General features: G+C 45.9%; 1 protein-coding gene across 1 annotated transcript; it reads left to right on the top strand.

The window, feature by feature from the left end:
• Nucleotides 1-42,620: 42,620 nt before the first annotated feature.
• LOC118089518 (opsin-5-like) lies at nucleotides 42,621-66,960 on the top strand. Its single transcript, XM_035124286.2, has 5 exons — nucleotides 42,621-42,708; nucleotides 49,951-50,113; nucleotides 51,853-51,980; nucleotides 61,806-62,134; nucleotides 66,182-66,960. Exons 1-5 carry the CDS (start codon nucleotides 42,621-42,623, stop codon nucleotides 66,767-66,769), a joined length of 1,296 nt encoding a protein of 431 aa, XP_034980177.1. The 3' UTR covers nucleotides 66,770-66,960.
• The last annotated feature ends 5,129 nt before the right edge of the window (nucleotides 66,961-72,089 follow it).

Here is a 72,089-nt window from a genome sequence, read left to right as displayed (position 1 = left end):
GTGGGAGCTCATAGCTGTGGTTATTCATTGGTAAGGAAATGGTACTCTGTGTATGCTTCATGGCAGAAGGTAGATACATCTCGGGGGGGGGGGGTCGGTCTGCAACAGATCTCAGTAGTAAAATTGAAAAATAATAATAATTGATTGCTTATATTGTAGCCTCAATGTTCCTTATAACTGGTTGCCTCTGACCAATAAACACACTGTTAATATGTTGCCTGACTTATTCAACTGTATTGGCCACCTAATTAATTTTCTGTTAGCATCCCTGATGTTTAGTAATTCAGAGGTAGGCTTGTACAGTTGAGGCAGGTTCCCACCAACCTCAGCCTGCTCTTAGCCTTCCCCCCCCCTGCCTGCCACTTACTTAATACTTCTTAGTTTCTGTGTCACCCCTTTTAGAACTTAGCAGGGAAGTGAAGGGGGAACCCCAGTTAGATGGCTGTGCCTGTCACCCACTGTGAGTCTCCCTGCCTTCCACTCTTCATGTCCCAAAGGACACCAGCCATCACTGGATGGATTTAAAAGGTGCCCCTTTTCAGGGTGTCCAAAATCCAGCATGCTGCAAATGTTGATGGACTCTCAAGTCTCTTCACATGCAGTCAGCATCACCAATGATCAGGGATGATGGGAGCTGTCATCTAGGAATATCTGGAGGACCATTGGCTCTGCTATCCTTACCCAAAAATCATTTTTAATACAAGTACTCGCAAAAAAGTGCTTCCAATATTGCCAGGGGAGATTGAGAATGCCTCACATCTAAAAAATAAATAATGAAATTGTCTCCTTTCTCCATAACTATGAGTTGCTTGCATTACAATGGATAAAGAGTCAGTTGATTAGTTAATTGATCAAAAGCTTGTTCTGCTTCTGTGTGGGATCCTGATAGCACCACTCTATGTGCCTTCAATGTTCATCTCGGTGGTTTAAAAGATATTTGCTTTTAACCCTTCTCCTCCTCAAAATCTGCACCACGGGGAATTGGCCAGCCTTGCAAAGCTGCTGCAAAAACCCCCCTACATAATTTGTGTGAAGTATTTCCTGCTTCTAGGAGAATCACTGCACCCACTAAACACTGCCTGCCTATGCCCCATCGTGATCTTGTCAATCCGGTTGCATGCCAGCTGCCCATATGCTCACAGACTCCTTTCAAACAGGAGATTTGAAGGGAAATAGATCTTTGCTAAACTGTTGCTCTGGGTTAAATTTAATTTGTTGATTACATAGTCATCCCACCCTGTCCTTCTAGGAACTCAGAAGTGTGTGTTGCCTTCTCCCTCCCCATTTTATCCTCACAACAACCCTGTGGGGTAGGTTAAGCTTAAAGATAGTGACTGGCCTACGATCACCCAGTGACTGAGTGGGGATTTGAACCCTGGTCTCCACAGCCTCAGTTTGACACTTTAACCACTATGCCATCTGGGCTTAAAAGGTAAAGGTAAAGGGGCCCCTGACCATCAGGTCCAGTCGTGTCCGACTCTGGGGTTGCGGTGCTCATCTCGCTCTATAGGCCGAGGGAGCCGGTGTTTGTCCGCAGACAGCTTCCAGGTCATGTGGCCAGCATGACAAAGCTGCTTCTGGCGAACCAGAGCAGCACACGGAAACGCCGTTTACCTTCCCGCCGGAGCGGTCCCTATTTATCTACTTGCACTTTGATGTGCTTTCGAACTGCTAGGTGGGCAGGAGCTGGGACCGAGCAACAGGAGCTCACCCCGTTGCAGGGATTCAAACCGCCGACCTTCTGATCAGCAAGCTCTAGACTCTGTGGTTTAACCCACAGAGCCACCTGGGTCCCTATCTAGGCTTAGAAGACCATTTTGACTATTGTACCTTCACTTGTAGGCGTCTGGGACCCATCAAAAACCTTCTCTGAAGCTCTGCGCTTGGTACACAGTCGATGCTGCATCATAGACTGTAGCCAGCCGCACAAGTACAGTGCAGGTTAATTTATGGGGGAAAACAAACCTCTGCTAAAAAGTCACACAATTATGATGGATTAATTGTGCGACTCTTTAGCCAATTAATGGTTCAATCCGCATCCATCTTCATTCGAGTAACTCAAAGTTCTGACAGCCACAGAGTTTTGGCCTCTTGCAGCAAAGAGAAGGACAGAGTGCCTTGGCACCTTTTAAGACCAACCCATTTATTGTGGCATAAGCTCTCATGGACTCAAATCCACTTCTTCAGTTACATAAAGGAGACAATCGTAAGGTGGGGGCAAATGGCAAGGAGCTGCAAAAATGACAGCCAGCAATCTTAGGTGTACATACGTTGGATTGGCACAGCTTTATAAGCTTTCGCAGATTGGTGGTATTTGTTGAGATGATTGTATGAACGCACGGTAGCCGGGCAGGGAACTACTGACTGAGCAAGAAACTGTCGATAGCCCAGACCTCCTGGCATTAGGAAGCCAATTAACACATGAGGAGTGTAATTTTTCAAAAAGAATCCTTTCTCTCATTAAACCCACAAGTGATGGCATTGAAGTTCTCGGTGCCTTGTAATGGAGCTGTTTCCCAAGCGCTGCACGTCCCAGCTGTCCCCCTCTCTTCTCCCCATCCCATCCCACCCCGCCTGCCCCCACCCCCGTGACGGGCCGGCCCTCCTTCCCCCCTCTCTCCCCCACCCTCTGCGCCTCATCCCTCCCCCTCGTGGTCCCGGCACTCACCCGCGGCTCTCCGTGGGTGGCAAGCAGAGGAAGGGCTGCGTGCGACTCCGCTCCTACATCAGACACACAGTCCGGCGCCGCAGTGGTGGCGGCAGCAGCAGCCAGCCAGCCAGCCAGCTAACCTTGCCCTGCTAGCCAGCGAGGTGCGAGCGCGCTGTCGAGGAGCGCTGTCCGCCCCCTGTTGGTGCTGAACAGCCCCTGAGCGCGCCTCTCCGCGCTCTCCTTGCCCAGCCGCGGGGTAAGGGAGGGCGGCGGCAGGAGGGCGCTGCCATGGGCGCCGCGGCAGCTCTCCAAACTTTGCCGGTGCACAGGACGGAGCCCAGCTGAAGGAGGAAGAGCCCGGGAGCCCCCCTGCTCACACGCTGCACGCCTCTCCGCGCGGAGAAGGTAAGGGGAAACGGGGCTCGCCCGGTCCTGCCTGAGCTTGAGAGGGTGGGGAAAGGGAAGTCGAGGCAAAGTCGTGCGGACGCCCACGGGCTCCTGTACACGCGCGGATAGAGGGGTGCCTTGACCTCCAGACCACACGAAAGCGCCAGGGGGCGGCGGGGAGAGAGACTCCACAGCGCTGTCATACAGTATTGCAAATCACTTGCCCCGAGTTACTTCCTGGGTTCTTCTCTCTGATGGAGTCATTGGGGGGGGGGGGTCGTCCTCTTTGCAACCCGTTTCAATGCATGCTGAGGGTGGAAAAGAGTGATTTCCGATCCGTAGGGGTGGCCCGCCATACAGAAGCAGGATGAGTAGTAGCTTCTCATCCGGATTAAGAAATGCTGGGTATGAAGGGGCAAGGTTCTGTGTGCTATTACCTCGGGTAATGCTCCACCGTCCCGTTTGGATATTACATGCCAGAGAGAGAGAGAGAGAGAGAGAGAGAGAGAGAGAGAGAGAGAGAGAGAGAGAGAGAGAGAGAGAGAGACTATGTACTGGGACAGGGGGCAAATGGGATAGAAACACCCTGGCAGAGCAGAGATTGTGTGTTTGTAACTACCCCCAATACTTTTTTAAAAAAAATTAAATCCACCATTACCTCCAGAGTAGGTATGATAACTTGTCCTCAAGACTAAGGGCTACCTGTGTATCCACAGCTATGGAAGAGCCATAGCTCAGTGGCAGAGCACCTGCCATGCATGCAGAAGGTTCCAGGTTCTGTCCCTGGCATCTCTAGGTAGGGCTGTGAATGTCCCCTGCCTGAAACTCTGGAGAGCAACTGCCAGTCAGAGTAGGCAATACTGAGCTAGAAGAATGAATGACTCAGTTTAATCAGGGATTGTGTGTTTGTGTGCATGACAACTTCACAACAACAACAACAACAGAGGATGGCTCAGTTGGTAAAGCATGAGACTCATAATCTCAGGGTTGCGGGTTTGAGCCCCACATTGGGAAAAATATTCCTACATTGCAGTGGGCTGGACTCAGTGACCCTTCTGGTCTCTTCCAACTCTGCCATTCTATGATTCTGTGAAGATCATTACATTACAATTGTGTGTGTGTGTGTGTGTGTGTGTGAGAGAGAGAGAGAGAGAGAGAGAGAGAAGAAATAGGGAGACAATTTGCAGAGCAGGTGCTGTGCTAGAGATTCCTTTGCCCCCCCCCCCATTTAGAAGATTTATCTGAGTTGGGGCTCTTTCCAGACACATCACAGAATCAGGTAGCACAATACTCTGGACGGTAGTGGCTGTGTGCAATGCAGCATCACCAGCCAAGGGATATGATATTGAAAGCCAATGTGGTGTCATGGTTAGAGTGTTGGGACTATTGCTCAGGAACCCCAGCTTCAAGTCCCTGCATAGCCATGAATGGACCTCACTGGGTGACTTTGGGCCAATCAGTAACTCTCAGGCTAACCCACCTCACAAGGGGTAGAGGGAAAAGCCATGTGTGCTTCCTTGAGCTCTTTGGAGAAAGCACAGGCTGTAAATGTAATACAATAAATAGATACATAAAAATAAGTACTACCCTCCATCCAAGGACTATGTATTTCACCTCACTATTTTAAAAGCAGAAGCTGAAAGCTAAACGGTGCTGGAGGAGTATGCATATAAGTTTTCTGTCCTGTGAAGAAACATGTCTCGGACTGTAGACATGTTCACATGTTGCATTGAACACAGGTACAAGCTGCCTCTCTACACATGTACATGGGTTTGTTTGAAAGTGCACACTTGTTGATTTGTACAGCTCAGGTGCAGATAGGAACAAAGGAAGCAGTCAGCTTCTGTGCCTGATGTTGGTCTTTCAAGCTCAGGGTTGTCTGCAACACTGGCAGCAGCTCCCCAGGATCTCAGTCTCTCCCAGCCCTGCCTGGAAATGCCCCGGGGATTTACCAGGAACCTTCTGCATGCAAAGCAGAAGCTCCCTGGCTCTGAGCTATGGCCCTCCTCTCCCCCTCCCCCCAAACACGCAGATTGCTCATTCATTGAATGTTATAGGTGAATAACTCTACAAGTGTGCAGCTAAACTCTTTGTGTGTACAGGTTTGTACACTCCTGTAATGTGCAAACACTCAATCTGAAATTCTCGTATGCAGTTGCGAGCTGTGTGGTTCCTGCTCAGAGATCATGGCTGTGTGTACAGGGTTTCTTCCAAAGCCTGTGAGAGATTTCTTTAGAAAAGGTACATGATACAGTATTCCTTCCAAAATAAGCAGGCAAGGAGGAGAAGGGGTGTGTGTGTGTGTGTGTGTGTAAGATCTCTCCCCCTCTCAAATATATGCCCATACACAAACACACCAGAGCAAATAATGTTGTCCTTAGTGCCAAGTGTAAAGGTTAGATTTTATCCAACAGGAGGTGTGTATACATTTCTTTGTACCATCTCAGCTCCCCAGATCAGAAGCTATGCACCAACATGAGCTGTATGTGTGTGAGACCTACCTAGCCAGAACTGGGAATTCAGCATAACCCTCAGTCCAACAGCAGAGTATGTTCTAACAGCCTTTTACAAAGGTGGAAATACATCTCTAAGGCCAGAGTGTGTGGCGAGAGAGATCTTTTCTCTTTGGAAGCATTTATATAGCATTCATCCCAATCTTTCCTTTAAGAAGTTCAAGGTGGCGCACATGATTCTCTCACCTCTGTTTTATCCCCACAACAACCTTGTGAGGTAGGTTAAGCTGAGAAATTCTGACTGGCCCAGGAACACCCAATGAGCTTCATGGCTGAGTGGGGATTTGAACCTGAGTCTCTGTTGTCCTAGTCCAGGCATCCCCAAACTGCGCCCCTCCAGATGTTTTGGCCTACAACTCCCATGATCCCTAGCTAACAGGACTAGTGGTCAGGGATGATGGGAATTGTAGTCCAAAACATCTGGAGGGCCGAAGTTTGGGGATGCCTGTCCTAGTCCAATACTCTAACCCAGGAGTAGCTAACCTCTGGTCCTCCAGATGTTGTTATCAACCCCAGCCAGGGATAATCAGGGGTGCTGAGAGTTGCAGAACAGCAACATCTGGGTGGCCACAGGTTACACCCCTGCTCTCTCCATTGCACCAAACTGGACCTCAGGAATACACTTCCTGTGTATGCATGAGAGAGACAGAAAACAGCTCTTGTGACTGGTCACAGCCACTCCATACATTCAAAGCACATCTCTCCCCACTCCAAGCATCCTGGGAACTGTTGTTTGCCAGGAGTGCTGGAGATGCTAGCTTAATAACTACATTTCCCAGGATTCTTTGGTAGGGGGTGAACTTTAACTGTACATTTTGGCTGTGAGCGGTATGTCTCTGAAACGCATATAAGAGTCTGTGACCCACAAGTCTTCTCCTAAACCCTTCTGCCTAGGAATAGAGAAGGAAACACATTGAGAGGGTTGTGTTTCTGCATGAAAACAACCTCCCCCCCCCCCTGCCACTGGAGCTGTGTGGGAGAAGGGGGGGGTGCATAAAACTAGGAAATCTTAGCCCAAAGGCAAGAAATGGAGATGGAAAAAGGGTCTCCCCTGGGAAGGTACATAGGAAGCCGTCTGGTATACTAAGCCAGGCTGTTAGTCCATCAAGCGCAATATTGTCTACAGTGACAGACAGGGAGCCTCCAGAGTTTCCCAGGCTTACCTGGCGATGCTGAGGACTGACCTTCTGCATGCAAAGGATGTTCTCCACTTTTGAGTTGCAAATCCTCCCTGCTGTGACTGTGTATCAGAAAGACCCTTCATAACATTGCTATTATGTTTGATACACCCCCTCAGAGAAGGAGCTATAAGTGGGAGAAATCTCAGAGCAAAGACTGAGTGGGTGGCATGTGTGTGCGATTTCGGGGTACGCAGATATGCCTTTGTGTGCACACGTACGTTCCTCAGACAGACGCTTCCCTTTTTCCTTTTTTTGCAAGAGCAAAGGCTGCGTGTCAGAGAAACTCTTGCCCTCCACCCTGCTCTGTTCTTTATTTCCTCATGCGACAGAGACACAGAAGCGGCATACTCAGTGCCAATTCTGACGCAATGATTTGTAGGGATATATATTGAAAACGTCATGGCAGGATGGAAAATCTACATATGGTTCTGCAGGGATATGCCGGTCATTTCCCTTTCCAGCAAAATCTTCAGGTTTTGCACTGTGGACATAAGAGTTTGCCACTATACCCCAAAACATCATCAGTGTTCAAAGGGGAAATATGTTGTATTCTGAGAGAGAGAATGAGAATGAGTTACTCCAGTGGGAGTTACAGCAGGAATAGTGATCGTGGAATCATAGAACTGGAAAAGATCCTCGAGATCATTCAGTCCACACCCTTGTCCAATGCAGGTCTTACTCTAAGACATATGACTGCATTGGGGGGGGGAGAGGTCATGATCAGTGCTAAGTTTTGAGGGAGGCATAAATCAAGTGTTTCTTTCAAAACAGGCCCATTCCTTGTTCATTATCTGCTACATCCAAGTCAGAGCTTGATCCAAAGTTCAGAATCATTGGACCTTTCTGTCAGTTTGTTTGTGCTGGTGTTATGACCCCCTCAGATTTGGGCTGTGTCTATGTTTTCTAGGGATAGAAACTGATAAAAGGATTGCTTATTCTTCTGTCTTTCAAATGATCAATCAATTCATGAATTGCTTTACATTTCATTCAGTTTGCATATCCTTAAATCAGGGCTAGTGGCCCTGTTGTTGGACCCCCAGTTCCCATCAGCCTCAGCCAGCATGCCTAATGGTCAGTGATGATGGGAAGTGAAATTCCCCATCCCTGCCCTAAACCTTCAGTATAGCTCAATATAGTTCAAATTGTCTGATATACCTGCAATTTTAATGAGAAGAAGTTACCACTCTTTGCTAGAGGGGAAACTATCTTAAATATTACCTTTTTCATTCCCTTGTCATTTTGCCACCACCAATAGTTGTTGTTCCCCACCCCACCCCCAGAACTTCTGAATCTTTAATCCGACTAGCATTTTGCCTCACTGAATGAAATTTGTTCACCCCAATTAATCTGGTGAATGTAGTATAGGGCAGTGGTTATAGTGTGCTGGGTTCAAATTCTTGGTCAGCTATGAAGCTCACTGTGTGACCTTGGACTGCTCAGATAGCCAGATTGCTTCACCACATTGCTGTGAGAGTAAAATGTAAGCCTCCCTGAGCTGTTTGGAGGAGGAAAAATATATTAAAAATGTGATGCTGATTGGAATCAGCTGACGACAGCTTCCAGACCTAGCATTTTCTTCCCACACTATTATTCCTTCCTAGAACTCGGGTGACCTCCTTACAGCAAGACCTACCATACAGCTTATATTTTTGTGAGCGAAGCATTCTTCTTTTGTGGGTGGAATATGCACGCATAGCCATTACGTTTGTGTTCAGGTTGTTTAGTGCTGTGGGTCTATTGTAGATGGACTTTATTGATGGGAGAAAGCACTCTAGAGAATAGCTGTCATTAGCTGAGCAGGTGGATTCACTTGAGAAGAGACAAGGTGCCCATGATTGCCATAGAAATTGCTTGTCGTTATGTCGACACATAGCGCAGATTCCCTCTTCTTATGAGCATATGAACATGCCTCTTACTGAATCAGACCTCTGGTCCATTTGGGCTGGCAGTGACTTTCTATACAGGTCTTTCCTAGCCTTGCTAAAGATGCTGGGAATTGGATATAGGGTCTTTTACATGCGAGAGCCGTGCTCTCCCACTGAACTATGGCCTCTTTCCCCTGCCTAAGGGCATTCCATCACTCTCCATTAAATATAGAACTTCATATTTATCAGTGACACCATTCCCCCCCCCTTCAGAAATATAAGGCATTCAAAGCAGCAGAAGCTAAGATGAAAATCTGCCATGTTTCAAAGCTGACCGGTGTTCTTCAGATCTCACATCTTGCTGGTTAAAATCCAAACTCGGGGTACAAAATTGTGCAAATTTAAGTTGAGAGGCAGCTTGGCTGAAAAGGCAGAATCCAGCAATTTCACAGAATGGTATCAAAGTTCATGGTGCCTTGTCTGTGTTGAATCCCAAGATGCAGATTTACAGAGTCAAATAGAAACCCAGAAGACGTAGCCTCTCCAGCATAGCAGCTGCAGTTACAGCTTCTTGAAAAACTTCAAGGTTTTTTTTTAATAAAAAAGACGCATTTAAACTTTTTTTTAAAAAAAAGTGGGTAAGATGTGTATCTGTATCTTTTCCTGCAACCGGCGTGAGCAACGGAGCTTAAATCAAATCCAGCAGCAGATTTGTACAACTACAGAGTCCATGGATAAGCAGTTTTATTTTTTGCTTAAAATGGGAACAGTTTCACGCTAGGGAAGAAAGGTCAAAATGAGCTGACCCTTAGAGTCTTAGGGCATTAAAGGTGTGTGTGTGTGTACTTGCAAGCTTCCAAATGTACAGTATGCATTTTATATTTGCAAAAGGCACCCCTGATACTGAAGCATTGGCATGAGGAGCAGTACTGCATACTCTCTCTGTAATGAGCTGGCACACTGCACAGAAGGTCTTATTGCAGTGGTGGGCAAGAAAATGCCATTAAAAGCTTAGAACTGATGAGGGCAGTAGGAAGAAAAGCCCAGAGACTGATTCCCTCCTCAATTTGGTGAGCAGTCCCCATGATGTAGCAGCTACCAGAGCATGGAGAGCATAGCTTGTACATGGCATTTGTATCCCACCTTTCATCCAAGGAGCCCAAGCCAGCACCTCTAATTCACACATCCCCCATACACACACAACCACCATTTTGTCCTCACAACAAAATGAGTCTGAGCAACCGTGTTAATCCTCCCAAGTCCGTGACCGGAGATTCGAATGCGAGTCCAGTTCAATCTGCTCTAACACCCTGGCTATCTTTTGAAGTGAAGAGGTCCGGAGACGAATGAGAAAGGAACCCAGGGAAGCAAACACTTCTGTGATAAAGCAAACACACACACTCCAAATTAAAAATGCAAACAAAACAACAACAAAACTGCTTAAAGCATTCTTTAAAAGACAAGAAAGCATCTAGAACGAACTCATGGCCAAATCATGGGCTTCCTCCAAATGCTCAGAGCAGAACTGTTGAAACAAAAGGACCTAAGTGAGTCATGTCCATTAACTTCAGTGGGTCTACTCTGAGTAGGGCAAGCATTGGATACAGCCCTCTGTGTCTGGGCAGGCCTACCAAACAAGAAAAGTATGTCTTTAAAAAAAGCAATGTATTGCTCAATTCATTTCAAAATGGAGGGCCGTGGTTATGCCAAGTTTGCCCCCCCCCAATTCTCCCCTTGCTCTGAGTGGCAAGTCATGCCCTTGTATGTGCATTGTATGTTTATTTCAAAAGGTGGCTTGAGAAAAACTGTTATTTTTTAACTCTTCCCCTCCCCCAAATTGCCATAAGGGGACTTGGCCAGCCTCACAAAGCTATTGCAAAAAAAATTCCAACATAGAATTTGGAAGGGACCCTGAGGAATGACCTAGCACCCCCCTCCCCCTGCAATGCAGGAATCTCAACACACAGCCTCCCATCTAATTTTAAACCGTACTAAGTCCTGCTTAACTTTGCAAATGTGCTAGTAATTTTATTGCTACACCACTAGGGGGGACATAATTTGCATGAAGTATTTAGGAAAATAATTGTGCTTATATTAAGTGTTGCCTGCCTATGGTCTCAGTGTGATCTTGTCAATCCAGTTGGTTCTATGTGCAACTACAGGCATAGGCAAACTTGGCCCTCCAGATGTTTTGGGACTACAACTCCCAACATTCCCTAGCTAACAGGACCAGTAATCAGGGATGATGGGAGTTGTAGTCCCAACACATCTGGATGGCCGAGTTTGCCTATGCCTGTAGTTGCACATATTATCACAGACTCCTTTCAAAGAGGAGACTGAAGGGAAATGCCACCATAGCTCTGGGATGAATTTTATTTATGTCATACCTTTTCACCCCACCTTTTCCTCCAAGGAGCTCAGGGCAGTGTGCATTGTCTTTTTTCATTCCCATAATATCCTCATTACAACCCTGTAAGGTAGGTTAAGCTTACAGATAATGTCTGGCCTAAGAGCTTCATGACCGAGTGGGCATTTGAACCCTGGTTTCCACAGCCCCCCGTCTGACGCTCCAGACACCCTGGCTCAGAAGACAATTGTGACTATTGTGCAAGACTCTGGGATCCACCAAGAACCTCCCTCGGAAGCTCTGCGCTTGGTACACAGGCGATGCTGTATCACAGACCGCGGCTTGCAGCAGCAGAACCGTGCCGTGCTATTTATGGAAGTAAATAAACCCATGACATTTGGATCTTTCTCCTTCAATGAAGCAATGGTGGCATCAGGTGGCACATTGACCTAAGACCTCATGACCATATCCTCTGCTCCCATTACTTCGTGCTAACATCAAGGTCAGGTTTCTCCAAAAGGCTGTGCCCCATTTTATTTCTCAGGGCAGATTTCCACAGGAGTTGAATCTGAAGGGGGGGGGTGAGTTCTTTAAAACAACAACAACAACCCCCTCCCCACCCTCAAAAGCAAAACCCTGTGGCACCTGCTATATTAAAATATTTTTTTAAAACCACCACAAAGCACACAGCAGAATTGGCACATTAAATACACGAATGCTTTTTTTATTTTATTTTAACCGTTTCTCCAGCAATATGACTGCAACTTCCTTAGATGTGCCTGTGTCCGGTGCAAGGTGAATTTAAAGGACCTAGTTTATGGTCTCCCTTCAATGGCAAAAATTGACAAATCTCCTTGTTTCTGCACAACCACTTGCAGTAAGCGTACCTTACTGTTAATGATAGCAGCACATCTATCACTCTGATCCAGACATGCCTTTCATTATAATAGCCAAAGTGATAGATGAACGCCTTACAAATGGCTTCGGCATAACCATAAAAACGGACACATCTGACGTAATCTATCAGAAATAAAACTTCATCTCCTGGATTTCTTTTTTGGCCTGCCTGGTTTTACAGCTATACTACTCGCTCCCCGCAGCAACCCTTTCAACACTTGTTGCTTTGAATCAAAGGTTTAAATGGCAACTTGGACCGGGGAGGGGGGGGGAGAGGGGTGAGGGAGGGAGAGGGAGAGAGATATTTACCTAGAAGAAAATCCCAAGGTTTCACAATAATTTATGTGGATTTAAGAAACATCTCTTCATTCACTAAGTGAATGGGTAGGCAGAGAGGTGGTCCAGCAGCAGATTTTGAAAGACAGACTTCAGGGCAGCATAATACTTGAGAACAGATGGATCTGACCCTTGGGGCACAAGGCTGTAAGATGTTGTCTTCCGTAAGCCCTGCTGAAATGACTGGGAGCTGAGCAAGAGTGAGACCACAGCGCCAGGAAGGCAACTTTTTAAATGGGCTGTTGTGCTCTTCCTTTAAGCCCCCGCTTGTTCTGCAGACATTAGAAGGTGACATTTTTTTCTCAGCACAGAGCAGTTTATCGCCGCAGATCAAATGCCTTCTAACACTCGGTGCAAGGGACTGTTTTAAAAGCTCTTGCAGTTTGCCTTCTCCTCAATGTGTCTTTGCCCAGGAATAATTGCCCCTCAGCGTGTGTGCGTCATATGAATGAATGAATGAATGAATGAATGAGTGGTAAGGTGCCGTTCTGGATTTTTCTGCCTCGGGAGTTCCCTGCTTTCCCCCTTTGTTCAATAGAAAATGTTTTCTGAATTAGTGCACAGACATACAACTTGCCTCCTGTTCTGTGCCGTGGTTTCAAGGAAGAATAAAACACAGCTCCCAATAACCGGAGAACTTGGAAATTACCAGAGTAGAACTAAATAAAGGTTAGGTCCAATTAGGGTAATGAGGCTGCAGGTTTTGTTTATTTATTGCACCGGGGTCTGCAGCAAATATGGCCAAGTCCTTAGAACACCTTTCCATTGTGAGCCTGCGGCACGGCATGGGCTAAAGGCATATGATGTTGTAACCTGATGAAGCTAAGCAGATTGCTGTCTGGTCAATGCCTCCATGGAGGGCTGCCTGGAAACCTGAGTCAAGCTGCCTGGAGGAGAAGCGGGAAACAAACATAACGGAGCAATGAGCAATGTCTTGTCTTTTGTTGCTGAGAGGCATAAAACACACCTCTCCACATTTGTTGCACCTGAGGTCCTTCTCCTAAAGAGGGTTGATCCTAGTGAAAGCAAAAGAAAAATGCAGCCCATAGAACTGAGCTGGGAAGAAGGCAAATCAGAATCTATTCATCTCTGGGTGATCTGAAGTTGGTCATCAAAGATTCCTAAAATAAAAATAAAAATCATTTTAATTGATTTTCCAATAAATACAGCCAATTAACATATTCATCAAATCATAATCATAATCCAATTAAAAACAATAAACTAAAATAAAAAACAACCAAATTACAATCCAAATTATGAATTATTAATTTTTTTGGGCTTCCCATAGTGTGGACGTCTGAAGTATCTCTCCAATATCTTCATTCCTGCCTTCTTCTTCTTGTTCTCCTATTTTCCACATTCCGATCTTAACACTTTAAAGTTCTCCATCTCTGGCTATGCGATTCTCAATCATGTCAGAAATCATATATCCTTTCCTCCATTGAGTACAGCTTTATTTGTGTATATATATATATTCAACTGTCTATTTGCCAGTGCAGCTTTTCCTGACTTCATTCCAATCTTCCAATCCGGGCTGTTGTCCAAGCCTATCGTTTGAAATATAATGGCACAGTAACTTCCACATTGATGGGGTCACGAAGAGTCGGACACGACTAAACGACTAAACAACAACAAAAAATTTCCCGTCGTTAAATTATTGAGAGTACTGTTTGCAATACAGTCATACCTCGGTTTAAGTATGCTTCTGTTTTAATACTTTCAGTTTAAGTACTCCGCAGACCCAACTGGAATGGATTAATCCACTTTCCATTACTTTCAATGGGAAAGTTCACTTCAGGTTAAGTACGCTTCAGGTTAAGTACAGACTTCCAGAACAAATTACACTCATACTTCGGGTTAAGTATGCTTCAGGTTGAGTACTCCGCGGACCAGTCTGGAACGAATTAATCCACTTAGTCCAAAACATCTGGAGGGCTGAAGTTTGGGGGTGCCTGGTTTATTTCATAGCTCCCATTGTTATTTTTGATTGAGAAGAGGGAGGTTGTGAGTTTCTGGAGCAGTATTTTGTATATCATGGATACCTCCCCTCCTCTCTTCTCCCCCAAACTTATACTGTATGCAACATTAAAGTCTCACATCAAATATAACTGATATGTAGAAAGGACTTTATGATCTGAAAATAGACAATGTACAGTGGTACCTCGGGTTAAGAACTTAATTTGTTCTGGAGGTCTGTTCTTAACCTGAAACTGTTCTTAACCTGAGGTACCACTTTAGCTAATGGGGTCTCCCGCTGCCATGCAATTTCTGTTCTCATCCTGAAGCAAAGTTCTTAATCCGAGGTACTATTTCTGGGTTAGCTGAGTCTGTAACCTGAAGCGTCTGTAACCCAAGGTACCACTGTATGTACTTTTGTAACCCAAGAAAATCTTTAATAAAAACAATTAAAGGAAGAAAGCAAGGGGAGGAGAGGGGAGGTGTTACCCAAGAGTGGGTTTTTTGCCTGTGAGCTCTGCTTAGATCTAGTGCCAAAGCAAACTCCCGGGCTCTGAGTTTTTTACTTCTTGGTGGATGCCTTCTGTGGCTGGTTCCAGCTGGTGGATCTTGGGGTAATATGGCGGGTGGATCTTGCCCCACCATCACTATAAAGGGCTTGCTCTCTTGAGAGCTTGCAGGAAGATTCCAAGGGGGTGGAATGTTCAGCCCAAGGGGAACATTCCACTCTGGTCAACCTTCCGAGGGCCACATGCCAGGGATGGGAGGGCCCAGAGACCAAAGTGGGTGGAGAAAGGAATGCAAATGTCTTCATTGCACAGTAGGGTCTGCTTTTTTGCGCACACGTTTCTCTATCCTTCAACCAGGCGAGCAAGAGGCATTAATGCAAGGGTACATTAAAGCCAGGCAAAAACAATTGGAGTGCAAAACAGGGCCAACAAGGTCCAGAGGCATAGGTTGGGCCTGGGAGGGTTCTGAGGGCCAGATACTGAGGAACGGAGGGCCACATTTGCCCCCTGCTGTAATTCCCCATCACCAATCTAATGGATTTGTTGTGCTAAGTCTTTGTTGAGTTCCTGGAAACCTCAGTTTCCTCTCCTTCGAACGGTTCTCAAGGAAGTTTGATTTCTCTGACTTGGTCTCTGGGTCACCGGGCATGAAATGAACAGGTGAAGTGGGGCTGGCAGGGCAGGGCTTTGGAGCGGATGTTTGGGGCACAACTCAGAGAATGGGCTAGAAAGCCCACCCCCCCAATGCACCTTGCTGTGCTGACCACCCTTTGAAGTAATGCAAATTACTAGAGGGAGATGAGAACCTTTGGCCCTCCAGATGTTGCTGAATGGCAACTCCCATCTGCCCCAGCAAGCATGGTCAGTGGCCAGGGATGATGGGAGTTGTAGTTCAGCAACATCCCCTGCATTGCAATGTAAAGAGGCTCTGATGTCCAGAGTCCAAGGTGTCTTGCTTAGAGTTAGACGATTGGTTCATCTAACCCAGGATTGGCCGCTCAACCAGCAGAAACTCCTTATGATCTCAGGTTGAGTTCTTTCTCTGTTCTGCTACCTGAGATGCAAAAGGGGCCAGGGCATCTTTAACAGGGATGCAGAATAGAGGGTTTCAGCAGGTGCGGGTTGCAGGGCAGGCTACAGCTGCCCTTGCACTATGCATTTTAAGCACACGGCTTCCCTCAGAGGATCCTGGGGGAAGAGCTGTAGATCATCTGCCTTGCATGCAGAACTTCTTCCCAGGTTCACTCCTAAGCATCTACAGCAGGGCTGCCATATGTCCAGAATTTCCTGGACATAGCCGGGATTCGTCGGTCAAAAATTGCAATTTCCCTGAAAACTAGGTAAAGAAGGAGCAACTACTGCCAGTCAGTGCTGCCAGGACTGAGCTAGCTGAACCTATCATAGCTGCCAAGTTATCCCTTTTTTAAAGGGAAATTCCCTTATGCTGAATAGGCTTCCTCGTGAGAAATTCCCTTATGCTGAATAGGCTTCCTCGTGAGAAAAGGGAAAACTTGGCAGCTATGGAACCTATTGTCTGACTCAGTATGAAGCAGCTTCTTATGATTCTTATGGAAACTAAGTTTGCTAAAGGTGGTGGGAACCGCAGCGCTGTGAGGGGTAAATTATAGTTCCCAGGGTTCTTTTCCGCAGGTGACGTGTGCTTTAAACCTATGGTCGTATTAAGCCTTCCCCCGTGCTGAAATTAAAGGTGCAGGAGCCCTGATTTCTTTTTAATCCAGAGACTTCATTTAACTGGGAATAAATTTAGGACCTGCTGATTGTGCACTATTGATCAACCCTCAGGCTGCTAAATATGTCATTTGGGATAGCTCAGAGCAAGATTCTTGCATTGAAGGGGGCTGGACTAGATGGTCCCCATGGTTCCTTCCAAGTCTATTATTCTCTCTGCTAGGGATTTGAAGGCTTGAACCAACTTGAGCAAACCGACCTGGCAATATCATATTTCAGCAATGCACAGTTATTTTGGTTTGAGCCCCTTGTGCTTCCAGCGTGCGGTATATCTAATGACCTAGTGATGGTCTAATAAGTTTAAACTTAGCATCAATTTAAATCAGCCAGACACAAAAGGAAGCAAGAGGTGAGCTCCCTTAGACATTCATCATATAGAGCACACGGAGACTGGATTTTCATTAGCTGTAAAATTAAACACTGCAAAGCAGCTTCTTCATCCTGACAATTATGGAAACATCAAAAGAGAATGATGCTCACAAGCGCCTTTCTCCATGCACCAGTTAGGAGGCTCTAGCTAGTTAATATAAGGCAGCAACAAACAGCTTGCATTCCAGAGCCTCCTTGAGCATGACCTCCATGTGGGAGGTGGAAGGAGGGCCAGAGGACCATTTCTGTTGTTCCTCCCTTTCTGTGTCCTTGCTAGCTAAAGTTCTGTTGAAGGTGGAAATTTATACAAATACAGAAGCCAGATGTGATCATCACAAGTAAGGATTGGTGAACCTGTCCATTTCAGTTTGTCTCAGTTTCTCATTTTTTTTCCAATCAAGTTCAGTGGCCCACGATGCAACATCCTTGTGAAAATTCCCCATCATTTAAGCATGCATTTCTTTTAAAAATTGTCACTTTTTTCTAACACTGCAATTCATTTTTATTCGTTATTTTCACTAATATGCATTTCATGCACACACAATTTTGCATGCATTATCTAATCTGAGAACTATATTGCAAAATTCAATATAATTTTGAAGAATGAGTGTTTCTGTTTGTGTATTTTTCAGAAAGTGCAAATTAGATAGGTTTGCCTTTAAAATGCGAACTGGGTCCAATTTCTCTCCCACCCTTCTAATAACAAATAGAAGATAGATCCTGAATTCAAATAGTTAGCTGCACATAAGCATCTACAATCAAACCATCATTCCTGGCCTGGGGGAAGTTGCTTTCAAAAAACAAGCAAATGTTTCACTCTGGCTTGAGGCGAGCAAGTTCCTGGAGTGTGGAAGTCTGGCTTAAGTTAGATATAACTAGATTTTAAAGATCTGCTACTTGCCTCTGGGAAAAGTTTTGTGGTATTTCTCATTTTGAGGTCAGGTGATGCAAAAATGTCAGAGAGAGAGGGCTGAAAAATAGAGTTAAGTGTTTGCAGTAAAAACTTGGTAGGTTTCAGATAATAAAAACCGGGCTGCATAACAGTTTTCCTTTACAACATTCACAAGCAAAGTTATCGTCAGATTTAACTCAATGGAATAGCCAAATTTAACGGCGCAATATTATACATTATCCAGCTACAATAACAATTGGCCTGGAACTTTTGTGGCTAGATGCAAAAAAAAAAGGACCTTTAGTTGTCATGCATGAGATGGGATTCCAGCAGATGTAGCTCGCATGACGAGCTACACCAAGGAAAATAAGAAGCAGACTTAAACTGGGTCAGACCATTGCTCCAGCTAGCTCAGCATTGTCTATACTGACTGGTTCCCACTCTTCAGGGTTTCCAACAGGGAGTCTCTCTCAGATGCTAGGGATTGAACCTGGGAATGTCTGCATGCAGACCTTCTACCTGGGAATGTCTACCACTGAGCTGCAGCCCTTCCCCAAAGCTACCACCTGCTAAAAGGCCTCCTTCTATGCCACTATTATAGGTGAAGGCAGTCTGCTTTTTTTCCCCTTCTGCATCTGCCTACCTGAGATGGAGCCCAGTTCCTGGAGCGAGAGATCTGCTCAGGGTAAAGTTACCCCCAACAAGATTAGAGCAAGCTCCCAGATAGGGCTGTCACACTGATGTTCCCATTTGATCTTTCAGTCCTCGGGTGCCAGCTGGACAGAAACCATATGAACAAGCAACCTGCCTTGCTCCTGTGCCTTTCACAGGGGTTTGATGTGCAGAAATCAGCAGGGTCAGCTTTTCGTGGTGTGGAGCTACAGTAGAAGTCACCTGCCCACCAGCTGCAGATCAAATGACCATTAAAGGAATAGCTGCAGGGACCAGTTCAAAAGAGAGCAATCTTATTTAGTACACTGATGAACTGAGAGGCAAGCCAGCCATGCTCTCTCTCTTTCTTTCTTTCTTTCTTTCTCTCTCTCTGCGTGTGTGCGTACACACACACACGTCTTTTCTCTTTCTCTTGTCCCACCCCCTCTCTCCTGGCTGTACCACACACATGGACTCCTCTGCTGTTGGTTACCAACTGACCCCATACTTGCTCCTTTCAGCAGGGGATTGAACTCCAGCAATTATTAGCAGATGGTCATAGAATAATAGAACCTTAGAGTTGGAAGGGGCCCCAAGGGTCATCTAGTCCAACCCCCTGCAATGCAGGAATCTCAGCTAAAGCATCCATGACAGATGGCCATCCAACCTCTGCTTAGAAACCTCCAAGAAGGGAGAGTCCACCACCTCTCGTGGGAGACTCTTCCACGGCCGAACAGCTCTTACTGTCAGAAAGATTTTTCGAACGTTTAGTCGGAATCTCCTTTCTTGTCGCTTGGATCCATGGGTTCGAGTCCTACCCTCCAGAGCAGGAGAAAACAAGCATGCTCCCTCCTCCCTGTGACAGCCCTTAAGATATTTGAAGATGGCTATCTTATCTCCTCTCAGTCTCCTCTTTTCCAGGCTGAACATACCATTATGCTTCCATAACCTGCCATGATTTGCTTGCCTGCCTTCTTTGCTTCCTGGCCTGTTGAGAGAATTACAGTGGTACCTCGGGTTACAAACACCTTGGGTTACAAACACTTTGGGTTACAGACTCCACTAACCCGAAAGTAGTACCTCGGGTTAAGAGGTACCTCGTAAACGGAGGTAGTCGTAAACCGAGGTCCACTGTAATCCCAATTTTGCAATGCTGTTCTCCAACCCAACAATGTTTACAGAAAAGCAAGTCTTAGGGGAAAGTGGACAAAACAATGAACATATTGGTTAAACTAACATACAAAACTGTTTTTTGGGGGAATGTTTGCTTGGAAAAATGGGTATATTAGTTTGCCCTTTTAAGATAGATAGATGATAGATAGATTTTCAGATAAAGTGTTTAGAAAAGCAAAAAAAATCCCCTGGATGAGAACAGAAATTGTGTGGTGGCGGTGTGGCAGCTGCAGGAGGCCCCATTAGCTAAAGTGGTAACTCAGGTTAAGAACGGACCTCCGGAATGAATTAAATTCTTAACCAGAGGTACCATTGTAAGGGGAACAAATAGGCAGGGCAGGGCTGTGCCTGTTTCCTGCTTCAGTGGCACACTGAGCACTTGCCCACACTTCCGCTTGCCTTGTGTCTAGAAAGCATGAGTCTGGGAGGTTTTCTGTTCATCCCATGCTTTCTAGGCAGGAGTCCAAGTGGTTTTCCATTTGCCCTGCTGCTTTCTCCTGGCTAGGCTGAAATAGAGCAGCTGGCGCAAGGTCAGCCAGTGGACTTTGTAGTTGAATGGGGATTTGAACCAAGGTTTCCTAGGTTCTAATCAAGCACTCTAACCCAGGCATAGGCAAACTCTGTCTCTCCAGATGTTTGGGACTACAATTCCCATCATCCCTGACCACTGGTTCTGTTATCTAGGGACGATGGGAATTGTAGTCCCAAAGATCTGGAGGGCGGGAGTTTGCCTATGCCTGCTCTAACCCAACCTTCTTCAAGCCTTCAGATGCCACTGGACTCCCACTTCCATCAGTCCCGGTCAACACGACCAACAGGCAAGGAGTATGGGAGTTGTTGTCCAACAGCATTGGGTGGTCTCCAGACTGAGGAACACAACTCTAAGTGCAACACTGCACTGCCTGTTAACTGTATGTGACCAGATCTGGATCATGCCCCAAGTGCATAAAAGGTGAAAGCCAGCAGAACAACGGTATGAGAAATGACAAATATAAATGATAATGACTTGATTCCATCACGTAACCAGGTCATGTGCTACCGTATCGCAAGAGAAGCAAGCTGAGGGAGAGAGAGAGAAATGAATGAGGGATATACCGGTATTCATAAAGGATCAAAGTAGGTGCCCAGAAATTAATCAAGAAAATGTAAATATGATCTATCTGGTGGGGCTGCTGAACTATTTGTTTCAGGTCTATTTGAATGGGTATGGAAAGCCTATTTAAAGCACTAGCTTATATGCTGTTCTTTCCCAAAAGCCACTTACCTCCAAAGATTAATTACCATTCTGGGGAAAGGAAACCTTTGTCAAATGGGTTAGTGCTCGCTTTTCTTCTCTTAAGACAGCAGAGGTCCTTGAAACTTTATCTCTGCGAGTTTCGAGCATCCATAGGGAATGTCTCTGGCTTTTTCAGTTCTGAATAGCAACACACAGTATATGCAGTTATATGAAACTACACACACACACACACACACACACACACTGTTATTCTATGAGCTAATGTTGTGGGGAAAATATTCAGGAATGGCCCCAGATAGGGATGAGGGAAAAAATCGCTTCAGTTAGGATTTAAATCAAAACGTGTCAAATTCATACTTTCTGAAACAAAAACACAGCCATTCTTCACAATTCACACTACAGTGGTACCTCAGTTTGCGAACGCAATCCGTTCCGCGGAGGCGTTCGCTCGCCGAGGTATTCACTTGCTGCACACACGCTTCTGCGTGTGTGCGAAGCACTGATAGAGCGCTTCTGCGCATGCGTGAGATGCGCAGATCACGTCTGCGCATCTGACGCCCGGAACCCGGATGTAAACACTTCCGGGTCCGCGGTGTTCGTAAATGGAGGTTTTCGTAAACGGAGGTAGTCGTAAACCGAGGTTCCACTGTAATCCCAATTTTGCAATGCTGTTCTCCAACCCAACAAAGTTTACAGAAAAGCAAGTATTAGGGGAAAATGGACAAAACAATGAACTGGTTGTTCATTGGTTAAACTAACATACAAAACTGCGTTATATTAGGAATGTTTGCTTGGAAAAACGGGTACCGTGTTTCTCCGAAAATAAGACACCGTCTTATATTTATTTTTCCTAAAAACACACACACTATGGCTTATTTTCAGGGGATGTCTTATTTTGTTCCTCCTCCTCCTGCCACGGCCGGCATTGCTGCTGCGCCTATCACTATGTCTTATTTTCGGGGTATGGCTTATATTCCTTGAATGCTTAAAAATCCTGTTATGGCTTATTTTATGACTACGTCTTAAAATAGGAGAAACAGGGTATATTAGTTTGCCCTTTTAAGATAGATAGATGATAGATAGATAGATAGATAGATAGATAGATAGATAGATAGATGATAGATAGATTTTCAGATAAAGTGTTTAGAAAAGCAAAAAAATACAAAATATAACAACATGACAAAAAGAGAGGCAGTCATAAGGATATTTTGCAGCTTTCATATTTTTTAAGGGTACCAACAAACAAACACCAAATAAATAAATAATAATAGTGTGCCCAAATGCTTTGAAAAAAAATAGGAATCACATATCCCAAACATCCAGCAAAGCAGGTAGCAGTGCACTTTTTTTGGAGAAGTGTGGAGAACTGAATTTAAGATAAGAAAAATGAGAGAGCATCAACACTGGCACATCCTCCATTACCTGGCCCCAGGTGCTGGCACCAATAGGCACCTACTGATACCCACCCCCCAGGTGGGTGCCCCCCAACCCCCCCGGCCTTCTTCATCTTTCTTCCTGCTTGTTCACTTATAGAAGCAGTGACAAGAGTAAGGAGAAGCAAGAAGCAGCCTCCACTTGTCTTGACCTGCTTCTGGACAGTGGTTTGGACTGGGCGCAAGAGAGGGCAGGTGAATAGGCAGTAATGAGGAGGTGGATCCACTAAGAAAGGGATCTACTTAGGGAGGTGGATTCGCTTAGGGGGGGTGTTCACTGAGGACACCTCACCCAGTGGCCACCTCCTCCCGAAATCTGGAGCTGACAATGCAAGCATTTCTGAAATATGGGTGCAACACCACAGAGGCCATTACTGGACAATACAGTTTTGTTTAACACAGGTATGGGAAACCTCAGCTCTGTTACTGAACGCGGCCCTCCAGCCCACTCTTGTCTGGCCCTTGAACACCCCAGCTTAGGGCTTTTTAGCTTTTGTTTTTTTAAATTTTCTAAATGCATTTTAAGCATAAAGAATGTCACTGATTGCTACCTGCTCCTGCTGCTGATGCCTTGATTGCTTGATTTAGGAGTTTATTCTTTGTATGATTTAAACTGCTTCTTAAGTTGCCTTGGAAATACAGATTGATGTTGGTGCAAGGGGGGAAAAAAGAAATATATACGAAGGAGAAATATTGGATGCCAAGGTCCAAGTTTGGGGCAAGTATCCTTTGGTGAGAGAACCCCAGCAGAGATTTAAAATCACAAAGCATGCAGCGAAGTGTGGAATTAAAGGCTGCTAGATCTTTTAAAATATGCCCTTATAAGTTTCAAAACTTCCATCTTTCCCCAGCATAGGAAAAGACCATACATTTGGTAAGTTAAAAATTTGGTTTACTTGCAAACTCTTGAAAGATCAGGTCCATGCGCATTTTCATACATCAGTCAGAAAAGTTGCATAGGGAGTAGAACTTGGCTTAGCTGCAAAGTGGTGAAGGTTCCTAAATTATTGGTACAGGAACTCAAGAGAGGCTTGTAAGCCTCTTCACACGCTAGTTCATCACGTATACTGGGAAAAACAATAGACTTGATTACCCATTTCCTCCCAAGGTAAGGGAAGTGGACATAGCTAAGCCTGGCAGGCCAGGTAACTCTATAGTATTAACAAAGGCATCCCCAAACTGCGGCCCTCCAGATGTTTTTGGCCTACAACTCCCATGATCCCTAGCTAACAGGACCAGTGGTCGGGGAATATGGTAAGTGTAGTCCAAAACATCTGGAGGGCCGAAGTTTGGGGATGCCTGTATTAACCCCTTCATGCATTAATTATATTAAGCATGTTGGTTACATGAGGCTAGCTCTCTCATAGTGGACAGGTGAGTTATCAATACTTTAAATAAACAACACAGCTAGACTGCACAGCTTTGCATTTAACATGTAGGTGTTTTAACAATTCAAACAGCATCAGAAAATTACCAGGGGAGGGGGCTTATAATTATTGGCATCACATCAGGCAAGGGAAGGAACTTTAACTCTTTTCTCCTCAGCTGTGGTTCTGAGGGAAAACCCTCCTTTTGAAGCAGATATTTGCTTTGCTTTGGACGAGCTTCAGGGTTCCTTGGCAAAAGGCTTACATTCTTCATCCATGCATGCTGTGATCCTTATAATTCTCAGCTGCCTCCCAGTTGATGCTATCTGTATTCTTAATCACTCGCACTTCAAACGTACAGATGCATTTAACATCGTATTGAATTCAGCTCCCAGCCTCCAAAAATCTGTGCATGAGCCCTAGCAATTGTTCCCTTTGTGACAGTTCTAGTTGGAAACTGTCCCCAGCCTTGATGCCAGCAGAACAGAAGTTGTTTTGGACTGTATGGCATTATGTGATCCAAGAAGTGTGCTCCAGGATTGCTTGAGGTACAAATGGACTTGCCAGTATTTTTTACCAAAAAATAAAACCACTCTGTTCCTGTGTAGGCTTATCCACACTTACCTTTCTCCTCCATTCTTTCCAGGCACGATCCACGCTTAAATAATTACCCTCGCCACTTTGTGACCAGGAGGGCAGCAAATGGGATGGTAGTTCAGAGCCTTTGTGGGTACCAGGGGAAGATGTCAAAGGCACCCTTGCGCCCACAGTTGCCTCAATAGTGACACCGAATTGTAGGCGTTGTTGTTAAATGACATTTCCTCTGATTCAGCGGTAAAGATCAGGTTTTCTGCGGGGAAGCATTGGGACAAGCAGACGGGCCCCAAGAGGGAGAAGTGGTGGATGAAGGGGTTCAGGCTGATCTGGGGTGTGTGGAAGAGGGAGGATACGGATTCATTCAGCAATTCTGGCTGATTTGGGACAGGAGGGAATGGACACTGCAAAAAGGAAACGCACCGGCCCAGTTTCAATCAAAATGGAGCGCCAGGCAAGGGGAAAGGGAGTCAAATTGCTTCGTGAAGCAAACTTGTTGCGAAAGCAGGCAGCTCATTTGCAGTTGGCTCACGTCTCAAAGTCAATAGCTTGTCTGTGTCACAATGAAATTTCATTTTTAAAAACAACAGAGGCAGGAGTCTGGGTTAAGTACAATGGAAACATTCCTACCTGTTGCCCAGGAACAATTTCATCCGCTTCTTTGGGAGACAAATGGGGGCAACGGAGAAGAAAAATGGGCCGGTCTGTTGCTCAACAAGCTGCGGCTATTAAACTGTTTGCTTCGCTGTCACCAGCAAAGGGGTTGGTGGGGAATGTCGGAGGTGGGTTGCTTGTTCACACAAGAAAGAAGCAAAGCCTTGGCTCCTGCATCTTTATCACTTGCCTAGCTGCTAGCACTTTGAGTGCTGTCGAAAGGTACAAACAAACACAAATGGAAGAATCGGCTGGGCCAAGAGATGTGTTGCTCTGGCTTGCTTTGTGCTATGACTGACACAGTCAAAGCACCCAATTCAGGCACCACAGAGGATGTGGTGGTCAGGCCACAGAGTTCCTGTGCTACCTTCCAAAAAAGGCAGTGCTGCAGGATATTATGGATCAGCACAGCAGCACCCCCGGCTTCATTTATTCACCAGTTCTCTTACCTACCCCCTTCTTACGCCTATCAAGGGGGACAAAAACTAAGTCCTGCTTGCAGTTTCTCTGGTTTGCAATCTGGCAAGCTTAATATGGGGGTTTCTTAGATCAAGAGAGGATTGTGCGTATCCAAACTGCCCGTCCAATTTTTTATTATTATTATTATTATTATTATTATTATTAAACTAGGATTTATTTATTTTCACATTGAAAATGCAAGGACTCAAAGGAAAACTAGCAAATAAGCAAACAATAATTACACAATTAAAAAAATAAATAAATACACCAGATGTATGAGTAAACTTCAAATAACAATGATTTATTTTATAATCCAGAATGTCAGTCAAACTCTTACCAGTTTCTGCACCCATGTGTGAGCCACATTCTGTACCTAGGGCAGAGGTTTTCAACCTTTGTGAGTCCACGGCTCCCTTGACCAACTACATTCGTTCTGCAGCAACCTTGTGGGGCTCAGGAGCCCAGTTATGCCACCCCTTCCCTGCAGAGATGGCAGCCTCTCACGCTTTTTCGAACACCCTCCCTTGTGGAGTGCTCCCTCAGCCTCCTCTCCTCTCCCCTCTACTTGGGAGTCCTCTGGGCAGCCGCAGCTGTTGCCCCATGCTAAGCTGCCTCCCCTGCCCCACAGGGGCCTGGGAATCACCCCCTGCCCAGCCCCAGAGGCACCATTTGCCTGGGGAGCTTGTAGCCAGGGCTGCTGCTGCAACAAACAGCTGTGCAAGCCTTTGGGAGGCAGAGACGCGAGAGGGTATCAGAGGAGGGAGGGAAGGAAAGAGGAACAGAGGCCAGTGTTCCCCGCGGCACCCCAGACCGTCATTCAAGGCACCCCAGGGTGCCACGGCACACTGGTGAAAACCACTGACCTGGGGGAGCTGAATGCATGGCTTTTGGAAATGTGTTGTCTCTGCATCTTTTCCCATCACTTGTTTCCCAAGGTTTAGAGTAAAATATCCAATGCCGCAGCAGAGGACACGGAGTCTTTGTAAACCTCATGCATCTGAATGGAACAGGCTTGCCAATGTTTGGTCTGGAAGGGTGCATTGGTGCTTTTAATAGCTGCGTCTTACTCATGAGAGCAGCAATCATTGCTGTAGCCCTCGCTGCCAACACAGCCATTAAAGAGACATGAACAGCCTTCTTTGGGTCTGCTGCTGCCAGGTTTTCCGCAAATGATGCTTACATCAGATTTTCCACTTCCCCACATGTTTAAGCCAAATAATAAAGTGACATTGATTAGAATGGATGCCAAGTTTCCCATCTCTCTCAACCCCGCCCTCCCTTTTCGGTTGCTGTCATGCATAACAATGATTGAAGCGATATATTATGGATTAAAAGCTGTTTTTAGGGCCTTTCCAAATGGCAGCAAGCTCCCTGGATTATTATGGTGTATTTTAGGCCTGGCCCTGATCCCATGCAGTCATGCAATACCCTGGCTCGTGTCTCCAGGAGATGGATAGGAACGGCAGCCTTCCTACAGGAGGGCTATCTGCTCAGTGCTGTTTTGTTTTTTTGCAATAGGAGAGAAGTGCTGTTCGATACGGAAAGACTGTACAGCTCTTGATGAAAGTTTTAGGAAAGGGAACGGGAGGAAGTAAAGATATGTGCTGTTTGGCCAAGGCATAAATGATTGGTTTGGGGGATCCATGCTGGAGTGGAAGGAACTCTTATATAACTTGTCAACGAGAGGTATTTTCAGAAAGTTCATTTGGTCTTTATGGAAATTCTCTGTCAAGCAGCAGAAACCACTACAGACCTGGGGTTGTACTCAGCTACTGGGTAGATAACAGGCAAGCAGGGATCAGCACCTTAAACACTTGGGCCCTACCCACCGTCACTGTGCACAACTTAGCTGCCCAAAGTTCCCACAATGCCCTGGAGTGTCACTGCATCAGGAGCATTGTGGGAAATGGGAAATGGTGGCTGATACCTGCCCATACTTCTGCCCCTAGGAAAGTCTGCAGCTGGGGGGCCCACCAGTGGCCAATTTGCTGAGGGCCCCCTCAAATTTCGAGCTGACCCTGATAAAGAGAAATGCAGCTCATCGGGGGAAATAGCAAACGTTGCCTACGCTTTGATGGATCGTGACCCAGGCATCATTTATGGGGGGAAAGCCCTCGATTGCAGAGGTGAAATCTGAGTGAGTCAGAGGATTGAAAGGTGTGAAAGCACGCAGCTCTCCTTGATTACTTAGCAAATGCTAGAAACCAATATATGCAAATTCATGTGTCTGACGTGAGGTTTGATCATTTTCTTTGTGTGCAAACAACGTTTGTCACATGGGCAAAGCTCTCGAAGAGATTCCCCCCCCCCAACTTCTGCTCTCTTTCAAAGGCTGTCAGCTTATTATATAAAAATTAATTGTGCTGTGTTTACAATTGCTGAAGGAAGGCCAGGAATTTTCCTCCATTACTACCAAATGTCACTGAGTGGGCAGAGGGTATACCTGACTTCTAAATAATGAAAGTATGGATACAGGCACGCACACAAAATCCCACACATATAGGAAAAGGTTTGAGAGGGATGAAATACCCCCTTTGTGGCATGAATATCTTCCACTGCATTCTAGGCAATTAAGACGAAATGGTGGGGGTCAGAGGGCAGAGATCAGAGTTTCAGAGAAGCCTTGCAAATTAATAACATTCTCGAAATCAATACAGTTAAACCAACCAGTCCCAAAACGGATATATTCCAGCATAATGATGGGATGGATTATCACTAGCAAGTTATCTAATGCCAAAATAACTGCAGCTGAACAAACAAAACAGCAGCCATAAAACAGGGCAGTAAAAGAGGATATTAGCTACATGTATATTAACTGCGCTGTGGGCTAAACCACTGAGCCTAGGGCTTGCTGATCAGAAGGTCGGCGGTTCAAATCCCTGTGACGGGGTGAGCTCCCGTTGCTTGGTCCCAGCTCCTGCCCACCTAGCAGTTCGAAAGCACATCAAAAAGCAAGTAGATAAATAGGAACCGCTATAGTAGGAAGGTAAACAGCATTTCCATGTGCTGCTCTGGTTTGCCAGAAGCGGTTTTGTCATGCTGGCCACATGACCTGGAAGCTGTATGCTGGCTCCCTCGGCCAATAATGTGAGATGAGCGCGCAACTCCAGATTCGGTGACGACTGGACCTAATGGTCAGGGGTCCCTTTACCTTTACCTATATTAACTGTAAAGTACACATGAAAAAGCAGGCGGGGGGGGGGGTTGAGTGGAATTAAATGGCTGTTTGGGTAGTGGCTAATCCCATTGTTCCTCCTGGGTGGGATGCAGAGAGAGACATGTGGTTTTCTGTTCTTTGCACATTTATAATGCCAGTTTATTGGTGCTGAGGATAATTACAAGGCTTGGACACCGAAATGACAGATGCAGGCGAAGGTATCTGGAAGTCGTCGCATGCCGAACATCTACATGCCAAACTGTTGATTTGAATGCTGAAGTACTGCTGTTTGCGTTTCATTATTTATCGTGTTTGTACCCTTTCTGACCTGCAAAGATTTCAAGGAAACAGACATAGCTTATCCCACTTTATCCTTGCATCAAGCCTATGAAGTCAGCTGGGCTGGGATGCCCACCGTTCCTGAGAACACTTGGTGGTTAGGCAGAGATCTGAATCTAAATTTCTCTGGAAAGTAGATTTCTTTGGTTCCCGACACTACATATCAATTCTTACCAAGCCATGAGTCATATTATGCACCTTACGCATGTGTGAGTAACGCCTGGTTGTCCGTGTGTTTGTAAGTCCTCCTTCATTCAATTGGATTTACTCTCAAGTAAAACAACAACAGAGTCTTGTGTTAATTCTTTTGCATAGAGACTGTCCCATTTCTCCTATACAGAAAGGTATTGCTGGCAGATGACGGCATATATCACTTTGGAAGACGGCGAATGAAACCCCAGATGTTCTGGATGACATAGCGTCATCCATAGTATCATGACATAGATGCCCTGTAATAGTATTGCCATAAAAGATAGGCGTGTGTCTCTGTGTGGTGCATATGTTTGCCTGTCAGTCTCCCTTTCTGTCTCCCTGTCTACTGCCCTGCCCTGCACAGGAGGACACTTTATTGCACCCAAAGTCACTACACTAGCATTTGTTTGTTTCATTTATATCCCACCTCTCCTCCCAGGAGCTCAAGGTGGCACAAACAGATCACCCCTTTCCCATTTTATTCCTCAAAACAACCCTGTGAGGTAGATTAGGCTGAGAGATTAGGCTCATAAAATTTGCAGATGAATCCTGATTCAAGGGTAGCCTTGAATCAGGATTCAAGATGAGCTGCACAGATTGGAGCACTGGGCCAAAACTAACAAAATGAATTTCAACAGGGGCAAATTTGCAAGGTTCTAATAATAATAATAATAATAATAATAATAATAATAATAATAATAATAATATATTATTTATACCCCACCCATCTGGCCGGGTTTCCCCAGCCACTCTGGGTGACTTCCAACAAAATATTAAAATACAGAAATCCATCAAACATTAAAAGCTTCCCTAAACAGGGGTGCCTTGAGATGCCTTCTAAAGGTCTGGTAATTGTTGCTCTCTTTGACCTCTGGTGGGAGGGCATTCCACAGGGTGGGAATTCCCCATTGGGAAGGAAGAACCAGCTACACAATTGGGGGGCACCTGACTTGCTAGTAATACGCGTGAAAAGGATCTAGGAGTCTTGGTGGACCACAAGCTGAACATGAGTCAACAGTGTGATGCAGCAGCAGCAGCAAAAAAAAAAAAAAAAAAGAGCTATTCTAGGTTGCATCAACAGAAGCATAGTGTCCAGATCAAGGGAAGTCATAGTCCTACTCTATTCTGCTTTGGTCAGACCGCACCTGGAATACTGTGTCCAGTTCTGGGTGCTATAAGTTAAGAAAGATATTGACAAGCTGGAATGTGTGCAGAGGCTGGCAGCCAAGATTATCAAGGGTCTAGAAACCAAGCCTACAAGGAACAGTTGAGATACTTGGGTATGTTTAGCCTGAAAAAGAGAAGACTGAGGGGAGATATGATAGCCACCTTCAAATATCTGAAGGGCTGTCACATGGAAGATGGAACAAGCTTGTTTTCTCCTGCTCTGGAGGGTAGGACCTGAACCAATGGCTTCATACAAGAAAGGAGATTCCAACGAAACATTCGGGGGAAAACCTTCTGACAGGAAGAGCTTTTTTGACAGCAGAACAGACTCCCTCAAGAGGTGGTTGGGCAAAGTAGGCACATGGGGGTAAAGTGTGGGGAGGGCCCTTGTTGATTAGCTTAAAATATATGACCCAGCAAAGTATTAGGCTGTTCCCATTCTTTGGGGGGGGGGGTGTAGCTCCCAATCTGACTTGGATGAATGGATGATGTCAAGTATCTGCAAGCCATCGTACCTCTCAGACATTGACTCCAACTCCCTTACAGTCCCAGCCAGCATGGGCAATGGTCAGGGTCGTTGGCAGTTGGAGCTTCATCTGAAGGGCACATGGTGAGTACCGTTGATCTATCCTTTGAAGGCAGGTTGTGCGTGGCAATGTTCTATTTGCTTTTATTTGTTTTGTACAATGTGTGTTAATTGAAAGAGGCAGCTCCTCCCTTGCTTCTCATAAGGGGCAATGCTATTTTCCAAACTGAATGACAGCAAGCCCTCTGGAAAAATCAATGCAGCTTAAGGTTGGAGCAGCAAGAGGTCGTGATGTAGCAAGAAAACAAATCAGTGTCATAAGATCCCTTTCTTTCTTCCTTCCTTCCTTCCTTCCTTCCTTCCTTCCTTCCTTCCTTCCTTTCCTTTCCTTTCCTTTCCTTTCCTTTCCTTTCCTTTCCTTTCCTTTCCTTTCCTTTCCTTTCCTTTCCTTTCCTTTCCTTTCCTTTCCTTTCCTTTCCTTTCCTTTCTTTTTTTAAAAAATTGCTAATAAAGATTTGCTGGGTTAGTTTGCTTTTTCATGAACATGTTACCTGAAAATACAATGGAGACAATCCTGCCTGTCCACTTTTCACTTCCAGCTCCATTAGCACATTGCCCCAAATCTAAAAACTGGCAGTGAATGTTCAGCAAAGGGCCATATCTCGTTGGTTGTGCACATGCGTTGAATACCAAAGACCCCAGGTTCAATCCTTGGCGTCTCCCCATAGGGCTGGGAAGGACTCTGGCCCGAAGTTTTGGAGAGCTGCTGCCCTTCAGCGCAGAGAAGGCTGAACTAGGTAGATCAACACTCTCAGTCAGCAGGAAACAGTTTCCTGTGTTCCATCATCATCATCATCATCATCATCATCATCATCATCATCATCTCATCAACCTTTTCAGTTTGGGTTCAGGGCAAGTTACAGGACCGAGTCAGCCTTGCTCTCCTCTACTGTCCCTCCTCCTTCAAGAGAAAGGGGGGGGGGCGACAATGCAACCCTGCTGATCTTTTGATACCCTGGGATCCTTCTGAGCCGATTTAGTGGGGTGAGTCTTGGAGGCCCTGTTTTGCAGTGGTTCAAATCCTATTTCCAGGGTCAGTTTCAGGTTTCAGAGATGGGGGTCTTTGTGCTATAGCGGTGCCACAGAGCATCAGCTTTTCCCCAGTGCTATTTAGCATCTACAGTGGTACCCTGGTTCCCAAACGGCTTGGCTCCTGAAGATTGCAAACCCACTCTGTGGGTGGGTAATTCCCAAGTCTAGATAATTGTTCAGTTCCCTGCTTTGGATGGCATCACACTCCCCTTGAAAGAGCAGTTTTGTAGTCGGGGAGCGGGTGCTCTAGGATCCATCTTGTCACTAGTGGTTCAAGTGACCACAGTGGCTAGGAGTGTCTTCTACCAGCTTCAGCTGGCAAGACAGCTGTGACCATTTCCAGACTGGGATAGCCTGACCACTGTCGCCGATGTGCTGGTAACCTCCAGGCTGGACTATTGCAATGAGCTGTCTGTGGGGCTGGCCTTGAGGTTGGTCTGGGAGTTGGTGCAAAATGCAAGGCAAGATATTGCCAATACACTTTCCTACTGTTGAAAGAATTGCACTGGCTGCCAATTAAGTTAGGTTTAAGGTGCTGTTTTTGGTGCATAAGGGACCCAGGTGGCGCTGTGGTTAAACCACTGAGCCTAGGGCTTGCTGATCAGAAGGTCGGCGGTTCGAATCCCTGTGACGGGGTGAGCTCCCATTGCTTGGTCCCAGCTCCTGCCAACCTAGCAGTTCGAAAGCACGTCAAAATGCAAGTAGATAAATAGGTACCGCTACAGCGGGAAGGTAAACGGTGTTTCCATGTGCTGCTCTGGTTCGCCAGAAGCAGCTTTGTCATGCTGGCCACATGACCTGGAAGCTATACGCCGGCTTCCTCGGCCAATAATGCGAGATGAGCGCGCAACCCCAGAGTCGGTCACGACTGGACCTAATGGTCAGGGGTCCCTTTACCTTTACCTTTTTGGTGCATAAAGCCCTAAAGGGCTTGGGGCCAGGATTCCTGAAAGATCATCTCACCCCATATATACCCATTCTTGACATTGTAGCAATGGAGCCTTTAGTGTTGGGACACTTGCCCGTTCGAATGCCCTCTCATTGAATATTAGGCAGCTGCCATCTCTGTTGTCTTCTTGGTGCCTGCAGATGACCTTCCTCTTCCAACAAGTCTTCTAAATTGATATATTTCCCATTTGTATTGGGGAATACAGATTTAACTGTTTTAAATTCTTTTTTTATTATTGTTTTATCACTTGCTGCTTGCCACCCTGGGCTCCTTTGGGAGGAAGGGTGGGATATAAATTTAATGAAATAACATCACCATCAACAACATCATATATAGCTCAGTTGGTAGAGCATGAGATTCTTAATTTCAGGATCGTTGGTTCGAGCCCCATGTTGGGCAAAGGATTCTTGCATTGCAGGGGGTTGGACGAGATGACTCTTGGCGTTCCTTCCAACTCTGTGATTCTATCATCATCATCATGTTATCCAGGATGCCACTGGGATAACATGGGAAACGTTGGGGCACCGCTGCAGCTCTACACATCTAGCATTTATACGTAGAGTTCAACCCATCTCTCATACACTGTCACAAGCTTTTATTGCACAGAGCCAAAGACCACTGCAAACCTCACATCCTCCAGTCATACCACAAATAGATAATTTACAAAATAAAGTGTGCATTGACAGCATACATAAAAATCCACCATAAACAAAATCCATATTTTACTGCACATCAAACTTAGCTCAGCTAGAAGTGTTAACAAAATGATTAAAATCCATTAAAATCATTATCAGAATTAATTAAGGAGCATAGTTTTCCAACAGCTGCATCACACTGTTGATTCATGTTAAGTTTGTGGTCTAATAACACCCCTAGATCTTTTTCACATGTAGTTGGTTTGGAGACCCTAATTGTGTCAACGTAATAGCCATATAAATGCTTCAAATAAATAAAGAGATATACTGATTTATCCAACGTGGTAGGAATTTCATTTCCAATTTGGTATCATTGATCTTCATGTTTTCTCATATACCATAGTCTCTCTCCTGTTAATCAAGGGGAAATCATGAACATTGATTTATGGTTGGATATTGCCCTGAATTTGCAAACCTGATTTGAGTAAAAATTGGCATCATCTTTGCAAATTTCCTAGTTCAAAATCTACAAAAAAAAAAATTCTCAGCATTCTTCAGATTATACATTCCTTTTCTATCCCCAGACTCAGAGTCTCCTAACAGGCTCCAGTTGGCTCTCAAGATGGCTTGCAGGACAGCAAAGGCAACAAAATTACGGTATAAATACTCCTTGCTTCAGAGGCGAAAGTCAGGCCAACCTGTCATTGCACAGCCAAGTAGCTGGTCAGGCTAATCAGTTCAAGAGTGTATGGGGTCCAGTTACACAGGGAACTTAAAATCTATTGGCAGGGTGTATTGGCAGTTTAGCACCAATTAGCAAGTTAAAATACACTTACTCTCTAAGCCAATTTACTTGCCACTTGAAGTAATTAGCTCCATCTGTCTGACTAGAGTGTTGGATGTGAGCATGACTGTAAAAAAGAAGAAGAGAGAAAATCAAGATAACAATTTGTGGTTGCTCCATTTGTGAGAGCCAATGTCATCAGCACTTCATGAAAAGAAACACTTCAGGAAATTCTCTAGGTAGTCTAGCATCTATTACAAGTTCCATCAAAGTGTATAATTAGTAGCATGGCCCAGAGAGCTAAATGCAGCCCTGGGAATCAGGAATTTGTCAGGTTTAATCCCAAACTGACATTCAGTTCCCTGGTCTGAAGATTCCCCCGGTGCTTTTTTTTTGCCTAAAATTAGGGGCAGGTTTTTGTGTTTTTTTCTGAAAAGAAATGAAGAACGAATGTTCGCTTATCGTTCTATCAAAGCTAAATCCCTCTTAACTTCAGTGATGTCAGAATGAATTCTAAGACATTACCACACTTTCAGCTTAAGGCCGAGACAGGGGAGATCCATGATTGATCTTTTGTCTTGACTTAAAAATAAATAAATTGAAATGCAGCCGAGGGATTGCTGAATTAATTGGAGTAGCTGTGTTTGTTTGTGTGTGTGTGTGTTTGTGTGTGTGTGTGTGTGTGTGTGTGTGTGTGTGTGTGTGTGTGTGTCTTATGGGCCAACCCTTTCTCTTATGGGCCACTTTTGCCGTCAAAGGGTTGCATCCAAAAGTAGTCCTATTCAAAGCAGGCCCATGAAAATTTATGAGCAAGACTAACTTAGGTCCATTAATCTCTGCAGGGCAAATAGCAGGACTTGAGGAGGGATCAGCTTTGAATGTGAAAAGGCATGGGGGAAAGTTGGACGCCCGCTTCCCACCTCTGTCTCTGCTGTAAACAAATTGGAAGCCGTGCAGTGGCTGCATTTAAGGTTCTTTTTTTAAAAAAAGTGAGGAAATCAGTTACAGATCTCCTTCATCATGTGGCTTTGGGGCATAAAATTTCAGCTGCCCTGCTCAGGTTTTCCAGAAAACTTAGCTACAGCTTTATGCTCTTTGGTTTCCGAAACTGAATGCCTTAATAGCTTAGTCGCAGGGCATAGCATGGGGGGCTGCTGCTGAGGTGATCGTCGGGAGCGCATTGTTGGGGGGTCGTGAACCAGTCTTGCGGTGCTTTGTGAGGCTGGGATCAGATCAGACTCTAGTCTCACAAAGCGGCTCAGGGAGGGTGGTGTGGGAAGTGTGCCTTGTACCCTTCAATCCCAGTTTCGCCCTCGAGGGGCTGGGATAATAATAATAATAATAATAATTATTTATTTATTTATTTATACCCCACCCATCTGGCTGGGTTTCCCCAGCCACTCTGGGCGGCTTCCAACAGAAATATTAAAATACACTAATTTCTTAAAGATTAAAAGCTTCCCTAAACAGGGCTGCCTTCAGATGTCCTCTAAAAGTCTGCTAGTTATTTTTCTGTTTGACATCTGGTGGGAGGGCGTTCCACAGGGCAGGTGCCACTACCGAGAAGGCCCTCTGCCTGGTTCCCTGTAACTTGGCTTCTCGCAGCGAGGGAACTGCCAGAAGGCCCTCGGCGCTGGACCTCAGTGTCCGGGCAGAGCGATGGAGGTGGAGACGCTCCTTCAGGTATACTGGACCGAGGCCGTTTAGGGCTTTAAAGGTCAGCGCCAACGCTTTGAATTGTGGGTACATGGCATCCTTCTCATGCCACCCTCCCTGAGCCACTTTGCAAGGCTGGGATCTGATCTGATCCTAGTCTCCCAAAGCACCCCAGGACCCTGGGCTGCTTTGCAAGACTGGGATCATTCCAACCTATGGTTCCAAGCAGCAGGCCAATGTGATATCTGAATGGTTGACTCGTGGGCGATGGTGAACAGGGACTTTGAGCCTGTGCTTCCTCCACACATGATGGATTCATATAGAACCAGAGACTTGTAGAATTGGAAGGCACTCCAAGGGTCACCTGGCATGACCCCTTTGGATCATTGCTGTTCTTTACCTGATGCAAGCTCCCCTTCTCCACAGTGAAATTGAGTACTCTGCAAGGTTAATGATGCCACGCCAAGGGTGATGCTAACAAACAGAGGTGCTTGCAAAGAGTTCCTCTACTATGGAGACATTTGCAGCTCTGACCTATGTGCAGTGCTAGCTGTTGTTATTATACAGCAATCACGGGTGACTCTTTTTAAACCAGAGACTCACCTCCTGCACAGGTGTTCAGGGAATACACAGGAGCAAAGTGGGCATTAATTATAGCAGTTGCAAGCTAGCAAACAGCCGTTAAGATGTACTGTGGAGCCACCAACACTCTGTGAACTTCCGCTTCTTATAAAGCAAGCAAAATATCCCCCCCCCCCACTTACTTGTTATCAGCAGAGGGAAGGAGTACTTTGAAGAAGGGGAAAAAACACTCTGCATGTTCCACTCTATTACCCCCTATTAACTTTCTAAACACCCTGGAACCTTTGCATGAAATACCAGGAAAACTAATTAGGGCAATAAAGCATGATGATTTTTGTCAGGCACACTCTGAGAAAGTGAACATAACTTTTCCAACTTCCACTTTATTGTTTTTTATGCGCACACATTAGCGAGTGAGTTCCTTGCCATCCTCTCTGCCAGACTCCATAATGAGAAATTGCTTTGCAGTCAAAAACAGAAGTGCAAGGCTTGAAGACAAAAGGGAGGCAGAAGGAGAAAGGGCGAATGACTGAAATGCAGTTTGAATGAATGAATGAATGAATGAATGAAACTGCATTACCCAGAGTCAGACCGTTGGTCCATCAAGCTTGGTATTGCCTACACTGATAGGCAGCACCTCTCCAGGGCAGCCTTCCCTAACCCGATGATAACCTCAAATTATTATGGGCTACAATTCTCATCATCCCTTTCCATTGGCCGTGCTGGTTTGGGCTGATGAAAATTGTAGTCTGCAGTTCCTGGAGAATATCTAGGGTTACAGGCAGGGATCCTTCCAGGGCTGGATTAAGACCTTCACAGGCCCTAAGCACTTAAAATAATTTTGTGCCCCCATATAGATCTGGTTCAAAACATAAACATAATAAACTGTAATTTTTTTATTTTTTGAAACAAAACCTACAGTAAGATGGAAAATAATTTTTATTTTTGGTATCCACTAATGCCAGTTTATTCCTTTTCAAGTTGTTTGACCAAAAGGCTGCTGTTTCATTCTGAGTTGTCATTTTATTTAACTTTTGCTTGTTTTCCCTACACTTGTTGTTGTTACCGGTATTATTCATGGAATTTAGAAATATGTCACTAAATCAAATCAACAGAGTGGGTTGTGCTAGGCTAAGTGGACTATTGGTCTCTGGCAGCAAATGAAGCACCTTCGATATCCTTACATACGGAGTGGCCTCATACGGCATCAGACTCCAACTCCCAGCATCTCTCACTATTGGCCATGCTGCCTGGGGCTGATGGGAGTTGTAGTGCAAAAGTGCCCGGTGAGTCACTGGTTGATGATCTCCAGTGGGCTAGGGACAAAGGTGAGAGCTGTTTCCTAGTTCTGCTGGATCTTTCAGCGGCGATGGTAGGGGAGGCGTGCGAGGGGAGGAGAAGAGGGAAAGTCCCATTGCACAAGTGTAAATCCTTGCACGGATGTTGCTTGCATACTATCCTCCTATATGCTTTTCTGATTTTGGAGTTTGGGGTGGAAATGGAAATTGGAATGAACTGTTGCAGAGATAGGTCTCTTTTGTTTTGTACTGGAATAATAACTTTAAGTGTTCTCAATCAGAGGGTGTTCTCAATTAGAGGGACATCTGCTGTTCGATTTTCACTGGGTGGGGGCAGGGTGGAAGCTCCCATTCGCTAAGTCTGGATGACCTTTCAACAAGTTCAGACCCAGGTCTTCTAGTCACAAAGCAATTTTTATGTGAAAAGTTAGCATCAAGAAAATAGCTTTGTTGCAGACTGCTCTACAGCAAAAGAACAAACACAAACACGTACCCTTAGATTTGCCTTCTAGGCCATTTTGCCCTTGTGCTACACATATTGCAGTTCACATACAAATCCCTGCTCATAGAGGAACAGTTTACATTTACTTTATAAAGCATTCCCTGCCTTTCAGTTCTGTTGATTTAAGTATGTGCTCTAATTTTCCTTTCGAAATCTATGACACATAACAACTGCTTTTGTGTATACAGTGAAGTCTGTGTGTATGTATTGGGTGAAACCTTAGGACCAGCATTGTCCAACAATGCAGTTCTTTGTTGTTTAGTCATTTAGTCATGTCCGACTCTTCGTGACCCCATGGACCAGAGCACGCCAAGCACTCCTGTCTTCCACTGCCTCCCGCAGTTTGGTCAATCTCATGTTGGTAGCTTCGAGAACACTGTCCAACCTTCTTGTCCTCTGTCGTCCCCTTCTCCTAGTGCCCTCAATCTTTCCCAACATCAGGGTCTTTTCCAGGGAGTCTTCTCTTCTCATGAGGTGGCCAAAGTACTGGAGCCTCAGCTTCACGATCTGTCCTTCCAGTGAGCACTCAGGCTGATTTCCTTAAGAATGCATAGCTTTGATCTTCTTGCAGTCCATGGGACTCTCAAGAGTCTTCTCCAGCACCATAATTCAAAAGCATCAATTCTTCAGCGATCAGCCTTCTTTATGGTCCAGCTCTCACTTCCATACATCACTACTGGGAAAACCATAGCTTTAACTATACGGACCTTTGTCGGCAAGGTGATGTCTCTGCTTTTTTAAGATGCTGTCTAGGTTTGTCATTGCTTTTCTCCCAAGAAGCAGGCGTCTTTTAATTTCATGACTGCTGTCACCATCTGCAGTGATCATGGAGCCCAAGAAAGTAAAATCTCTCACTGCCTCAATTTCTTCCCCTTCTATTTGCCAGGAGGTGATGGGACCAGTGGTCATGATCTTAGGTTTTTTTGATGTTGAGCTTCAGACCATATTTTGCGCTCTCCTCTTTCCCCCTCATTAAGAGGTGAGGGTCTTTGTCACAGGATTCCATCCTATGGTGAGATGTTTGGTATTTCTATTTAAATCCGTGCTTTCTTCTGACCTCTTTTTTGTGCGATACACAAAAAAGGTAATCACTGGTGATCCCCGATTTGTCAATGGATACCATAATGGCACTAAGCTGTGGCTCTTTCCCAAACACATAAGAAGATTTGCAGTTTCTGAAACAATACAGGTATGTCAACTGAAAGACAGCCATCCTCAAAATTCACATTTCTTCAAATTCGCACTTTCGCGAATTTTGCAGTGCCATTTTCCAGCCAAGTAAGATGTACTGAAATGCATGCGCTGAGATGAAGTGCACATCCAAATGCAAATATCAGTGAAAATAACATAGTGTTGTGAGTTTGTGGGCGCCAGACCAGTTTAGAGGGGAGGAAGTAGACCATATGTAAGACCCTTCTAATTCCAGCACAGATTCAATTGCTTGGAATAGCCAGGCTAGCCTAAGTATGAGCCATTACGGGAAACAAAGAAGTGGTTCTATGCCAGAGGGCAAATGGGTGGGCCTCCCTCCTCCAACTCTCTGTTAGGTGGAAAGACAAAAAGCCAGTCGAGTTATGTGTGCTATGAGGTAGAGGGAAAAGCTGCAGGCTGGAAAGGCAGAGAGAGAGAGAGAAGGGCTATGGCTACAGCTATGGGAGAAACAAGACCCTCTTGGAGTGTTGATGCTGTGAACCCCTCCACATTGCATATATGTGTAAATAAACCATATATCATCAAGACACCATGGTGTGCCTCCGCTGTGCCTCATTTCCAAAAGGAAACACGAAGCCTTGCTAAGAGCCTGGAACCCCTGAAATCTTGCACCGCTCAGAGATTGGGGCAACATGCAACAGTACAGAACTGTGTAAATTAGGGGATTTATTTATTTTTAAGCAAAATTACAAACTGATGTGGAAATCTGCAGAACTGAACTTAAGACTGGGAAAGTGAGCAACCAAAATTGTCAGGTTCATCCATCCCTAGAGATAGGGGGGGGGGATAAAAAAGTATAGCACTAAAAGGGAAATTATTAATTATCTCCATCCCAACTCACTGAATGTAGAGTGTTGACCAGCACTAGGTTACATCCTTCCAATTAAGGATAGCTTCCTTAATTGTTATTATTTGTTGATGGTTTTGTAATGTTGGAGGATGTGCATGGGTAGAACCTAAGGATTACCTTGTTAAGTTGTTTTTTTCTGAGTAAAGCGTCTTGGTTCTAAGGAAGCCAGCAAAGATTAGTTCACATCTTTCAGTTTAATTAAAGTAAACCAATGGAAAGCCCTTCAATAAGCTGTTTGCTCCAGGTTAGAGGAAGGAAAAAGAGAGTGATAGCCCTCACATCTCCATTCTCTTAAACCTTGGATTACATTTTACAGTAAACCTTTCCTCCACTGGACGTTGTTCAACACTTCTGCGTCACAGATGTGAAACCTTACAGAGCCAAAAACTGTTCCGTTCCGTCAAAACCAAAGTTATATCACAAAGGCCTCCTTTCCCTCCCCCATTCAGTTAAGAGATTTGGGCAGCTCAATTCTGTGCAAGTCTACTCAGAAACAAATGCCGCAGTGTTCAACTGGGCTTTAAAAGCAGAAGATCTTTACTGGCTCAGACTATCTGCAACAGTAGCCAACCAGATGCTCTGGAAACTTGCAGATAGGGCACAAAAGCGGCAGCCCCGCACTCTTTCCCCAGGTCTACAGCTGCTCTTTGTCCACTGGTACATAGCTACATACCAACCTTGCCTCAAAAAACGAGGCCACTTGGAAGTCATGCCTCCCCAGCTGATCTCAGTAGCCAAGCAAATGCATATGGGATCCACCCACCAATGAAAGGCCTATTCCCTTGCTGCCGCTTATTGAACCTCAGAAGAAGGGGACACTTGAAGAAGGACCTCAGAAGATGTCCTTAATATCTGGACAGGTTCATGGGGCAGTAGGTGCTCCTTTGGATCAGGGATGAGGTATCTGTAGCCTGCAGATGTTGCTGGGCTCCAACTCCCATCAGCCCCAGTCAGCATAGACAAAGGTGTAGGAGCTGCAGTTAGACAACATCTGGAGGACCACAGATTCTCCGACCCCACTTTGCATGCCCAGGTTCAAAACTGTAAATATTCTTTCATATATGTAATCAGTCCCTGATCTTCCTTCTCCACCTCCTTATTACTATTTACTCCCCCTTCACTCTAAGGTCCCGCACAGTGCTTTCCCCCCAGAAAAATAGGTCCCAGTACTCACCATGAAGTTGTTACAGTAAGCGCAACACTTTTTAATAATAATAATAATAAAGAGGTGCCGGTACAGTCAAGCCATGTTTCCCGAACAGCTTAGTTGCCGAACAAATCGGCTCCTGAACGCTTCAAACCCGGAAGTAAGGGTTCCAGTTCGCAAACATTTTTCGGAAGCCGAAAGTTCGACGCGGCTTCCGCTTGAGTGCAGGAAGCTCCTCTGCAACCAATTGGAAGCCGCTCCTTGCTTTTCGAATGGTTTCGGGAGTCTAATGGACTCCCGGAATGGATTAAGTTCGAGAACCAAGGGACCACTGTACTGAGTACCCTTGAGTACCCCCTGAAAAAAGTACTGGTCCCAGGCAAGTTACAATTAAAACATAATGTTAAAAACAATTCAAAACAGCTCGCAATCACATAAGTTAGAATACAAATCACAGGTGTCAAAAGCCAGGGTAGCTTGGGGGAAAATGGCCTCAGTTGACAAAACTAAGAAACAGTTGAACATTTAAGACAGAACTAGTATTTTCATTTTGTTTTGTTTCTCCTTTTAGGCTGTTGTTGCATTGCAAATAACCAATGCACAGGCAAGCGAAAATGGTAAACAGGCCAATAAAAATGTGGACTAGTACGCTGCATGTCTTCATTTGCCAGGTTGCTTTAATTTGTCATTTAAACTGGACCTGACGCAGAGACTGCCTGGAACCTGGCGGAAAATGTAATCTTTGGCTGCTCCTGTTGTGATTAAGCTGGCAAAGCCCGTTGCAATTAGCATTAAGGCTCAAACTGACAGTCCCCAGAGGAGCCGCAAGCCGGGGAGATCAGAATCTCTCAACATCCTCGGCAAATAGTATTGATGGAAGCGTAACAGCTGGACACGCTAAGTGGCCTTTTCTTACTGTAAAGTACCTAAATGAAAAACTTAAGAAGGAGAAGAAAGTATTACTCAGCAGCTAATCAGCACGATCTGTAATTAAATGTGCCAGCCTGTAATCAAGTGGGATTACCGGGAGCTTGGCAGACCAGCCCGATCCTATTATCAACCCAACGCACAGTCCAAGTTGCATCGGCACCAGCTATAGGAGCTGTCAGCTCCTTTCTTCATTGCAACATGCTCAGAGCTCCGGCAGTTGACTTTGCTTTGGCAGCTGCCCGCCAAAAAAGGCATGTGGCCAAAGTCATGCCATCTTTCCCGACAGCCGTCCTGTTGTCTGGAGGAGACACATACCAAAGGCTCAGCAGCTAACCCAAATTCATTCTGACTTGCATTTTCTCTCCCCCTCCCCTTTTTTGCAGATGGAAAATGCCTCCAGTTCCTCAGCATTCCTGTCAACCTTATCTGAAGGAGAAGACCTGGTTTTTGGAACCCTCTACACTCTCTTTGGTAAGAGTAGGGATGGGGGGAGACATAGCTTTATGCGGAAACCTGCAAGCTAGCAGCAGATCTAGCACGGGGATGTTGCGGGGACCTTGGAGTTTGCTTGAACCAGCGTTATTCTATTGCTTGGAAGTGCTTTGCTGTTTGGCTCTAGTCATGAGATTCCACTACAGCTTCATGTGTCAGGGAAATGCTACCTGAGGCAGGAATCCAAAACTGGAAACCTTTTGGGAATTACAATCCTGGCACTGGATATAGGTATTATTTTTCATTCAAAGCAAGGATGGGGAAGCTGGGTCCCTGTTGCTGGACTCTGACTCCCCATCAGCCCCCCCCTGAAATTATAGGAATTGTACCAAGGCCCTTGTCTTAATATACAAATCGCTGAACAACTTGGGGCCAGGATACTTTAAGGGACCGCCTGAGTCCTTATTTCCCAGCTTGATCACAGAGGCCACCCAGAGGAGCGCTATTACCGGTAAGTTGCACCTCACATTACAGGGGTCCAGCTGTTCCAGATCTGAATTCTGCTGCTGCTGCTGCTGTTAATACTTTTAAAAATGCACAAGAGATCCTGTTCACAGATTTCCTTCAGCACATCTATGGCATAGCTGCCAAGTCTCCCATTTTCTCCGGGAAATCCCCGTTTTTCCAGCTGTTCCTAGCTGAAAAAAGGGATTTTTTTTGTTTCCCCCCCCCCCGGTTTATTCTGGTGCGGCGGCCATTTTGGAACTGGGCGGAGCATGCTCAGAAGCGACTTTTGATGCTGCTTTGCCCAGTTCCAAAATGGCTGCAGTGCGACTTCTGGCGTGGTGGCCATTTTGGAACTGGGCAAAGCAGCATCGAAAGTCACTTCTGAGCATGCTCCGCCCAGTTCCAAAATGGCAGCAGCGCTACTTCCGGTCTGCTATTTCCGCCCAGTCCCTTATTTCTCTGACAGCAACTTGTTAGGTATGATCTATGGTAGTTTGGCCCAAACGGAAGGAATTAAAAACTAAGGCTCCACACACACCATACATTTCAAGCACATTCCACCACCACCCACAAGAAATTCTGGAAACTGTAGTTCACTCCTCACTGAGCTACAATTCCCAGCACCCTTAAAAAAAACTACAATTCCTAGGATTCTTTGGGGGGTGGGGAATGTGCTTTAAATTTATTGGGTCTATGCAATCATTGACCGCCTCTCTTATCCCAGGGCTTGAGATGCAGCCCCACCTCCTTGACTGGAGCCCCATTGGGTGTTCCTTAAATTTCAAGCTAATATTGTCTGCGGTACTAAGTCTGCTCTTCTGGCTCATTTCCCTGCATGCAGAAAATAATTTAGAAGACATCTGAAGGCAGTCCTGTTTAACGTTTAACGTTTGATGTTTTATTGTGTTTTTAATATTCTGTTGGGAGCTGCCTAGAGTGGCTGGGGAAACTCAGCCAGATGGGTGGGGTATAAATTAATAAATGATGACGATGACGATGAAACAACATGGAGCTGTTAGAAGGATGCTTTGCCAGGTGCCAGGTACGGTATAGGGCAGGCATCCCCAAACTTCGGCCCTCCAGATGTTTTGGGACTACAATTCCCATCATCCCTGACCACTGGTCCTGTTAGTTAGGGATCATGGGAGTTGTAAGCCAAAACATCTGGAGGGCCGCAGTTTGGGGATGCCTGGTATAGGGTAAATAACCACAAGAAGGGAGAACGGGGTCTTGAAGTTGTTCGCACCTGGAAATCAGACTGAGCAGAAACACAAGACACCGGGTTGCCGTTCCCCCCACTATGGTGAAATGTATTCTATTTCTATTTAAATTATAGTAATTATTTCTAAATTTGCATCCATGCATATAAATGGCAACATTCACATTTGATGCAAATCTGTGCCCCCTTTTGCACCCTTTCTGATGATGCGTTCCCTTTTTAGCGTGTGTGATACACCCTCACCCAGCTTTCAGAGACTGTGATCCTTCCTGGTCACAATTCCAAAAGCGTGGTAAATCTACTTCAGCCGCTCTCAGCTCTGGGCTAACAGCGCGGCACGAGAACAGAAACTCGATACACACGATCCCAGCCATCTGCCTTGCCGGGGACTTGTCTGTTTCAGGCTTCCAAAGGCAGCAGGGGAAATTAATCAGTGTCAGACCTGTCTGCTTCCTGGAGATGCTTAATGATGCACTGAAAAAGGGATCACTGCTGTCAGAGTGAAAGGGGATTGATGGTCCCTTGGCAAAAATAACTTGGAAAATGAAGGGATCAACCTGGGTGTCTTATCAGGCAAGTGCTCTGGGCTCGGAGATGCAGTCAAATCCGTCCCATGCTCTCACGTTCTCAGTTTTTATTCCTAAACCAGGAGACTGCAAAATGGGGTGTGGAAAACATTGCATTGCAGGAGTCCCAAGAATACTTAAGGGTACCGATATTCATGAATGCTAACATATCTTCATATAGAACATCCTGGAAGAAAATTTCCTCGTACACACTCAGCCTCTGACAGGGGTGCCAACTTGAATAAAATATGGGGGGGGGCAGGTAAGCCCTGCCCCACATAATTGATCACATAACATGGTGGTGCATGCACAACATTTGAATGACAATGCCCATCAACCGGGGGGGGGAGCTCCTTCAAATATTTTAGGGGGGGCAAAGGAGTTGGCTCCCATGCCCTCTGATAAGGGCTAAGTGTATTTCTCATCTTTCAAGTACAGTGGTACCTCGCTAGACGAATGCCTCACAAGACGAAAAACTTGCAAGGCTTGCAAGACGAAGTTTCCTATGGCGCGCTTCGCAAGACGAATTTTTTTCATCCCATAGGGTGCCTCGCAAGATGATATCCCCCCCCCTCCCGTCTTGCGAGGCACCCTATGGGAAACCACACTTCAATGTGTTCCTATGGGAGCCGCTTCGCAAAACGAATTTTTCGCTATACGAAGCGACTCGTGGGATGAATTAAATTCGTCTAGTGAGGCACCACTGTAAAAGAAAACTCCAACTCCAAATTCTGCAGCTAGCAGAGCTAAATTCTGCAACCTGCAATCGGATAAATCTGCATAACTTCTTTTATTTTGTCTAATGTGCCATGCCTAAGAAAAGGCAATCCCCATTATGTATCATCTGTTCTGGGAGGAGTAAAGAACTATATTTGTTCTATCTGTAACTACTAGGAATTCTATTCCACTACCTCTTTTAAAAACAAAAGCAGGGGTTCTCCAGAAGCCTAATTACTTAATTCCACTTTCTGCACATTAATCCCATGCATTTCTAATTAAAGAAGAAGAAAATGTGGGATTGTATGTCAAAAACATGGCCATGGTCCACATATTAGTACTGCAACTGGAGGTCATAGCATGACTCACTGGAGCAATTGACTTCTTTGCTGTGGACCTCCAAGGGCTTGTTGGCAATGGTGGAAATCAGCACTCCACCAACACCTCTGATCCTTTGTGTCAGAGGATCCCAGAACTGCATCCAATGCACTTTTAAAACACTTTTCAAAAGTGTCACACAGAAGTGCTCTAAATAACTAGCACTCATTTGCCAGGAATAACTCAGCATCAGTTTTGCATTACACTGTTGATGCCAAGTTGGAATAAGTCTGTGGCTGCAAGATAGACATAGTAGTATCCATGCAGGAAGTTTCTTGAGAAGCCATTGCCATTTGCTGGAGATCCCCCTCTCTGGCCACCATGCGACTACCACGGCCCTAAATTATTGCTTTGTCCTTGACCATCAAGCCAAACCTTAGCAATTGTGCTGGTGTTTTGAGCTGGTCTGGCAATATCCTTGCAGTGCCAGTCAAGGGCGTACCCACCATACGGCAAGTTAGGGCAGCTGCCCTACTCTAGAAGCAGGGCTGGTGGGCAGAGGCGGAGCACAGCCCGGCGGAGCGCGAGTTCGCCATTCCCGCCGCACCGCGCCGCACCCTCCCTCCAGCTCCCCGGCGCGCCCTCAGGCAAGGCCAAGCGCGGCGGGGAACCAGGGAGCGCGGCGCGGTGGGCGGGAACGCCGAACTCGCGCTCCGCTGGGCTGGGCTCCGCCTCCGCCCACCAGCCCTGCTGCTAGGGAGGGGCACAGCCCGGCGGAGCGCGAGTTCGCTGTTCCCGCCCACTTTGTGGCCCCTCCCCTTCCGTGCCTTGGCCCCTCCCCTTGCCCCCCCCTAGTTTTGATCCTGGGTACGCCCATGGTGCCAGTCCATGCAGTGCCAGCTTTCTTGGTGACAGTTTGTTCTGAAGTCAAGCTTAAGAAAAGGCAGGCTTCCTCCAGGGAACCTGACCAGATATTATGCTCTTTGTTACAGCCAACCCTCTCCTGCAAAATCTCTCACGGCAAAGAGGCTTGATGGTGCAGGATTGATTGATTGATTGATTTTTGATGGTGATGCCAATTTACTCCTGGCTTGTGGGGTTGGGTTGGGGGGGGGCAGATAAACACTATCTCATTAATTGTGCAGCAAGCATGTTGGTGAAGACAGGCCAACCTGCTCAGAATTGTCCCTTCACATAATCTTGATTTTGCACTCGGTGAGTTTCAGTGCTGATTAAGAATGGCAATCCTTTGGACATGTTTCGCTTTTATTTATGTACAGTAATAAATTTATATGCTGTTTGGTTGCAACCCCCCCCCCCAAAAAAACCCTCAAAGCGGTTTACAAAAGATAAAACAGTAAAACTGAGAAAAATTCACAACCCTACTTTAAAACATACAAATGCTAAAACAGATTACAATTCCCAGAGTTTTCCAAGCACCTGGGTAGGCTTGTCTAAGCAAAAATGTTTTTAGCAGATGCCAAAAAGAGTACAGTAAAGGTGCCGGATTGGCCTCAATAGGCAGGGAGTTCCGAAGTGTAGGCGCTGCAACACTAAGCGATCGAGTTCTTCTTACAAATCTGGCTTGTAAGGGTTTTGTGTGGCACCTGCAGTAGCACCAATTCCACTGATCAAAGCAGACAAGTGGTCACATGGCAGGTAAGGCGACCGTGCAGATGTTTTTAACATGGGTCCGCACTGTGGAAGCTCATGTGCTTCAGGGCAAGGGTGGGGAAGCTGTGAGGAATCGGGTGCTATCAGGGAGTAGGGCTAGATGCACAGCCCTGCAGCCCCATGTGACCTCTTGAACATCTGATTAGGGCTCATCACTGGAGGCCAAGAGACACGCCTACCCCATAGCTCAGTGGTAGAGCATCAGTATCGCATGCAGAAAGTCCCAAGTTCAATCCCCAGCCTCTACATTTAGGCTGGGAAAATTGTTGTTGTTATTTATTTATTAGATCTTTCATCAAAAGACCTCAGGGCGGTTCGCAACATAAAAACACGATAAAAGCACAAGTAAATAGTTAAAACAAAAACAACAAAACAACCCCCCCCAACACATTTAAAAGGCTGTATAATATTAATCGGCCCAAGGCCTGGTTGAAGAGGAACGTTTTTGCCTGGCGCCTAAAGAGATATAATGAAGGCACCAAGCGAACCTTCCTGGGGAGAGCATTCCACAAATGGGGAGCCACTGCAGAAAAGGCCTATTCTTGTGTTGCCACCCTCCAGACCTCTCTCTAAAACCCTGGGTAGCTGCTGTCACTAAGGTGTAGAGAACAATGAGCAAGTTTCAAGGATCCAATGTTTCTCTATTCCACATCAGAACACTGGAGAGAAACTCCCAGATGTTTCGCCTATAGCATACACAGAAGAGCACACTCTCTCTTCCTCCCTTTAACCCTCCCCCCCCCATGTTCACCAGTGACTGTACAGCTTTTTACAACCACAAACGTTTTCTCCATGCCATTTCGTCAGCTCATCCAGGATGATTCGTTAAGTCACGGGACAGAGGAAAACCTGACTCGGCAAACTTTCTGCACTGCTAATAAAACAGCCTGTAAAATAATATGTGTAATGGATATGGTTAATAATGTGCAGTGTAAGGGAGAAAAAGAAAAAAGCTTTGCATTAGAAATCATGGAGAGGAGTGGAAACAAGGACATACGTTTCCTATTCTTTCATGTGATTTACACTCCACACTCAAATGGCTCCTTCCAGATGTTGCTGGACTCCAATTCTCATTATCCTTGACCATTGACGGTTACTGGCTGGTGGGAGCCCCAAAATATCTGGAGGGCGCCGCTTTGGCTACCACTGATCTAGGGCCACAGAGGACTTGGCACAGGAAAGCTGGCTATCGAGGCCATTCTACACCTCCAGCATGTTACTGTTATCATAATATTTAATTTGCAAGCTAATCTATCAAGAAGTCATTCCAATCGCCCATAGCCTGCCCTTGGAGTAATCAGGATCTCTTTGGTGGTTACACAGGAAAACTCTTTTTAAATGAAATTAGCATGACTTAATAGAAAAGGAAAATCCAGGGCATTAAATTTTAATTACCACTGTTGTCTCAACTATGTTCAAACAAAAGAACAGCTTGTCCCTGCAGCCTCCGTTGGATTTTGCATAATCTCCACAATGTTCCTTCTCCTGTTTATTTTGTGCACACAATATATTATTGTAGAAAGCAGATCTATATGTGAGGAAGATTGCCAGGAAGGTCTTGGGGGGGGGGGAGGCGGACGTGGAGGGGGGGAGGAGGAGGAATTGGACATCGCCGCTCTCAAGCTTGTAGGATGAAACTCAGCTGAAACCGGCGTCTCCTGCTTTGCCAGCATGAAGGTCGGGTTCTGCGATTCAAACCACACAGGGCATTATTCCGGCTCAAAATACCCCTATGCACCACTGACATTAACGGGGAGACAATGTGAAAAATGTGCTGCTGGATCCAACCAAATCCATTTGCATTTAGTGGTCTTACAAATGATATTGAACTGCAACTCTCACCAGCCCCCGCCAGCATAGCCATTGATCAGGATTTGGGTAGCTCAGTTGGTTAGAGTTTGGCACTGGTAACACCAAGGTTGCAGGTTCGATCCCTGTATGTTCCTACATTGAAAGGGAGGGCTGGACTAGATGATTCTCAAGGCCCCTTGCAACTCTACAATTCAATGGTTCTATGATCTAGTTCAGTACCCTACTTCCACAGTGGCTGGGAAAAAGCTGCCCTAAATAATACTAGTAGCAGAAGCAATGGTAATAAATAAGTAGCATATGTACAATAATATGTAGAACGCATGTGCATACTGGGTATTGCAACTCAGCTACGGTAGGTATTTGCGAGTGGATCGTGTAGCTATGACACACCTTTTTCCCATTCTTTCTCCAGCCATTCACTGACTGAATGTGGAATTTAGTACGACTCACTCTTTTCTTTTCCCACAGGTGTAGTCTCTCTCTTTGGAAACTCTCTCCTGCTGCTGGTAGCTTATCGGAAGAGAGCCGTCCTGAAACCTGCTGAATTCTTCATCGTGAACCTTGCCATCAGCGATGTGGGCATGACCGCAATCCTCTTCCCTCTGGCCACGCCATCCTTCTTTGCACACAGGTAGCTTGCTTTGCTCATTTGTGGTTGCATTCTTGGGTTCCACTCTTCCGTTTCGAAAGCTCAGAGCGGCTAATGGCTTCCTAAAAACACAGGAACGCCATAAGCTAGGCCCGGTACTGAGTTTGGCCCGGTACTGAGTTTGGCTCAGCCTTGTCCCAGTACATTTCCGAGCACAATTCAAAGTGTTGGCGCTAAATGGCCTCGGTCCTCTATACCTGAAGGAGCATCTCCACCCCCATTGTTCAGCCCGGGCACAGATCCAGCGCCGAGGGCCTTCTGGCAGTTTCCTCACTGCGAGAAGTGAGGTTACAGGGAACCAGGAGGAGGGCCTTCTCAGTAGCGGCGCCTGCCCTGTGGAACACCCTCCCATCAGATGTCAAGGAAATCAGCAACTCTCCTACTTTTAAAAGACATCTGAAGGCAGCCCTGTTTAGGGAAGTTTTTAATGTTTAATGCTGTATTGTGTTTTTAATATTAGATTGGGAGCCGCCCAGAGTGGCTGGGGAAACCCATTGAACTGCAGCCCTTCCTCTCCAAGCATCAGGGCCAAACTACATTTGGCATGAGAGCTCCATGTTTGAAGCTCCCAGAATCTTTTTCATTCTTGAAAAGCTGTTGGGGGGGGGCAATTTGGTTAGGTGCTGTAGGGCATAAAAGGGGGTTAGCTCTCTCTCCCCCCCACCATTTGCATTTCCCACCCCAAAAGTACTGCCAACCACAAAAATGAAAACGGTATGGATTTCTGTTCTTAAGCCTGCATATTTCCCCCTCTGCAGTTGATAAGCAACTTTGGGAAGGCTGAATTTTGAAGTAGGGCAATGGTGTAGAGGCAAAGTCTTTATACACTGGAGCCAGAGTCCAAACGGGACCCTTCTGGAGTTTTGGTGCCATCGTTTGACCCACTTCCCACCCTTAGGGACCTATTTAGATTCATCTGAACCATCTTCCATGTTCAAGAAAGTTCAGCTCTGACCCCACTACACTGCTTGAACTCCACTTTACCTAGAAATTTTCTGCATTTCAAAACTTTCTAATGACAAGAGGTGTTGGTTTTTGCTTGTTGTGCTTAGGAAGTGCTGTGCAAAATCCAACCAAATTTCAGAAAATTTCCATCCTGGCCATCTTGGCTTTCATTTTGAAGGAAAACCAAATTTCTAATCCTTGTGGGTAAAACTGCCTGGCCGATACATGGCTCGTGTCAGAGGACTGGGGGTGGCGTTCTGCTGCCTTGCCACCATAGCTAATTCCTGCTCTCCCTGCCCAGCAGAAACAGATTGCTGGCAGGATCAACAATCCTAACCAAGTCTACTCAGAAATAGGCCCTGCTGAATTTGAGACTTACTCTCAGATAACTGGGGTTCAAATTAAATCACGCAAAAGAAGCAGTATCTATAATTTGTGTGGGGTCCGTCTTGCAAAGTTGCAATTATGGTGTTCTTTTGTTGATTCTGTGTTTTCGAAATTGCAAGAAAAGAACAAGTGACTGTATGTTGAATACGGATTTCACACAGGTTGCGGAATTTAACTTTTCCTGTTGCAGGATGGCTGGCTGGATATATCTCATGGAGCACACACGGTTCTGTGATTAGGATGCATTTTTTTATCATTGTTATTGGCCGCTGTGCAAAGTCCTGCTTGGACCAGTGATGCTCAAGCATCTCTTCCTGTGACTGGGTTGCCTGGGACACAAGGCCTTGTGGGAAAATCATTTATTTCCCCTAGTTATCTCTCCCTTCCAGGTGGCTGTTCAACCATGCTATGTGCACTTTCTATGCCTTTTGTGGAGTTCTCTTTGGCCTGTGCAGTCTTACCAGCCTGACAGCCCTGAGTACCGTCTGCTGTATGAAAGTCTGCTATCCGGCATATGGTAGGTGCTGGGTACACAACGTAAATATCCTCCCTCTTGCTAAGCATCTCTGTCTCTGTTCTGTTCCTCTCTCTCTCCACTCCTCCCTCCCCACACCAGGGCCTGGCAACTCTTTCACAGGGTTAGGAAAGTCATGAATCTCTTAGCAACATCTCTCCTAGGAGAACTGTCCATTAGGGAGCCTATTCATCAAAGGTTTGAAATTGCAGTAATTAGCACAAAAAAATAATACAGCAGCTACCCATTTTCCCCTTTTCATTTGCATATGTAGATTAATCACCAGCCTGCCTGCTATTTTGCGTCCAACTTCTAAGTCCTAAGATATATGATTGTGGAGGGAGACAACTTATTTTTCACCACTGCCAGTCATGGGGGCATTATTATTTGTCTCCTTCCTGCACTCAGACAATTCAGAAACCTTTTGGTACATCAGTAGAGAAGGACATAAATGCTCACGATGGCGAAGGAGGCAAATAAAAATTGCTCACACAAATTAGCATTTTGATGACAGAATCACACAATCTGAAAGCATAAAGCAGGGTGGGCTAATCCTTTTCAGCCCGAGAGGCACATTCAAGGTTGAATGGGTAGAAAGAGTCTCCCATGGTGAGAGACTTGGAGAAGAAGTAGGCTCTCAGGTGGCCGATGAGAGGGTCTACTTCTCTCTGTGTGGATAAATGGTAGGATATACACCGTGGCGGAGCCTCATGCTCCGGCACTGGGGGACGGGCGGAGAGCAGGCGGGGGTGGGGCGGGCGCTCCGCCCGCAGGGGTGGGGCGGGCGCACCGCCCGCAGGGGTGTGGGGCGTCGCTTGGGGGTGGGGCGCCCAGCATGGGTGAGGGGGGAGCTGTGATGGCACCCCACTGGGATCACGATGCCGGGGGCGGTGCGCTCCCCCCCACTCCTCTTCCTCCGCCAGTGGATATACATAATATAAATATGATAAAGGGCCTTGTAGTGTGGTGTAGTGGTTAAGAGCGGTCGACGCGCAATCTGGGGGACAGGGTTCACATCTCCGCTCCTCCACATGCAGCTGCCGGGTGACCTTGGGCTAGTGACACTTCTCTGAAGTCTCTCAGCCCCACTCACCTCGCAGATTGTTTGTTGTGGGGGAGGAAGGGAAAGGAGAATGTTAGCCGCTTTGAGACTCCTTTGGGTAGTGATAAAGCGGGATATCAAATCCAAACTCTTCTTCTATAGTTATCTTCTTTCTCTCCTTTTGGGTTTTTTTCTTTTTATTTGTACAAGAACCAAGATACAGCTGTTCTTTGAAATTTGCACTTCTCCAAATTTTCCATTGCAGTTCTCCAGCCAAGCTATGTGTGCAGAAATGTGTATGCTAACATAAAGTGTGCATATAAATGCCTATATTAGTGAAATCAGCATATGGATATGCATTATATGGGGGGGGAACTGCTGACTGGTCCGTCCATCCCTAAACCCAGCCAAGAAGTGCATTTTCTCTCTCAGCAATTAAAAACACCATATAGCTTCCTTTTGGGCAGTGTGGGGTTATTCTAGCCCTTAGCCCAGCTTTCCCCAACCTGGAGCTCACCAGATTTTTTTGGACTACATGTCCCATGATCCCTTGCAATTGGGCCCTATTGGTCTGGGGTTGTTGGGGGTTGTAGTCCAAAACATCTGGAGGGCACTAGGCTGGGTAAGACCGCCTTGCTTTTTATTCATTTACAGTGGTACCTTGGTTTACGAACTTAATCCGTTCCGGAAGTCCGTTCTTAAACCAAAGCGTTCTTAAACCAAGGCGTGCTTTCCCATAGCAGCGGGGGACTCAATTTACAAATGGAACTCACTCGACAGGAAGCAAAATATGTTCTTATTCCAAGGCAAAGTTCACAAACCAAAACACCTACTTCCAGGTTTGCAGTGTCCTTAAACCACGTTGTTCATAAACTAAGCTGTTCTTAAACCAAGGTGCCATTGTATTTGTTGGCAACATCTGTGTGCCACCATATAAGCCCCGGGCACCTAACAACAAACAAAATATAAAATGTAAATATAAATCAGGCCTTTTCTTAGCTCTGTTTCATCTGAAAACCAGTAAAATATGTTTTACCAGTAAAATATATATATATATAAGGCTGTAGGGTATTTCATGCCCACTTTGTGTGAACAAAATTTAGCACGACATGCTTGTATTTTAGTCAAAAACTCACAGTTTGGTAATTCAACAGGTACAGTATTGCAGTGTGAAAGGAACATTAGAAAACTGCAGAAAAGCAGTAACCTTATAATCAGGAAAACTAATGCAATGTTCTCTATGTCTGAATGCACCCCATGAAAGCAGAATAAATCCACCGCTAATGCACTGTTATTATTTTGTCACGCACACACGGCCGGCAACATCACATCAGTCTGAAGGGGCCCATTCTATTGCAGCGCAAGGGATCAATAGCAGCATCTCTTTTCTCCTCCCAACTCCTCCAGCTCCTATAAACATGTGGCCTGTTTCCTCTTCCAACCCAGATTCTCCCCCAAAAGTTGAAATCCAGCCACATCCAAGATGCTATGAGAGATGCTAAATGCTTTTACCGACAGCTCTGTTCACAGAGGAAATAGGAAGGCCCCTACAAAAGATGGCGCATGTTACTGCTATTTCATACTCTCTACCATTCCTCAGGTGAAAACATGGACATTTCTCACTCCAACTGACCCTCCTCAACCCCCATTTTTTTGTCCTTGTCCCGGCACTGCAGAGCATTTCCTATCAGAAGAGGGGCAATTGTCCCCAAAACTACATAGCACATGCACCCTCCACTGTCCCGAGAAAACCCCAAAATCCTTACTTGATTTTATTCTTCAGTAGATTTACAGAAATAAAAACACATACCAATAAATAAATTTGAGAATAGGGCAAGATTAGACGTAGACGCACAAAGCATTAAAAATAAATAAATCAAGACTCTTTGCGCTCCACAATGTTCCTCCTTTCTTTCTGCTGAGGGTGGTCCTGCCTTCTGCCTGCCCCTCATCACATGGGGCAGGGCCTTGGCGGTGGTGTCCTCTCTTCCTCCTTGCCTGCTCTCCAGCAGCCATTACAAGCTGCCCAAGGCTGGCAGTGGCGGCCATGGAGAGGCAACGGGATGAACCTCCTGAGCTCAGCAGTGGGCACTGGCAGAGGAAATAAGGACCTTCTGGGATCAAATCAGAACCTGGGATGGCTTTCGTAGTTCCGGGACTGTCCCTGAAAAATCGGGACACTTGGAGGGCATGCCATTTATAGATTACCTCCCCACCCCACCCAATACATTGAGGAACATGGGCTTTGTGTGCAGCCAACACTGAGCTCAAGGGACGTCTCTTCTTAGTTGGACAGATTACTGGAGAAGGTGGAAGAAAGATAAAGGCTACCTTTAGCTACTAAGCTTCAGCCAACAAGAAGCTCTGCCTCCCCTCTGCGATTACGGCTCCTGTTTTCCCAAGGACTGTGGAACACAGTTCCACGGCCTCACAATCTTATCTTTCCTCTAATGCACTACTGCATTTCCCCACTAGGAAATGACTAATCTCAGCATATCTTTAATTGCTTGGTTTCAAAGAAATGTTAGCCTTGCGTATGTCTGAAGGTTGTTTTTTTATATATATTAAGCCTTTAGAAGATCAGAGAGTTTAGGATTTAAGCAAGGGAGGCAAGGGAGCGCACAGAAAAATCCAGCTTGCCTAGCACAAACTGCCTTTCAGAGGAGGGGGAATTCTGATAAAACAAACATTTTATTTTACATTTTTTAAAAAATAAGCTGCTCTTCTGTCACTTTGCATCTCAGTATGCAAAATCTTTCTCCACGTTGTTTTTTTAAAAAAAGTGTTTTTACCAAATGTACAAATGGAACTTAGATGCCAAACATGAGCAGTAAAAATGATTGAAAGTAAAACAATATAAAATATATGGACCACTTTTATGTCCCTTGGCTAGCATCTTCACTCCAGTATAATTTCCAGCCCATTCCTTTGCTATCTTTAACTTCTACTCTTTACTACTAGTCCTCAACGTTGCTCAGTTTGGAAGCCTTACCAAGTTGCTGCAGGTAATTTATTACAGTTTAAGCTTCAATGCTGCATCTCATGAAGAATGGAAGAGCTGGATTAACAGTTTCTAGCTGTACCTCTACATGGGGCCTTGCACGGAAAGGGGAGTTTCCTTACCACAGCAGCTTTCTTCAAATGCGTGCTTACCCTGTTCACTGCCTGCAGAAGTACAGTAGTACCTCGGTTTAAGTACACAATTGGTTCCGGAAGTCTGTACTTAACCTGAAGCGTACTTAACCTGAAGCGAACTTTCCCATCGAAAGTAATGGAAAGTGGATTAATCCATTCCAGACGGGTCCGCGGAGTACTTAAGCTGAAAGTACTCAAACCGAAGCGTACTTAAACCGAGGTGTGACTGTATCTCCAAACTACTGTTACCAGGTTCCTTTGGGTTTTCCTTTGGGGAAACATAACAAACTGGTCTAAAACCAATATAGCAGGGATGGGGAAGCTGTGGTCCTCCAGATGTGGTTGGAACCCAGCTCCAGTGAACCCCAGCCAGCCCAGGCAAGGGCCAGGGATGATGGGAATTGAAGTCCACCAGCAATAGAGGATTGTAGTGTGTGCGCGTGCACACACACACACACACACATGAAACAAGTGTGTAGTATATATTACGTGTGTATGTATTAGGGATGTGGAGGGGGATTTGGTTTTGTTTGCGTTTTAATTAGAAACCCATATATTCTAATTTCAAGCCAATGCACCAACCAAAACACAACTCTCCTTAGAAATTTGCTAAATTTTGCAGTGCAGTATGCCAGCCAACCAATGCGTGCGCAAATGCACATATCAGGAGAAAGTGTATAGAAAGACGCATACGTTAGTGGAAAATAATGTATCAATTTTATGTGTACTAGGGGGACGATGCTTACAAAAATGTGTATATGATTCAAAATTGCATATGGAAATGTGTGGGAGGGATTCAACTTTGTCCCAAGGTAGTCGTTCGATCAGAGCAACTATTCAGGCTTGTCAGATGGAACCATCTCCCTTCTCCTTATCTGCCCTGTGTGCTGTTCTGGAGCTTCTCCTGACACCCCTCAAGCCTATTTCAGGGGCTGCACAGGGGGATAGAGAGTCCTGTTGCTCACATGGAACTCCTTGTACATACAGGGCTCCGCTGATAGGACTCGTTAACTGAAGCCTGTCCTCTGTTTTAGGGGGGGGGATATTGCACTGAAATGCTGATGAAGTTTCACAAGTTGCTGCTGAAATGTGGAGAACTGAATTCAAGAGAGAGAGTGTCTGCTCATGCACACGTGGCTGTACTAGAACATTGTTTTCCATTCCACCGTCATCCCATGCATTCCACGCACCCATCCCATGTAACACTGTGTTTGCAGCACCGTTTCTCTTCCGCTGCAGTTCATCTTCCATCAAAAGCAATGTCATTCGGCTCGCTGGTTGGCAAAATGGCGTGACCTGCATATTTTTCACATAATTTGTGGCGTAAAATATGCTATTATGTTGTCGTTGTGCTATTCCACCTCGTTCATTCCAATGCAAAGGAAACGCAATGCAAATGAAGCAGGGGGATAACATAATCAATTGCATAACATTTGTGGACTGAAGGCAGCAGCAAGTACCGATCGCATTTGTGGGGTTGCTTTCTGCTCCAGACATGGGATGAGTAAGTGGTAGGTAGGTAGGTAGGTGATAGATGATAGATAGATAGATAGATAGATAGATAGATAGATAGATAGATAGATAGATAGATAGATAGATACCGGTAGATAGATAGATAGATAGATAGATGATAGGTGCAAATTTGGAAACAATTACTTTAATTTAAATTGGAAGAAAATACAACTCACCATAATGGGAAAGAAAGTGACTAAGTGGCCTGCATGCCAGATGATAGATAGACAGACAGACAGACAGACAGACAGACAGACAGACAGACAGACAGACAGCAGCACAGATATGTCTAGATTGTGGAGTGACCAGGAAAAGCTCTCTTTTCCAGCATCTACATACCCTAGAGGTGCTACTGCTGCTTCTGCTCTGGTGTCAAAGGGAAGCAAATGCGAATTTGATCAATGGGCTGCTGATCTGTCCACACACAGCAACTTGACTCCAAGTAGTCCATTTACTGCGTCTGATTACGGCACAGATAAAAGCATGTCTGAAGGAAGGGCAGATGTTTCCTTGTTAACAAGGGCAGCATCAATATGGCCTGCATTGCTTTGTGAGGCAGGCGCTGATGTGTCTGTATGATCGCTCATCTCGAAGCAAATGGGAGTTACTCTTGCATACTGAGAGGATAATACAGCCCTCACATCTGAAGCTTTCTATCAGACCTGACATTAAAGGTAATGTGTTGAAAGGGCTTCTGAAAATATTTGCCAGTGCAGCTCTGCATGTGCGTGTAAATATGCAGTTTCGTGCTCAAAGGGCTATTTGTCAGGCTGTTTGCTGCGGCTTTTCTGCAAAAAAAAGGGGGGGAGGGCACAAATGCAAATAGTGGTGCTCCCCCCCCCTCTATTTTCTCCCAGCAGTTCTTTGGAAAAGGTCATTCAGAGCCAACATAAATCGCAGGGCCTCAAATGTAAATCTTTCTCCCTCAGCGGAACGTTCGTTATTGTTTCCCCGAGATCAATTCTCCGAGAAACAAAAACGGAAAATAATAGTTATTTCAAATAATGGCCCTAACTGAGAATGGGAAGGTGGAAACAACTCCCAAGAGGACAGGGCTGCTAACACCCCCCCCCCAAAAAAAATCCTTGATAACTAAGAATAGTCATATAATAGCCATAGTCACTCCCAATAAGGGAGTGGGTGGGTGCTACCAAGAAGTTGGGCCCATGACACCAGCGACTTCTGGGAGGCAAGCAGCCTAATCTCAAACAGTATTTTTTTGAGGGGTGGGGAGAGATCTAAATGTGAGTTTGCCCTAAGAACAGGCAATTGGTAGCCAAGGGCTTGGTATGATTCCTATGGTTCCAAAAACAACAACCCCTTATTATATTCTCTAGGCCGGGGGTCCGCAACCTTTTTCAGCTGTGGGCTGGTCCACCGTCCCTCAGACCATATGGGGGGCCGGACTATATTTTTTTTGGGGGGGGGGGGAATGAACAAATTCCTATGCCCCACAAATAACCCAGAGATGCATTTTAAATAAAAGGACACATTCTACTCATGTAAAAACACGCTAATTCCCAAACTGTCCATGGGCCAGATTGAGAAGGCGATTGGGCCACATCTAGCCCACGGGCCTTCGGTTGCCTACCCCTGCTCTAGGCTAACTTTTGCCAACCTGGTACATTCCAGATGTTTGGGACACCACTTCACTACGGTTACGGTGGAAATGGTAGTCCAATATATCTGGTGGACACCAGGTTGGCAAGGCTTGTCCTTAATACTTGGCCTGAGACGAGACCTGGTCTGTAGATTCAGCAGGAGCTGATAGAGGCCCTGAGATGGTAGAACCTGTAGCATCCTAGAATCATAGAGTTGGAAGAGCCCATGAGAGTCGTCTAGTGCAACCCTCTGCAATGCAGGACTCTTTTGCCCAGCGAGGGGCTCGAACCCACAATGCTGAGATTAAGAGTTTCATGCTCTACCGAGGGTCAGACTAAAGGCGAGGGTGCCATTTTAAAGCCACCTCACCCCACAAAAAAGACAGCCTGCAAGTTTAAAAAAAAAAAAGCAGATCCGACAGTTGGGGAAAAATTTTTCTCTTAAACTCCTGCTTACTATACTATTGTTCTACTTGCAAGCAAGCAATACACACACAGAGAGAGGAAGCATTTAAAAATGGAACTCCATTCCATTCTTTCCCCCACCTCAAGGAATTTTACCACCTCCTTCCCATCTGTTCAACAGTTTATTTATTCCATTTTCACAACTTTCCCCTAACAGTTATGTTCCATGTTATATTCTTCTGGGACTGTAATGGAATACAGTACAAGTTTTAAACTGTTTCGCCCCCACAAGTTGTTGTTGTTGTTGTTGTTGTTGTTGTTGTTTGAAATTTTAATTGTATTATTACTGATGTGTTTGCCATCCTGAGTTTCTTGGAAGAAGGTGCGGCAAATAAATCCAACGGAAAATAATAAATAAGCATGGGAGTGGCCACACTCAATCTTGGCCACACCCATCAGAGTCATGCAGCCCATGGAGTATTGGCCAAGGGTGGCCTTGGGTCAAGAAAGTTTAGCCACTGCTGTTCTGCAGGCTGACCTGAACCTCTGCCAGGACTGAGCCTGTGCATGTACAGCCTTATGTGTAGGGTTACTGCCCTCCCGCATTGCAATGGCTTCCTCCCATGTTATAACCACAGGTACTATTTTATGGTCCAACAATGAACACCTTGGAGGAAGTCAAATTTGATTGATTTGCCCTTACTATCTGCAGCAATTTGCAAGAACCTTCAGATGACTTCTGAAGCTCACAGGTCTCAACCACTTATGTGTAATACACGAAGTTGCTCTTTAAAAGTTACCCTATTGTTAGCCAGGGAAATAAAAGCGCTGGACCTTAATCTATCGTTGGCTGAGCACCTTCAAGGTCTTCTTTCTCCTTTGTTCTAGATAATGAAACCAGTGGCCTTCTTTTGTGACATTCTCTCAACAAAATCAAACTTCTATAGGGCATGATTCATATACCTACTTTGTTTTCTCTGAATCTCTCCCACGTCCCCCCAAGATCAAGGATAGCTAAACTTCCAACAATTGCAGGAAGAGCCATAGCAGAGTATTTGAGGATATGCTTTGCCTGCCAAAAATCCCAGGTTCAATCCATGGGTCCTCCAGGTAGGACTGGAAAAGAATCCAGATGACAGCCACTGCTGGTCAGTGTAGATGTGGGGCACCTGTTGCCCTCCAGATGTGTCATGGATTGGTTGGATGCAGAGGAATGGTGGAAGGAACCAGTTGGAGAACTGCCAAAGGAAGAAGGCTCAGAGCCAGGGGGTTGGTAGAAGGATGACAATGAGTGGTCAGAGGATGAAGAGGGAGAAGACTGGGAGGAGGCAAAGTAGGAAGCTGAAGAGGTAACAGGGCTTAGTGAGCAGGGAGATTCTGTGGCAGAGGGAAGTCCAGAATCAGGAGAGGAGGGAGGCCAAGAGGCAGAGTCAGGCTGGTGAAGAAGCCAGGGTGTTCCTCTCCTGCTGCGACAAGCTCCCCTCCCCTCTGGTCTCCCAGAACCAGGAGAGGCATGAAGCGGGAGGAGCACAGGCAGGTATGCAGGCACAGTTTCAGATTGCTTGGGGGAAACCCTGGAGAGGAGGAGACTTAGGCAGCTGTTGGAAGGCAAGGGCTTTTAGTTGCCACCCAGTAAACCAGTTCTGGCACAAGAGGCTTAATGACAGCCGGGTTTCAATCCATATTTTAGATGGCTTGTTCCATTTGCACTCATCTGTACTAAACATTTAAAGCCGTGCCGTGCCACTTTAAGCAGTCGTCCCACAGATCCTTGGGAACTGTAGTTTGTTAAGAGTGCTTAACAAACGTTGTTAGCAGGCTCTCAGTCACCTCTCAGAGTGACAGTTCACAGAATGGCTTAACCACCAATCGGCTCCCGGAACTGTCACTCTGAGAGGGGAGCAGGGGTTTCTTAGCAACTCTCTGTTCCCTCAGCAGACTACAAGTCCCAGGGTTATTGGGGGGAAGCCCTGGCTGTTTGAAGTGGTATGGTGCTGCTTCAGCTGTTTAGTGCAGATGAGCGGCCCCATTTTATCTCAGCAGGATCATTTTTGAAAGAAAGAAACCCTCCTCTCGGGGAAAGTTCCAAGCAGACGGGCTCTCACTTTCCGTCCCTCTCGTTTGTCCTTATAGGCAATAAGTTCTCTCCCGCATGTGCTGGGGCACTGCTATCTTGCGTCTGGGTCTACGCCCTCATCTTTGCAGTGGCCCCTCTGGCCAACATGGGCAGCTATGGGCCAGAGCCCTATGGGACGGCTTGCTGCATCAAGTGGAAAGTGTCCACCAGAGAAACCAAGTTCTACATCGGGGCCCTCTTTGTCTTCTGCTACATCATCCCTTGCCTCCTGATCCTCATCTCTTACTCCCTCATCCTTTGGACTGTGAAAGTGTCCCGGAGAGCCGTCAGGCAGCATATGTCCTCGCGGACCAAAGCCAACAGCGTCCACACTCTGATCGTTAAGGTAAGAGAACTAGATTGGGAACAGAGGCATAGGTGGGTGCCTTTTTGTCATAACCACCGCCATGTGTAAGGGTAACCTTAAGCTTTTCCCCTGAAGTCTTACAACTCCCTCGTGCCAATTGGGGTCGCCAATGTGACGCCAGCCAGCATCTCCTGCGGTGCCTCTGAATGCTCTCAGTAAATACCACGTTGAAAATCCACAGGGCATGAGAAACTGCTTTCTCCTTCCAATCACTGCCTGTTTCTTTTTCTCTTTTCTTTGAAATTATTTTTCTTTGATTTTACAAATACAAAGTTATAAAAATTCATATACGGAAATTACAGTCGTACCTCAGGTGACGAACTCGATCTGTTCCGGGTCGCAGTTCGTAACCCGAAAAGGTCGCAAACCGAGCGCCATTTTTGCGCATGCACAAAGCGCGCACGCCGCTTCTGCGCATGTGTGGAACGCGCGCGGGGCGAAAACACTTCCGGGTTTGCGGAGTTCGTAACCCGAACTGTTCGCAACCCGAGCGGTTCGTAACCCGAGGTACGACTGTATTGCGAATCCCACAGCTTCCCCCCCACCCCCTCCATGGGGTCCCATTTTGAACATTTACAACTGCCTATTCTTCCATATATCAATCCATATTGTCCATGGTATTTGTTACACTACAGGTGGAATCAAAATCCTGCCAATGTTTCCATCTGCTTACAGTGGTCTCCTAAATAACTTACAAATTTTCCCCATTCTTTTATAAAGTTCTTGTCCTCTTGCTTCCTGAGTTGTCCAGTCAGTTTTGCCAGGCTGATGGACTATGCCGAAATGGCAGTTAGTGCCTGTTTCATACCCACCAACAACTTGAGTGCCAAAACCAGGATGCACACCTTCCTGTCTGAGTTCCTGCACGAGTCATGTGACCTGCGCAAGATCACAGAGCTGAAAAGATGTGCTTTTTCAGGGCCATGCTCACAAAAATGCACATTTTGGGGAGCTCCGTGAGGTTGTGGCTCCGAAAAAAACGCTTTTCCCCCCAGGTGAAACTGCACAAGATTTTGGCACCCAAAATGGCTGTTGTGTTCTCGTGTGAGAAAACGGAATGTCCCCTTTTTTTGCGTGACACTTGTGGGTTATGCTGTTTGTGCTGGCTCAGGCTACATTCACACCAAACATTTTAAAACACCGGCTTCTCCCAAGGAATTCTGGGAGCTACAGTTTGTTGAGGGTGCTGAGAGTTGCTAGGAGAACCCTGTTCTCTGCAGAGAAATGCAATCCCCAGAGTGGTTTAACAATCAAGAATTGTAGCTTTTAGTTTAGTTGGAGTCTACCCTGTGGCTTTCCAGATCTTGTTGAACTACAGGTCATCCCTGACCATGGGCTGAGCTGGTTGGGGCTGATGGGAATTGAAGTCCAACAACTGGAGGTGCTCCAGGGTCACCATCCGTGACCTAGAGTGCATAAATTTCCACATGGGCACATGAGTGGGGTAATGTTCGATGGCAGCCATTTGCTTGGTTCTAAACCAGGCATCCCCAAACTGCGGCCCTCCAGATGTTTTGGCCTACAACTCCCATGATCCCTAGCTAACAGGACCAGTGGTCAGGGATGATGGGAATTGTAGTACAAAACATCTGGAGGGCCAAAGTTTGAAGGGGGCCTGTTCTAAACAGTGCATCTGATTTCCATGGCATCCTCACCACAAGTAGAAATGCAGCCATTGGTCCTTACTTGTGCCGACAGTTTGTTCTTTCAGAACCCCTTGGGGACAAAGTATAACGAATCTCCAGCACAAAGTTGTTGGTTTTTTCAAAAAAGAAAAGAAAAAAGAGTTTCACCCACACATATTTCCTGTATGCCATATGGTGGCGGGGGCGGGGGGGGGAGCAGGGAAGTGATACATGCTCTGGAGTGAGCAAAAGTAAAATATAACCAAGCTCTTCTATCACACCAGGATGATTTGCTCACTCATGTTGCACGGCTGTCTGTCACGACTTGACAACTTAATTTAACTGTGCATACACCTTACCCTCCTGATTTGCAAGCGTTTTTGTCATCGGTAGATTAAGGGCTGCTTATCTGAAAAAGAAGAGGAGCTCCAGGGCTTGTTTATAATCCAGCTGAGTGCACTAACCAATTCACAGGTTCAGTTAATTAACTCATTAATTACAGACTAATGCAATTAATATACACATGCACAGATTATTATTTGCAGCGGCAATGTATAGCTTCTCATCAGAGGTGAGAGAGGTCGGTTTGCTGGCTTGCTTTTTTTTTTTTTTGCAGGCAGCTGGTGCTATTTGATGGTATCCTGCTTCTAAGGTGAGATAATTAAAAAGCAAACTAGTTCATCATACATGAGGAAGGGTCGTAGCTCAGAGTTGGAGCATCTGCTATGCATGCAGATGTTCAATCCCTGGCTTCTCCAGGCAGGACTGGGAATGTCCCCTGCCTAAAACCCTGGAGAGACCCTGCCGGTCAGTGTAGACCAGGCACCCCCAAACTGCGGCCCTCCAGATGTTTTGGCCTACAACTCCCATGATCCCTAGCTAACAGGACCAGTGGTCAGGGATGATGGGAACTGTAGTCCAAAGCATCTGGAGGGTCAAAGTTTGGGGATACCTGGTGTAGACAATACTGAGCTCCGTGGATCAATGGCCTGACTCAGTAAAAGGTAACTTCCTATGTTCCTATTGGACTCACTGGGTTGCTGGGTTCAAGGAGTTGGTTTTCAAAATTATGTCCTTTCCTCTGGAAAGACCATGTTCATGGGTTGCCCACACTGGATGGAGGCGACACTTTAAAAAGGAGGAACTACGACTCCCCTCCTTCATCGTGCTGATAGTTGCATAATTCCCTTCTATGATATGGACTGCAGCAGATTATTTTTTAAAAAAATATATTTAATAAAGATTTTTCCAAACAACAAAAACATACAAAAATACAAACCACATAAAAGAAATACAAAACACATAGAAAACAAAATACAAAAAATACAAAATACAAAAAATACAAAAATGCAAGAAAAACAAAAATTCTAGCTTATGACCCTTGTTTCTAATCTAATGACTTCCTCTTTCCACCTCCTAATACGGTTCTTTGCATTTCATAATTAGTAAATTCTAAATCTTATATAAACTCTAATTGTTACTTCAATATTACCTTATTGCTATGTCTTTAATATCTTATCTTTATAAACTCAATCTATTTCTTACTTCTTAATTTGTTTATCCTTATCTTTTTTTCAATACATGTTTCACACCCTTGTATTATCTACAACCTCTTTGTATCTCCCTCACTTCCATTGGTTTGGACTGCAGCAGATTAATCTTGTACCAGCACCTCCTTGGGCGTATTACCTACCTAGAAACTGGATTAATCTGCATCCTTTCCCCGGGGGAAATGGGGTGTGGATGTGGGTGTGCAGTTGTGAACGTTTAACAGAGAACTCTCAGCACTCTCATCAAACCACAGTTCCATGAATTCTTCGTGGAAGCTGGGAAAATCCAATTCCTATCAAACTAAGCGCTCATCCACACAGGAGTTTAATATGGATTCGAAGCTGCTTGTGCCTCAAGGTTTGTTGTTGTTGCATCCACATTATGTCCTCATCTAAGCAGGAGTTTGCACTCCCTCCTCTCTGCTTAAATTTAAATTTGTCCAATCTGCAGAAAGATAAGCTTCTGTCTGTCTGGACATTATTTGCCCTCCAATGTGTTCCTTGGTGGGCTGCTTGCTCTATATTTTGCGGAGCTGGGTGAAATACACATTTTTGTTTTAAATGGTTTTGTGTCTAATACAAGCTTGGAGTGCATTTCTCTCTGTGTGTGTGTTGTGCGCTGCAGAGATTTGTACTGATTCATCGCAATATCTGCAGATCTTATGGTAACTCCTTACCAATATGCCATGGCGCTCCACATGCAGAGCCAGATTAATACATGTGCTGCAAATGGTGTATGAGCATACCGGACTCAAATTCATCAGTGGATGAGCCATTGAGTCTTGGCATGGGGAAAAGTGCCTGCAGGCTGTTCTACCATTTTTAAATTGGTTGTCTTCTCTCTCTTCCAGCTTAGTGTTTCTGTGTGCATTGGATTTCTTGCCGCTTGGACCCCCTACGCTATTGTTGCCATGTGGTCAGCGTTTGGCGACGCCAGCCAGGTGCCCGTCCTGGCCTTTGCCCTCTCTTCTGTGTTTGCCAAGTCTTCGGCAACCTACAACCCTCTGGTTTATCTGTTCTTCAAGCCCAACTTCCAGAAGTTCCTTTCCAAGGACCTGTCCCTATTGCAAGCTGTCTGTGCTGTCTTCTGCTGCAGCCGGCCGAGGGTTATCACCCTCCAGGCCTTCAACACCCGAGATGGCCGGGCTTCCATGAAGTTCTCCACCGCTTTTACCGACCACCGTGGATCCTGCAGGAACTGCGCGGACACTTTTGAATGTTTCAGTAACTATCCCCGGTGCTACAGGCTCACTCCGAAGTCGGACACAACCGCCAAGGCCAAGCCGCTGGCAATCCTGGCAGACGGAACGACTTGCCGGCCAAGTCTGAAGAGAACCGTGCAGGTCATGGTGCTCGTGACGAGGAAGAAGACCGGGATGGGGACTAGGAATGTGGCTGGGGATGTTCTGCCTTCAAATATTGTCAGAGATCTTATGTGAGCAAGGGTTCGAAGGCAGGGGGAGCCCCCTTTCTGCCTAGACCAATCAGGAATGTTTGGTTGCCATTTCAAAATCCACCTTTTGTCCACATGTATAGTTGTTTCCAAAGTGTGCTTTGCAGGCTAGGGGAAACTGCAAATCTTACACCAGCATTCCTCATCCCTCTCAGAATTCCCCTCTTTTGTTTCTTTAAGCAGCTGCAATTTTGTGCCAACAATTTTGCACCTTTTTTTTGTTTTGGAAGATCAATAATGCAGAGCCAAAAAAAAACACACCCCTGCCTCTTCATAGGTTCCATTTGGCATTTGAGACGTCACAGTGCCACTACAGGCAACTCCCCACTTGAGCAAGATGTCATTGCGCACAACTGCACATGCACACAGCATCTCTTAGTGTTAGGCAGAGGAACAATGGGGCTTTTGTTGAGGCTGCTCAGCTGACATGCAGCTATCCAGCTGACCTCACACATCAGCTGTTTGGTGGGGAGGCTGAGCAGCCTCAACAAAGCCCAGCTGTCCCTCTGGCTCCTGTGGAGACCCTCCCCGGAGCCTGAAGAGGACATCTTCTTTGAGCTCTCGGGAGGGTCTCCTCACAAGCCGCAAGGACTCTCCGGGGGTCTCCCCACGACACACATTTCACTTATGCACACGGGGGCCCGGAAAATAACCCCTGCACAAGTGGGGAGTTGCCTGTATTGGTTGGTGTGAGGCATAAATTTGAGTTTGGGTTCCACACCTGTGCAGTCTGCAGCATGCTACGGTTCACTTGCACAGCTAACATTCAGGTCAATCCAAGCGGTTGCTATTGGAGGCAGGTACAACTAACCGCTCGCATAATTAGACTGTAAAACAATAATCCAATCGAGCTGCGTCAGCTATAGCTCAAATGCAGAGGATCAGATCATCAGAGGTGTGCAAGGCCATGTGGACCAGTTGAACATCCGTCCGGCCAACCCATGCCATCAGAACGGCAGGCAGGTGCAACCGGCTCGTACAGTCATGTTCATGTCTACAGTGGCGTCACTGTTAGATTCTCCTCTGCACCACAATTCTCCTTTGAAAAGTTCTTCCTGATCCAGCTGCAGGTGCAGACACAGCCAGTACTCATCTAATTCCCTACAGAAGGGAACCCTACAGCCAACCCGAGGCCCCTCAGATGTTTTGGACTACAACTCCCATCATCCCCTGCCGGCACAGGGGCTGATGGGAGTTGTAGTCCAAAACATCTGAAGGGCTTCTAGTTGATGGAAGGCTGTCCTGCAGCATCTTTCCCTCCCTCTCCCTCTGTTGTTACACACACTTTTATGGTTAATTTTTTTAAAAAACAAAAAACTGAAGGAACACAACTCTCTCAAAAGGCATTAGGGTGGGAAGCTAAGAAATCTGAGGTGCTATTCCAACCAGCTTCTCACCCTGACTTCTGTGGTCTCCATTCAGTTGTGGAAACACACAGTGAAGGTGCTTCATTTCCCTCACTTGTATCTGAGGGGGAATGGCGATATCCCTCTACCTCATAGGAGAGGCTTGTTTAGTAGATGAAGCAACCTCATGTTTACAGTGCTTTGTACACGACAGCATTCAGTATTGCTTCATCTGATTTTCCGAGGCCATCAATACTGTAGAACGCAACAACCGCTTGTGGCCCAGAAATAAAGGCTCGTTCTACATGGAAGAATTATGACCAATGGATATAGTCCACGCCGAAAGAAGGCATAGAAGAAGATACTGGACTCCAAGGACGCAGCATCCTTTCTGGCCGGACTGTAGTCTGGGCTTCACGACGAGCTCGCCCAGCGTTTTTGCCGTCGTTTTAACAATAAAAGAAGGCAGGACATTCCCAACAACTGAGGGGCCAGAGGTGAGAAAAATCGTTTTCAATGACAAGCCGCCCCCCTCCCCTCAGTGAGTCAATGAGAGTAATCCCGTCAGTTTCAGTCTGGCACAAATGAACAAACCTAACCTCAAAGAAAAACCACCACAGCTATCAAACTAGCTCGGACTCTTTTGGAAGCGGTTGTTGTGGCAAGAGACAAAGGCAAGAGACTGCTAACAACCTAGAACGTTCTCTCTGGCTAGCGCACGGCGATGTCCTGCTCCTCAGGCTCCATCCGGTGAAAAGGTACAGTTGGGCCAACGGAGATACAGTATTGAGAATCAGATTATTTTTTACAAAAATAAAAATTAAAAAATGCAGAGCAGCTCTTTCAAAAACAACATTATGCTTTAAATAAGAGGGTGCACACAAGAAGAGCTGCAGACCCAGACAGGTACCACTTCCCTTCCTTTGACAGGGGGAAATGATGGGCTTGCATGGTCAGCAGAGTTGTTCCACATCTGCAGTGTGGATTAGCACCAACCCATGAAAATTAGCACAGCAATTCTGTCCATGGAGATAGAAACCGCAGCCAGTCAATTTCACAGGAAGCAGCAGCTTTAAGCCAGTTCAGGCTATTTATCTGTTTGGCTTCCCATACTGGCTGCGGGTCTCTGAAGCAGAGGTTGAGGAGCCCTCGAGGTATTGATGGACTACAACTCCCATAATCCTCAGACCCCGGTGAAGCTGGCTGGGCTGATGGGAGTTGAATTGCGGCAGCATTTAGAGGACTTTAGAGCATTTAGAGGTTCCCCATCCCAACCCTTGTGCTAGTGTTTCAGATGGAAGTCTTTCCCTTCACCTGCTACCAGATCCTTTGACATGGAGATGCCAGGGAGTCAACCTAGACCTTTCTGCATGCAAACCATGCGTTCTGCTGTGGCCCCTATGATTTGGTATTGACCTCTGAGTTGACAGTGGGAAAGGCCAGAGTGCGTCTGGCACAAGACGGTGCTTTCAACTCAGCTCAAGAGCAGTCCACGGACCCAAGCTACTGCCCTAAACCCAGTGCCCATGACCCTTCCCCAAAACATTATTGCAAACTCAAATTTGGTGGGTTGTATTTTTTTCCCCTTTTGCTACTCCGCCCCCAATTACCATGCTTGTAATAAGCCTCCTCTGCAGTTTTTGCACATCTCATTTCATCCTCGCCATCTCAAGATTGCTTTGCAGTCAGCAATCCATCACATGTCCTGACATCTTTGCCGCAAGGTGGGTGGGCTTATTATCCTTCTCCATTTTGGGAAGGTGGGCGAGCAGAGTTTGCACAGGGAGATCCAGCAGTTTGCTCAGCATCGCTGCAAAGGAGTCTGGGGCAGAGATGGGGGGGCGGGGAGGAGGCCAGAGCCTTCCAGGGGTCGTTAGCCTGGGCTTGCCTCCCTGCCTCCCACCAGCACCACCATCCCGATTGCGAATGAGATGCTCGTTGCCACTGTGTGTCCTATCAATTGTCTGCTATCATTAGCAGCTGTGCTGCTCCACACATGCAGCTTATCTGAGAGCCCTGGGGGGAGAATAAAGCACTTAACGAAAGAAGCTGGGAAACAGTTTTGCTCCGTAGTGAGCCATAAGAGCAGAGTCTCTCCCACAGCCTAGGCGGCTGCCATACCACTTTACTCTATATTCTTTGCACAGGGTAGGATAAATTACCTGTCTTTCTGTATTCTATAATCTGATTCTCATCTCCTTCTGCTGGATTCCTTCTCTCGAGATACAGTCATTGCTATTCTCCATGTGAACTCCGGTAGAAGAAGAAGAAGAAGAAGAAGAAGAAGAAGAAGAAGAAGAAGAAGAAGAAGAAGAAGAAGAAGAAGAAGAAGAAGAAGAAGAAGGAGGAGGAGGAGGAGGAGGAGGAGGAGGAGGAGGAGGAGGAGGAGGAGGAGGAGGAGGAGGAGGAGGAGGAGGAGGAGGAGGAGGAGGAGGAGGAGGAGGAGGAGGAGGAGGAGGAATGTTGGAACTGTACCTTTTTTCGTGTAGGCCACCAAACAAGAATTTGGGAGGCAGGCTGTCGGAGAGATACTTAGGTGATAAGCCCACAGTTTTGTCTCTCCAAAAAGTCCCCTCTATTCCAGACAGGCTGGAGGAAAGACCTTGCTAATCGACCACTTCTACGAAACTAGGAAAAACAAAGGAGAAACCAGGGCACCAGAGACGATGCAACACGCAAAAAGATTTGTGTCCAGACACTGGCAGAGAAGCCAGACAGGCTGCCAACTTGGGATGTCACAGCAAAGGTTATCAAGCTGCCTTTTGCTCCATCAGACCGTTAGTCTACCAAGCCCAGCACTTGTCCACATCGACTGGCGGCAGCTCTTAAAGGTCTCGGGCGGGGATCATTCTCAGCCCTGTTGCAACCTGAGATCCTTTTAAACCAGAGACACCGGGGATCGAACCTGGGACTTTCTGCATGCATAGCATGTTCTCTCCCACTGAACAACTGCCCTTCAAAAATTAATAATAATAACACAACAACCTGCCCTTGCTTCCACTTGATTAAGTTCATTGTGCTTATGCGGTGTTGAGTAAGGCTAAGAAGAGGAAATGGATATTTTTTTTAAAAGAAAAAATGAAAAAAGAAAAACAAACTATGCAGTGGGAGTCAGTCCAGGCCAAGAGAGAGAGAAACCCCAGACAATATCTGAAGTGCTTTCCTCTTGTTTAACTGGGGCACAGAGCAAGAGATCTGTAAGCACGTCACTGTCGGCAAGTAATCTCCTCTGCTTCATTGAAGCATTTCTCTACACAGGGGAGATAATGTCAGACGAAAAGCTACATCCAAGGAAGACAAATGAAGGGATACAAAGGGGAAAAACAAAACAAAACCACAAACCAGTGGCTTTCGCTATTGGGAACACGTCTACGAGACACATGAGACATACGTCAACCTAAGATGATCAGGATAGGAACCTCCTCTCTTGCCCTTTTGTAGCAGAGGGGCACAGTTTGGAGCAACACTGCTCCTGTGGTTCCTCAATCTTGTCAATGTTTCAAAGCAAGGCCAGCTGAGGGCCAGCCATTTGTGCAATATATTATTGGGCATTTGCTAGCCGTTTCAGTTCTTAGCTAGGTTAATGTGCTATTGCACCCTCTTTGCAAAGCAAATATTTATGCAAATACGCAACTAGCTTATGCAATTAAAAAGGAAAGGAACACCCACAGAGTGATAACATTGGGGAAGCATCAAATGGACTAACAGGAAACGTTTCCAAATTAGGGCATGGGCCCTGTAAAAGAAACCGGGGTGAGCTGTTATCTGGTTGGCAACTGAGACAGGAAGTGGATGCGGTCTTTCTTCCATGATACCACATGGGCAGGATAAATGCAATGGAGATTCCTTCTCTCAACTCCCTGCCTGCCTATTGTGGGGTCGTGATTGGGGCTGAGTGTGATTGCAACCTAAGGGTTGACTGGGGCCTGCATGCATGCATGTGGTTAAAATAAGACCAGT

This window comes from Zootoca vivipara, chromosome 7 (genome assembly GCF_965207765.1).
Source record: "Zootoca vivipara chromosome 7, rZooViv2.hap1.1, whole genome shotgun sequence".
Lineage (NCBI taxonomy): Eukaryota > Metazoa > Chordata > Lepidosauria > Squamata > Lacertidae > Zootoca > Zootoca vivipara.
The sequence above is the reverse complement of the archived record's forward strand: the minus strand, read 5'-3'. Positions and strand labels throughout refer to the sequence as shown.

What these genes read in the sequence shown, in the direction of transcription:
- LOC118089518 (XM_035124286.2), top strand. Translation starts at nt 42,621, where the DNA reads ATGGAAAATGCCTCCAGTTCCTCAGCATTCCTGTCAACCTTATCTGAA. An exon ending in CCATCCTTCTTTGCACACAG is followed by an intron (nt 50,114 to 51,852) that starts GTAGCTTGCTTT and finishes TCTCCCTTCCAG; the next exon opens with GTGGCTGTTCAACCATGCTA. An exon ending in TCCACACTCTGATCGTTAAG is followed by an intron (nt 62,135 to 66,181) that starts GTAAGAGAACTA and finishes TCTCTCTTCCAG; the next exon opens with CTTAGTGTTTCTGTGTGCAT.